This window comes from Lolium rigidum, chromosome 1 (genome assembly GCF_022539505.1).
Source record: "Lolium rigidum isolate FL_2022 chromosome 1, APGP_CSIRO_Lrig_0.1, whole genome shotgun sequence".
Classification (NCBI taxonomy): Eukaryota; Viridiplantae; Streptophyta; class Magnoliopsida; order Poales; family Poaceae; genus Lolium; species Lolium rigidum.
Window position 1 is genome coordinate 66,571,317 of NC_061508.1, and position 72,089 is coordinate 66,643,405.

The window sequence follows — 72,089 nt, forward strand, 5'->3', positions numbered from 1 at the left end:
TTTGAATCTAGCCATACCAAATAACGCGACCTTACATTTTCTTTATCAACATTCAACAGAGTTCAAAAACATTCTTAGAGGATCCAAAATCTTTACAAACTAGCCAAACTAAATGAGATGACCTAACAGTTTTAGGACAAAAACGGCTAGGTCATTTTAGTCTAGCCAAACCAACTGGAGTGTCATGCACTTCAGTTAAGCCATCCGGTATAACGTAACCTAAAAATAGCATAAAATAAATTGAAATTTTAAGAGAAGCTAAAAGCAGTCTAAAGTTTAAAAATTTACCATTTAGGTGAGAGAACTCCCGAATCAGCTGTACAATGCACGGTTCTTGGAGCGTCGAATCAGCTGTACAATGCAGGTACAAATTAAGGTCGGCACGAACGCGGGAAGGAAAGAAAGAGAACCAACTTGTCGCCCCTCTCGCCACCTGGAATGGACGGCTCGGGGTCCCCCGGCGGCCTTGGATCTCCCACACCTCTCTCCGATCCACACCGTACATGCGTGCCATGCCCCTATGTATGCCTAGCTCTGGCAACAACTCGATCGCCCGCCAGGCCGTAGAGCGCTTTCTTGCTTGGTTTGGACTCCACGTACGTACGCACGGACATGGACGTTCACCATCACCACCGTGCATGTCCAGCTGCCAGGAACACCCATTCCGGCTTCTTTTCTTCACTCCGCCCACAAAAGGTCGGTCTATATATGTTGTCATGTTGACATTGCCGGGCTTCAGGCTTCATCTCTGCTAGCAGGAACTCTAAATAACTTATGACCTCATTTAGTTTGGCTAGGTTTTTTAAGAACCAACATGTGGTTGGATGGTTAGAAGGGTAATGACACCACCGAATCAGCAGAGTTGACACTTTGTTGTCTCATAAAAGCGGAATATTCTTCACAGGGAGACGACGTTCCCGCCGACAACGAGGCAGATGTGGTGACTTCGTCAATCTCAAGACAAGTCAAATCAAGTTCATGAACCAGTCTCTCGGAGGTGCTCATAGGGGTAGGATATGCGTGCGTGCGTTCATAGACGTGAATATGTGTACGTATTTGTGAGCGTATGCCTCTGTACTGTGTTTCACAAAAAAAAAGTTTGGCTAATTTTAGTTTAGCCAAGACATCTAAACTAGCGCGATCTATCTTCTTTTTCCTAGGGAGTCTAAAATTGGTAAGCTCAGCCATCTGAAATGGCGTGACCTAACTAAGGTAGCCGCCGAACAAACTGACGTGTATATTTTTTATTGATAACATATTTGTTATGTGTATATTTTTTGTTGTAGTTGTGATGTGAGGGAGCTGCGGGCCCATCATTGCACAAATCACCACTTCTATGACTCCTTTGCAACTTTCACCATATTTTGGTCTAGTTGGATGCACAATGGTCTAAACCATGGTCTAAACCAAGAGGTTAGTCTCGGGAGAGCCAATCTAACATTGGGGTCCCATGTGACCAAAGCCAGTAAACCCCAATGCGACCAAGTCCAACTTGCCATGTCGACTGAATCAAAGCCACCACACCTCGAACCTCTCGTAAATCAGATGACTACAGACGTCGTCCATAACATCCTTCTCTTCGGGTTACTAGTAATACATGGTACAAATTCTCAAATTCACTTATGTTTTGGGATACTAATGATTGCTTTGGACTAGTGTGCAACAAATAAGACCAAAACATGGTGAAATCTGCAAAAGACACGTCAAAGTGGTGATCTGTGCAACGATAGGAGCAAAATCTAGTGGAATATGCAATTCCCTCAGCGTGATGTCTGCACTAGGACCGGTCCCGCCATAAGTGGTTTGGAGTCTACAAAAAAGGTCACTTAGGTCAAACAAGCCGATAATCTGGTTGTTGATGAGTGCAATTAAGATGCATATTTAATCATACGACATACACATATTGCAACTCATCTCATGCTCCATCTAGATACAACTATTCCTATTTTGCATGATTACTTGTTCTCATTCATTTTCATATAAATATTGCACAACTATTATTTTTAATTAGGATTTTACTACTGTTCCTTGTCTTTGACTTGTGTGTAGGTGTTATGGATGATTATGGATAAAGCGATGCAAAAGGATCAAAGAAATGGCAATATGGAGAAGTTGCATGTGCCAAACTTAGCCAAATGAGGTGTGGAATTTTGTTATCATCTCATATTAAAGATGTAAGACCATGGCGTTGTAGCCCTCGTCCATTCAAATCCAACGAGCTAAATAATACCTAAATTGAAGTTCGTATGAAGACATGGCAACCAAAATACAAAAGAAGAACAATAGTTTTAACGACCGAAGGTACGGGCGCGGCTGGCCGTGCCGCCCGCCCATACCCGGGTCGGGAGGCGCGAAAACCACCATAACCGATGTGTTTCTTCACAGTTTTCGTCCCCGTTTATTCCTATACCTTCCTTAGGTCATAGGCAACGTAGGAGGGTCTTTTGGAGGCCCTCCTAGACCTATATAAAGAGGGGAGGAGTCAAGAGAGAGGCATACTTTGCACATATGTCCACAACGGAGTCATGCCGCCTTGCCAACTCCCGCGTACACAAGATCTCTACCATCATCACCACACAAGAGGAGAAAGTTGGTTTCAATTTCAGTTAGTCATGTGAATGGACACTTGGATCTTGAAGGCTTCAACACCGGTCTACAACATCATCACCATCAACACCGTCTCCAACACCGATGCCCTTTATCTATTGGTTGAAATCCAAACCCTAGTTTGGATTTGTTCTTGTATTCAATTGGACCTTCGTATTTGATTCATATTACTGAGATGATCTTGATCCCCTTCATATGCGAGTAGTTCCCTTATTCTTTGAGAAATATTGAGAAACCCTAGCACTATTGTGAGATGAAATAAAGATAATCTATGATCACGAGAAGCTCAAGAAGAAAGGGGCCTCGCGGAGGAGTATATTTAGGAGAGTGGGGGAGATTTTAGGGATCACTCTCTCATTTTTGCTCATTTAACCGGCTTTGGGCTTCGGCTGTTACCGGCGCAAATTTGCTCCTCTATGGCCGTATTGGGGATCGGTTAGAGACGCTCTTAGTTATATTTTCCTAAAAAACTAGTCCAGTTTAAGCTCGATAATATTTTCCCAGGCTTAGGCGGAATGCCGCTGGCAACCCTAATTAGCAGCATCTAGCACACTTGCTGCACACATCAATTGCTACCAACAAATTAGAGCTATGCAAAAACATGGCTACATAATCCAGCTGGTCTTGCAACTGAATAGCCCAACAGGATCTGAGCACATGTACACCACAGGACCATAACGACCGTTATATGCTTCCAGAACTCCACTAGCTAGTTATATCGATCCAGCGTGTACAAAGCAACTATTAAGAGCCATCCTCTCTAATCAATAATCTCATCGGGAGTTGTCGCCCTACCCATCGACGGCGTCCGTACCCTCCGTAATCAGTAACACACTCCATGATCACGAGAAGTTAAGCAAGAGAGCGAGCACATGGGAAGCACGCATGATTGCGAATTTGCGATTGCCGCCCATGTGACCTCTCTTTCTCGCATGATCAATCCTCATCTCGTGACGTTTCGCAGCCAGCGGACGGCGACGGTCGGCTTCACTGCTTCAGTCACCCCAGCGAGGCTGCAAGACGTACGGCATCAGAAATAGCAATCGCGGTCGCGCCGAGAGGCTGCAGCAACATGGACTGACTTCGTCGAAGAGAAAGGCTGCCAGCCGGGTCGGCCAGTGGGTTTGCTCCAGCAACTGGTGTTCTCATTCGTGTCTCCTCGATCACAGACCAACAATGGCAACTAGGTTTGTCCGTGACTTTTTTTCTAACCTTTGGGATGATTTGGTTATTCAAAAAAACGGAGGCAAAAAACTTTGCCTCATCCACTAATTAAACTAACGGTTTTGCTATGTCTAAATCAACGGAGATTTTCTTAAGTCTAAATCATCTATCTATTCTATCTATTATATACTAAAAGCACAATACAGAGGTCTAAAATAGAAGCACCACGTTAATCCACATCATAGGAATTATTTTAACTGTTAGATCTATAACTTACGGATAGGATTTAACAAAACACTAATAGTTACGTACATAACTGTGTAACCATATTTGTCACGTTTAATAATAAGTATGTGCGCTAAATATGGAAGGGAAATCACGTACCATGTGTATGACGTGAAAAAAGATTCATGAGAAAAAAAAGATGTGCCTGGGTAGACATATAACTCTAGGACTCTAGCACGTACCATGTGTTTGACGTGCAAAAGAGGATTCATGAGAAAAAAAAAAGATGAGCCTGGATAGACACGTATAACTCTAGGACTCTAGCTTTCCAATAAAAAAATCTATGTTTATTAAATGTTAATTCTTTTTATTTAATTCTTGAATCTAAAGTCTTACATCTATTCATCTATTATATATTAAAAAATACAGTTATTTTTCGGTACAACACGTTAATCCAGATATACTGAAATTATTTGATCTATCAACCTTATACAGTTCTTTTTCGAGACACCACTTTAATCCAGTACTAAAATTATTTGATCTAGCAACCTTAATTTTAACGGTTAAGATTTAAAACAAAAAATGTTACACGAACTATAATAATATATAGCATGTCATGTAAGTGATAATCAACAAATATACTATTATATATTAAAAAATACAGTTCTTTTCCGGGACAACATGTTAATCCAGATATACTGAAATTATTTGATCTATCAACCTTATACGAGTTCTTTTTCGAGACACCACGTTAATCCGGATATACCTGAAATTATTTGATCTAGCAACCTTGATTTTAACGGTTAAGATTTAAAGTCTAAAAATGTTACACGAACTATAATAATATATAGCATGTCATGTAGGTGATCATCAACAAATATAGTAAAATAATTGTTATCTAGGTGAGCATCAAAGATGAACACGTAAGAAAAGTTTTTTTTCAAAATGAAACTACAGATTGGAAAAAATGGATACACAGGTTTCCATTCAAGTGTGCATCTGCACGCTAGAAAAAAGAAAAATTGAATATAAGAAAAAATATTTACAAATTTCAATGTTAATATATCAAATGAGCGATTACTATCCTATTTTCTGTCCTAGGTGAATTAAACATTTGGTCCATATCATCAACAAATGATTAAAAATTATCATATATGGCTGTATAAGAAACATTTATTACAATAGGCAACCATTAGGGATCGAGCGACAATACTATGTTAAAATGCGAGTGCCATTAAAACAATTTTGTTGATATAATAGTCATTACCAATATAATTAGATCCTTATAAAAATCTATAGATTACACACAACTTGAAATGATAAAATACTCAGTTTCTTAAATGGGTCATCTATTAACATCGAATAGATATTTTTAAAATTGAAATATAATACCATATAAAAATTAAACCTATCACCATAAGTATCATTTTTTTAAATAACAGCATTATTATTTGCATGAATAAGCAAATATGATTAGAGATGTTATATGCATTTCTCATATTTTATTCGCAATGTATTCGGTGGTTACAAAACCGTATCATATATTAATACATTGTGACACAATATGAATATATAAAACTAAATAAATAGTCAAAGAACAATAAAACTAAAAAATTAAAGAGTATAGGTGCTACCCTCGGGTTTCCGAGGGCCGCCTTGCTAGTTTACAAAAAAAGTACTTGGGTTGCACTTTTTTGTTAAAAAAGTGCAATTGCATTTTTCTAACAGAAATGTGCAACTGGATCGAGTTGCACTTTTCTTTGAACTGCAGTTGCACCTCCTACGCGTTGTACTGTCAGTTGATATCGTTTCGGCTTTCTGCGTCGTGTTAATGGCGCTTCCCCGCCTTTTGCCGCCGTCGGCACATGGCACCTCCGCTCTGGCCAACCCTTTGCCATCAGCCGGTGCCGCCAACACCGCCCCAAAAAACCCTTCGAGCGCGAGATGAAGAAACGACCACGAGGCCGGCTCGTTCCGGGGAGGCAAGAAGAAGAAAGAGCTACGTTCCTGTAGAGGTCGCACGCCAACTGTTCGACGCGAATAGGTCGACGCCCTGGCGGGACGAAGCCTACTGGACGGTGGTACCTCAACTCTAAGATGCCCTGTTTGATAATGGTGGGGCGCCTCCTCCACATGCCATCGACCGGGAGATCCAGCTGGCGTACCTAAGAAGAGGCCCTCGAGCTGGCAATTGTCCACGGCCAGTTCGAGGAGCTCAGCTTTTGGAATAACCTTGCCATCTAGCTACGGGAGTCCATGCTGGCACAGGAAAGGCCGAAACAATCTGTCATCCGCGGGATGACCTAAACAGACAAAACGTCCGAAATACGTCGGGCCGTCGGCGTCAGATCTGGGGAGATCTCCGCCCCTGACCGGTGAAGCTCGCAACTCTCGGCCAGATCTGCGTGTTTGTGGCCGGGTAGTTGGTGGTGGGGTTGGTCGGGACCGGGGAAACCTCCGGCGGCGGTGGCCACGACGTCGTCGACACCCCGGCGCCGATTCCCTCCTTGGAGGCTTCGTTGAGGTCCCTACTCCCTCCCCACCCAACCCCCGCCCGCGGGTGAAAACCCTAGTCCCTGCTTGGGCGGTGGCGGCGTCACGATGTCGTTCCCTTCACCGAAGGCACCGTTCGGGGCTACTCGGGTGGTTGGCAAGGTTCTTCGTTGTCGGTGGTGGTTCTTGGCGGTGCTCCTTGTGCGGCGTCGAGCCGAGGTCCGGAGGTTGCTCCGCAAGCTTGGGTCCGGTGGTGATTGCTTCGCTTTTTGTCCGCCGATCCTCCCGGTGCGCCTTCGTTCGTCAGCGAGCGTCCTCTGGACGGTGATGTGGGTGGCAGTGGCCGTGGCGTGGCTTCTGATGCGGCAGCTGGTCTTGATCTCTCCTTTGAGCTTTGGGTAGTCTCAGCGATGGTGCGTTCTTGGGGGAACCTTTCTTCCTTCCGACGGTGCGGCGCCCTGCGATCCGGGGCGAGAGGGAAGGGATCCCTCTTCGGAGTCAGAGACCGTGTGCTAGCCTCCTTTCGTTCTTGTGGCAGAAATGCAAGCAGTGTGCCTGCGGATGATGCTCCCTACTGCCCCTGCTTCTCCTGGTGTCGGCGTTCGAGAAGACGATGGACACGGCGTGTCAAGCGAAGCTCGTAGTTTTTATCCTTTGTTAGCTTGTGTATCTGTGTCCTGTTCGCTGTGTTTGCTTTGTATGCACTTTGTATCTGCCGGTTTCGTGGCTTTATTAATTTAAAGCAGGGCTTGGGCCTTATGTTTAAATACGTCGGGCCGTCGGAGATGCCCTAATAGAAAAACACTACACAACTTACTGCCAAACAGAGAAGAGTGTGACATGTCGTTGTGCGCGAGAAGAATGTAAGCAAGAATGCAAAATTCCCGCCCGATCGACTAGTTTGTAGTTTGGTTTCGCGCCTGCGGAGGAAAAGAGAACCGCTATCTCTCCGTGCCATTCCATCCCGTCGTCCTATGCAGATCGAGGAGGAATGGAAGTGATGTTTCTGTACGTACGCTGCTGCGCAAGCAGCCAAAGGAAGGGGAATTCCGGGCACATGCGGTGCCGCGCGCTCGGTGGTCACGACGTCGCCGCATGGGGAACGGAAAGGCAGCGGCGCCAAAGGCACATCCCACATGCAGCAACTGGACCGGTACGGCGAAGATGCAATCCGAATTACAGGAAGAGCGCATCTGCATACTTCGTAGTTTTGGGTTTTGGATGCTTGCTCTCCTTTGGATTAGTACGTGGTTCTCAAGCAGGGTTTCATGTCGGCCAGAAACTGATAAATAGATCTTGCAGGGAAGGGAATTTGACATGTTTCCTCCCCCAAAGTTAACTGTCTGTATAGTGTAGGTTTAGCACGAATCTATGACACCTTTCACAATGAAAATTATGTTAACTAAAGAAGCGATACAAAGTTGTTATATTTCACTAGCTCAAACACAACCATTTTAATAGGATTTTTTCGACTAGGCAAATCACATGCATGCATGAGCCTAATCATCAAATGCAATGTTGGTAAAAACAACACTTAAGTGAAAATGCATTAGTTAGATATGTTTGGTTTACGCCACAACGTTTTTTGGCGGAGCAATTGGCTGCCTTCGTCTCGACAGTTCTTTTGCAAAAAAAGGTGAAATGAATATCGTGATTGCTCCGGTGTCCCCCCCCCTTCAGCTCCATCGTTCTAAAAAATTGAAGCCGCGCTCCAGGTTTTTTGTTTTGATTCGTGGAGTTGCTCCAGCTTTTGATACAAATATGTGTAGTTGCTTCAGCTTTTGGTACAAATACGTGGAGTTGGTTCCGTAGAACACAAAAATATGGATTTGTTGTTTATTTACATTCCACTGCCACCGATAAGTGACCAAAATGTTACACACGTTTTATCTTTCTCCCCCTCGTCTCTCGGGCATGTTTCCTAATGCCCAGACACTCCCCGATTTGACTTCACCGAGGCGTGATTCACACCTGCCGCCACCGAATCGAGGCCGCCGGCAAACGAATGAACTTACCTTCAGCCGGAGTCAAACTTGTCTGAATCATTCTTGCTGCCGTGCAAATCGAGTTGTAGCTTGTTGCCGTCGCCGCCAGCAACTTGTTGTGACCGCCTCAACCAACTTCGTCGTGGGTGAGGCGACGCGCGATGTAGTGGCGACGACAGCAAGCTCCTGGCGGTGGCGGCAGCGAGCTACAACTCGATTTGCGCGGCGGCGAGAACGAATCGGACAAGTTTAACTTCAGCTGAAGGTACGTCGACTCGTTCGCCGGAGTCCATGATTCAGTAGCGACAAATGTAAATCATGTTGCGATAAAGTCAAATCAGTAGCAGTCGGATGTAAATTACGGTGCTCTGTGTTTTTTATGTTTGTGTACCAAAAGCTAGAGCAGCTTGCAGTTAACTTTTCAAATCCGTCTCCTCTTTTGAGCGCGTTTCAATATTTCTAATTACCCGGTGTTTGGGAACGTCACGGCAGTGCCGGGTGGTTCAGCGCCGCCGCCATAGCCATCCTCACCGTCGTGGCCAGGCCAACTCCACAGCCAGGAAATACTTCGCCACGGGCCAGATGGACTTTCAGCCAAAGATTTAAGCGATCACGTGGTGCGTCCCAGTGTGCTCTGCATTTTTATATTTCACGAATTCAACTTCACGTAATTATACCAAAAGCTGGAGCAGCTCCAACTTCTCAGAACCGTGGAGCTAGGGGGGGACACCGGAGCACACCCCAATGAATATAACCAAACCAAGCTCACTACGGGAAACTGTCAAGCTGCCGACGGTGACCTCGTGTGTGCCAATTTTTGGGAAGGCTAGCATCGGCTCTAAACCAAACATGCCCTTAGGCTTTTCGCAATGAGGTTTCTTAGTATTGTACAGCAAGCACTTTGCTAGTTTGATGTGGCATGTTAATTGAGGATAGGAGATACGGTTGTTGTATCTTAGCTAAGATACAACCTTTTTAGGTGGTTATTGGTAGAAAAAAATTAAACATATACGTGAGTGTAAAAATTATTAAATACAACGTCCCTACGAAACAATATTTTACTCCTAAAAAATTATGCATTGTGAAAGACCTTAACTTTTAATTTCTCCTATATAAACTATGCATTGTGAAAGTCCCCTGAGTGACAATCTTTTAACCCCACGGACCAAATTCAAGGGACCAACATTACATTAAAATAGATTATGCTCACACAGCCTCACACGCACGTTGGTAGGTTCCTCTTACTCATCTTGCTTTGTTACACCACCAAGCAAAACTACGATGGAGCTCATCTTGATTCGATATTGATCAATCGACACATACTTCTACAAATTAATGTGACATAGCCGTCGCCACATGCGCTGGATGGCGCCGCATCCTTGGGAATTCTTGTCCGCAACCGAATTTAACGACCAACGGTCCTCTACGCCTCATGCAAATGTTCCGCCTCCCAGGGCAAGGCTCAAGACGGCGTTAAACACTTCGCCAAGATTCTGACAGTCAATGTACGCCTATAAATGGGCTACACAGCCTAGATGTGCTTTCTTGCACAGACAAGATTTTGGTACGTACGTGGTAGTAGTACCATCAGTGTATCACACAATGCATGTGAAATAATATACCAGAACGACCAAATAATGCATCACGTACCCTCCGAGAACATGTGTACGTACGTGTGTGTTGTCGCTTATCCGGTCAATCATCTGATGCATATGGTGTGTCACCGAATATATTCATGCATGATCTCTCTCCAGCCCCGGTAGTGTTGTTGATACAGATATATACTCCTACCGTTTCATAAAAAATGTCTTAACTTTGTCTAAATTTGAATATATCTATGTATCAAATCGTCGTATAGAAAAATTTAAATTTAGGCAAAGTTATGATGTCTTTTGTGGAACAGAAAGAGTACTATATTTCATCGTTCTATTTATTTATTTATTTACATGAACAAATATCGGGGCATGTTTGCCTATAAGTAGACTAGGGATGCCCTGTTAGGTATAAGTTGGGTCATCTGAAAACTCTTTTTTTGTTTACCGAGCACTTTTATCCATATCTTGCTGCCAAACAATTCATAACAAGAAGGAAAAAATGACTACTCCCTTCGATCAGTAAGAAGTGTCGGGATTTTACTAAGGACACTTATTATGGATCGGAAAGAGTACGTGTTATAAGCACTGAGAAAAAAATTCTTTTGGAGCTTGAGTTCCAGTGTGCTCAGATTTTTTTAGATTGAAAATATTTGTTTTTTAAATCAAAAAAGTCTAAAAATGTTCAATTTTTTCCAAGTATAACGTATTACTTAATAAAAAATTGCAGGTTAACACAAGACATTGTACTATGCATAGTGCAAATGAAACCAGTTTTTTTACTTTAAATGCAATTTTTAAAATAAAATTGAAATGCTTTTTTTATGAATAAAATAAAGTTGAAATACTGACAACCCTTGCAGTGACAGGCCCTTTGTTTTCTGTTGGCCAACGGATATGGAGTTGTTTTAGAGTTCAACATTGACCCATAGTGCTGACCGATCTATGGTCGTACAAATCCATGACGGTCTCCACCTCCACGGTTGATAGGGATAGCTAGATAGATCAGACGTGCTTCCATATCTTGCTTGGTCAACTAGATGGTACTATATGTGGTTCGATGATGTTGGATGTCGTTTGTTCAGCAAGCAATGGTGCCAAAAGCACTCCAATATTCCACAACTCTGGAGCCAACCCGGCCAACTACTTCTCCCGGGAGCAAAACGCAGTGGACGAACTGCCTTGCTCTCTGACGCGTGCAGCGCAAGTGCTGTAGCTAGCTGAGAAAAATACATCAAGCATGGACGGATATAACTTTTAGATGGAAGTGAACATATGTCGGGTGCCCTTAGTTACGTCTGTGCTAAATAATTCTTGGTGAAACAAGAATTAACTTAGTTCTCAGCTAGCTAATATCATTGAATTACAGTGTAGCTTATAACTAGTACAAAGCACATCTATTGGTAAGGGGCAATTTTCTTTGGTTGTAAGTTGTAACCCAGCTTCTAACTGAAAAAAATTAGTTCCAACCTAACCTGTAAATTAGAGTGTAAAAAACGCAAAGCAAATTTGATGTTGTAGGACTCCCTCCTCTACAGTAGCCTAGAGAGCAATACCCTCTCCCAAAAAAAGGTAAACTGGCTTGAGTGAGAAGTTGTGGCTGTGACGATACCATAACCAGAGTGGTCTCCCTCCTCTACAGTAGCCTTGAGAGGAACCCGACGTTGACTGGGCATCCGACGCCCGCTTCGCCGGAATAGCTGGCCGGGCCTGGTCTTGAATTGGCGCCCGGAGTAGTTTAGGTGTAGATCTAGATGTTTCTTTGTTGGTTTTTGCTTGATGCCGCGGTTTGGGCGCTTTCCCTGTAGTGGAGATAGAGCCTTGGATCGCCGCCAGATCCTTGGCGGTGTAGGGCCGCTGCTGCTTCTGCTTAGGCTCCTCGGGTCGGAGCTGAGTGGGAGGAGGAGCGCAGCCATCTTCTTCAATAAGCTTGTGGTGGCAGATCTCTGCCGTTTGCCCTGAAGCCAAGATATGGAAGTTCGATCGGCCGGCCATGGCGGCTAGGGGGAGATCAGAGATGTCATGGCGAGATTCGATGTTGTTATTCTCCCGGCCGGCCTTGGTGGTGAGGGGGGAGTGGAAGCAGTCGGTCACTCTTCACCAGGGACAAGATCCATGTTCGTTGGCGAGTGCTGTCTGAAGTGGTGGAACTCCGTTTCAATTTCTTCTCTGTCTCGTCGTGGAGGCGAGGGGAGAGGAGGCGATGGAGCTATGGCATTCTCCAGGCGGCACTGGCCTTTGCCTAAGTGGTGCTATGAGGACGAGCTCAACCACACAGGAGGCATCCTGGCCTCTGTGATCTTCTGCCGGCATAACGGTAAATCTTCAACCTCTGATGCGTACACCCTTCGTCGAATCCGTCACTGGAGCTCAATCCCTCTTGGTCACTAAGTGGTGCGGCCCCGGTGGCTTGAAGGTTACCGGTACATGTGGTTCTTCGTCGGAAGGGGACATATTGTTGCTAACATTCCTTAATTTAAGAGTTTCACATCTTTTCTCAAACTTTTTTAAATGGTTCATGGGATCATCTAGAGGACCTTCTTTGAACCTTCCTCATAAATTAACTTCATATAACAGGATCAATCTCAAATGGTTTAGGTAGATGAAATGATGAAGGAAAGTTCTTAACACTAAATGGCCAATGCAATCTTTTATCCATTTTTGCAAGAAGAGTAAAATGACACTAATTTTTATGGACTTTTGTATATAGGAAAAGTAAATAGAAACTGAAAGGAAACAACTAAAACAAAAAGAAAAAACAAGGAAAAAAACAAGGAAAAATGATTTTCAAATCTAAAGGACAAGAAGAACTCACAGTGGTGCAACCTCCTCAAGCTTGAGAATTTGCAAGGCGCCAGAAAATGTCCGACTGTGTTGTGGAATTGCACTTGCAGTGTTGCTTGCTTGCTCCTTGGCATTGGTGCCAGAAAATATCTTGATGACACTACATCAAGCGTCAATTCGTTGGGACTCCAAGTGTGGAGTGATGTAGCAAGGGAAATTTTCCCCACAAGAGTGACTCGGGGTTTATATCGAACTCTCGGAAAACAAAAGCGAGCTTCTTCCAACCTCGTCTAGCAACCTGCAAGCAAAGTCTTTGTCTTGTGCCCCCAACTCCACCTTGTGATTTTCAAACACAAAGTCTTGGTATTAATTAAGTAAAATAACAATAAATAAAATACTAGAAAGAAAATTAAAACTTGAAAGTAAACTAAAATAAGTAAATAAAGATGTTTTTTTTTTGTTTTTGATTTAGTTGCAAGAAGCAAAGATATTTTTGCATTTTCAAAATTAATAAATGCTAAAAATGTAAAGGCAAGTAAATGCATGTAAAAGTGTTTTCTTATGACAAAAAGTGGGTCGGGTTCATGGATTCACTTGTCGACTCTCTCATAAAGGTGTGGTGACATTAAGAACACGCCAGATAACTAAATACTGATGAGATTTTATTATGTGTGTTGATTAACATTTATATGGGCATCACATCCTAACAAAGATGGTACTACACATCTTACTTATACTCCCCTACAAAGGGATAGACTCGTAGCAATCTAGATTTAAGAATTAATAGAGTGTAGCTTTTGATACTTTGACATGATGTTTGAACAAAAAATATGCTACCTTGAATTAAACATAACACAATAGATCAAGCATATGATCCATATATTAAACATGACTTCTTAGCTGTCACTAAGAATTATATAGCACATGCATTCACTTTATCCCTAGTCAGGTAATAAAAGAATTGGTAAAGACTATATTAGATATGAGGTTAAAGGGAATATGCCCGAGAGATAATAATAAAGTGGTTATTATCTTATTACATGTTTATAATAGATGTTTATTTTTCATGCTAGAATTGTATTACCGGAAATAGTAAAACCTCTCTCTTAACTAGCTCATTGATTAACTGATGATCAAGATTTCCTGATCATGAACATTGGATGTTGTTAATAATGGGGTCACGTCATTAGAAGAATGATGTGATGAACACACACCCAAGTAGGTATAGAATGTGATCGAGTCATCAAGTTTTATTGCTATATTAAGCTCATACGAAGTAGTTCTAATCCTTAGACCATGAGATCATGTTAATCACTGATATCGAAAGAGTACTTTGATGGTATCAAATGTCACTCTGTAATAGGCTGATTATAAAGGTTGAGTTGGGTATTATGAAAGTGTTAGGTGAGGCTCATGGATTAAGAGTGGAATTTGTCTGACTCGATGACGGGAAGATATTCTCTGGGCCCTTCTCGATGATATTGCATTGACACCGCTTACAAGCATGTGACTAGGTCACAGGAACATCTTATCACAAAACGAGTAAAGAGACTTGTAGGGAAAGAGATTGAACTAGGTATGGTTGATACCAAATGATCGGATCTCGAACAATTAATAATATCGCGAGTCAAAATGAATTAATTATGTTCGTTAATAGTTCACACGATCACTAGTTCATCGTCGAGTAAGTTATAGATTTCCAGATCCCGCTGATGATTATTAATTGGAGAGGAGTCTCGATTTTGTCCACGTTATTCATGAACCATAGGGTGGCACACTTAAGGTTCGTCGTCATTTTTTAGTGGATAAGATACTCCAATCGAATTATAGGAAAACATAGGGGTTGTTTCAGAAAATCACCAAAAATGTTTCGGCATATCGAAATAACTCAAGGGGTATTTGTTAATTGATTGAATTAACAAATGTAAAAGAAATAAAAATATTTTATTAATTCAATTAGTGTGGATTTTAATTAACATGAATGTGACGCAAAATTGAAATGGAATGAATGGGGAATTACCTCATGTTGACGAGGGAGTTACCACCATGAAGAGGGGCATGAAGAGGAGGAGAAAATCCTCCTTGGGCCGGCGCAGCCCCCTAGGGGGTTGCCCCTTCCTCTCCTATAAAAGGGACCCCTCTCCTCCCTCTACATACATACTTGATTCCTCCCTTCGTCCCATAGTTGTTGCTCCACCATCGACATTGCTTAGCGAAGCTATGCCTAAATATTAGTTCATAATTCATACACTTAGTTGAAGTGTGTGTTCGAGTGTCCGACGGATCCCTTCTTCCGCTGCCCCGCCGGACCGAGGGTGTAGAGGAGACGTCGGCGAATCGTAGGTGTGACCGAGTACGGAGGCACCACCGGTTGTGACGTCTTGTACACGATCTTGAGATCGTCAAGTGAACGAATACATGGACTACATACGTCTTCATCGAGTCTTCATCGGCAACGTTTGTGCGGGAACGTAAAAACTTCGAGGGTGGGTTTATCTCAACCACGGTTTAATCTGTTACTAGCATCTCCTAGATTCGCTCTTGGTGTTATGTTGTTGCAACCGTAGAATTTTGTTTCTATGCAACGAATCCTTCAGAGGTTTGTTGTCACAACTAATTACTACCACCATGTTACTCTATCTAATACACACCAACCTCCACACATGCTCTTGCATACAAGTTTGATCAGAATAAGTAATAAAGAACGGTGTAACAATATGCATCTATTAATACATCAAGAACAAAACAAATATTCAGATCTCATTGATCATCCAATAAAACAAAATATCTACCACATAGAAATTACAAACATGGTCATAATCATAATAGGCAGCTCATATGGCATTTAAACAACATTGCACAAGAGAGAGAGATATATATATTAAGCTAATGCCACAAACCCATACTCATCATGGCGGTGGTGTTGATGGTGTTGGAGAGGGTGGAGATGCAACCGAGGATGGCTCCGGCAGCGTTTACCCTTCCAATTCGCATGTTCAACCTTAGTTTCGTGGTTTTCGTGTTTTCCGCGTTGCCTCCTCCGAAAACGCCTCGGTAACATGGGCGGAGGGAGATCAGTACATGGGTGTACAATTGTACACCCATTATTTTGGGCAAAGGCTCGTATATCTATGTCCAATATACGTTCAGAGCACTATGCATTAAATCAATTAGGGAAAATGTGAGTAAAACTATGAATTTAGTGTACTATGTACACCCATTATTGATGCACTGGCTCCGCCACTGCTCGCTAAGTCTATATATAGTGGTTTTAAGTCAAGCCCGTTAGTTTGAGATCAAAACGGACGGATGTGGACGCTCGAGGAGGGAACGGGACATGGTGGTGCGGCCTAGGATGGGGCCCGCGCCACCTGTGCTTGTTCGGGACTCGTGGGCCCCTCCAGTACTTCTTCTTCTCATATTATGTCTCCAGAAAAATATTCACTCCAAAAAAATCCTCGCTCCATTTGAGTTCCAAAATTTAAAAATACACATAACAGGTTTTTCTGTTCTGCAGAGTTGTAAACCAATGAAGAGGGTTTATGAAACCCCATAATCAATGCAAAACATGAATATAACATCTTATAGCATGGAAATATGTTGAAATATATAACAATAAACTATAAAGTTCATCTGTAGCGGTGCCCGCCATGAAAAGCGAACCACGAAAGGCGACGAGGCGAATCTGCCTGTACGCTGTAGCGGTGCTGCAGACACCATGGGAGACGAGACTGCACGGCATGGTACTGTGGTACGTAGTACACACGTCGGGAAGGAAGCTAGCTTTGTGCCAACTGCCAAGAATCAACGATATTGGATGTGTCCATTATCGGGGGGAGAAAACAACAACGATGCTGCGTCCTGATGCGGTCAAGCCGGCCGGCCTCTGCCCTCTCCATCACGCAGCCAGCGCTAGCTGCGGCTGTACACGCACAGAACAGAGAAATCGCGCGGCACGGGCGCTACCTGGAATAGAGACTCGATAATCGATCTGGAATAGCGTACAGCTGAAATGAAATGAAACGAGAGAGCGTGCGTACCCTACCGTCGGTGTTGATTCCGTTCTTTTTCTGTGTCCTCGGGCGGTTTGCCCACTCGACACGGCGCTAGCACACATGTATGTAGACGGACGTCGGACGGGACGTACGCCGCTCGCCGCTCGCCGCATATGCTCCATCTACCATCTAGCCACTAGTCTTAGCTTCGCGGCGCTTGGCCGGGGGCCGGGGGCCGTCGTGGCTATGCTAGCCTAGTTCTACACAGATTACAGGCTCCAGCCCCAGCGATCCCGTTACATACGGAGATCGAAAATCATTTCCGAGCTTCAAACAAATTCTACCGCAACAAATTCTGCAAATGGGTTGCAGTTGCACATAGGGATGTAATTGCAACCAAATTTTCCCTGTCACACAAAAAATTACACGTGAAATTGGATGATGTCTTCTAGCCGAGAATTAGTCGTCTATCAAAAATCAAATTGGAACTACTACAGATTGTTTCATTAATATTGCTGATGCAGCGTCATTCGCATTGCATCCTAGCTTCATCTTGTTCTCTCCCTTTTGAGCCGGGTCTAACTTCTTCATTTAGTTGGTATTGGGTTGCTAAATCGTTCTCGGTGAAGTTCATATTGCACCAATTTTTTTGTTGGTTAACATCGCGTTCTTCCTTAACTCATGATATCGGGATTAGCCATTCCCCACCAACTGGTTTCCCATCTAATCCGAATACAGGAGAGCAATGTCTATATCGAATATTCATTGGTTTAGACAGATGGTGTCTGTAGTACTAATACATGTCATATATAGACAATACTATAGACAATGTGTACAACAGTCTGTCTGTAAGTTGCCTATTTTTAGCCATAACCATATGTGAGTATAAGTTACAGACACCCTCCATACAATGGCAAAATCGCAGTCTGTAAGCTGTCCGTAAGAATGCTACGGTATCGTCTGTAACTTACTGGACGACCTCACTCTCTCTCCTCATTCTCTTTCCTCCACATCATCAAAATCACATATAACCACCATTTACAGACAGCTTAGTCAGCACCATTGTACATGCCCTTAGGGCATGTACATTAGTTTAGACTGATGCTGTCTGTAATACTACTCCATGTCATATATAGGCAATGATACAGACAGTGTATACAATAGTCTGTCTGTAAATTATCTATTTTTAGTCATAGCTATATGTGAGTATAAATTATAGACACCATCCATACAACAGCAAAAATGGTGTCTGTAAGTACGTCTGTAAGAAGCCTACAGACTGTCTCCTTCTCTCTCCTCATTCTCTTTCCTCCACATCATCAAAATCACCTATAACTACCTCTTACAGACAGCTGAGTCATCACCATTATACATGCCCTTAGCGTGTTCAGGGCAGGGTGGAGCTAGCTACCACGGCGCCGGACCAGTGTTATGCCTATTTTCCCAGTCGATCGGTAGGAAGGTTGGCATGACACGGGCAACACATGCGAAGCGTCGCTGCTAATTAACACGATGATACAAGAGAATATCACGACCAGAACCAGTGTTCTCGCGTTGCGACGTCGAGATCAATCATTATTGCGTAGGGATGCTCTAGCTACGAAGTTGTTATCATTTTTCCATTATTCTCCGCGTTCTTCTCGATCTTATTTTGTTTTCCCAGCCGGCCCCAACGGATTTTGGAGGACGCTCGCTCTCGTTCACGCTCTAGCTACAAAGTATGCATCATGAAGTCTCCGGCCCGATCTCCCATGATTATTTCATTAGCAAATCAGCATATCTAAAGGTATAAACGATGCCCCCCATAGGGGGCCTCACAACGATTTGAGGCTCGTAGCCGTTGGATCTTGTTTGGTGGTGAATCTCATCCATCCATTTTTTTACTGGTGGAGTAGTCCAGGACGAGGCCCTCGCGCGAACCCGTTTTTTATCCATGGGTCATGTGAAGCCCGCCCGGCCCGGCGTCGTCGGGGAGAGAGCACGCAACCCTCCTCCTCCTCTCCCTCGCGCACCTGCCTCCCGCCGCCACCCCGCGCCGCCTCTCCCCTTCTCCACCCATCGCGCCGCCCCTTCTCCTCCCGTCGCGCCGCCCCTTTCCTCGCCTGCGCATGGCAGCGCCGCCGTCCGTCGCCGCGGCACGGGCATGCGGGAGCAGCGGCGTCGTCCGCAGCGCCGCCGTCCGCCGCCGCGGCACGAGCATGCGGGAGCAGCGGCGTCGTCCTCCGCCTCCCCGCCGCCACCTCCCCCTCCTGCGCCTCCTCTCCCAATCCCCTCCTGCGCCGGTGACGGGCGGCGCGGGCGACCGGCGGCGCGGGCGACCTCGGCGTCGCGGCCGATCGGCGGCGCGGCCGACCTCCCACCTAGCGTCAAGTCGCTTTGGTTCGGATTAACGCTGCTGGGGCCATCTCTTCTCCTCAACATCAACTATCTCAAGATGGAGCAGGGCCGCCACTCATGCCGTTCTCCTCTCGCTGGTCAAAGAGACAAGCAGATTCGTCACCGTGCGTAACGAGGTTGGGGACGAGCCGCTGCTTCGGTTGTTGCTACTCGCGCTCCGTCTTCAAGCCGGAGCAGCATGTCGCGGCGCTCGTGCTGCCTCGCCTTCTCCTACCCGACGACTGCGATGAGCGAGGGTAAGCAGATTCCAGCCCCTCCCTTCTCCACCCGGTTGTTCTCCGTGTCCCTTGTCCCTCACTCGGCGCTCAACTGTAATAGCGACCAGAACAGAGGGGGCCGCCACCACACTTTAACTGACATGGAAGGAAGTCAAGGAACCTCGCAGGTACCTATAGTCCCTAAATCTTCCTTATGATTTATCTCTCTCCCTCTGTCTCTTATCTCTCGATTTAGTCCATAAGTTTCGTTTGTTTGGGCAGATGTACTTATCCATGCCAACAAGATGTTCGACAAAAAAACGAAGCAGATTCTTCCCTATTTTGATCTCTTGATTGAGCACAGATGAAGAGATTCTTGGGTTCAGTAAAGATCCATGTATTTGTGCCGACATTTTCTCACAAATTTTACGAATTTTGGCTAAAAGCTACTAGGTGCAGTGGAGAGTGTCTTAAAACTTCGGCTTGGACAACGCTTACTACTAATTTTGGTGTTGGATTATGCGAGCGCCGAAATGATGAACGAGCGGAGTGACTTCCGAGACCTCATAATGGAGATCATCTCTAAACAAAGGCCGGTCAACTATGCTAGACCTCCATTCTGAGGTCGCTCCATTATTTGTGTGCCTTACTTTTCCTATAGATGTTAATCCTCATTCAAATCCAGCGAGGTAAGGGTTGGAAAAAAAGCAAAGTCTAACAGATTCCCTTTTACTCTCATGTTAGTGGTGCCAGACCAGAAAAACTTTGATAATACAGGTAGTTGTTTGGGGCGTGAATGAATTTGGATTTTCTCGAAGAGTTAGCTTTTCGCTTATACTAATTATTTTCCCTTTTATCAATTTATAGGTTCTGAAATTAATATCGGTTATGCATGTGTGACGCACAGGTTAGCTCTCCTATCTTTTCCACTCCATTACTTATATTTTCCGTATGGGTTACGCTTACGTGATGCATCGGTATGGATTAGGCATAAACTGAGGTAACTATATTTTTACATGTAGCTGGCGCTTCTCCTCCAAGTTGTGGTTTTATGTCGGTGCCTCGCCATGTAACAGCCCGGAGATAAGAAGACGCCGGTGCAATTTGGTGACAGGTGGAGGGTAGGGAGGAGCGCCAACCGCTGCTCTGTCGGGGAGGAGATGATCGGGAGGAGCGTGCCGTTGCCATCACCTCGAGGAGCACCGATGGAGGAGCACCGAGTGCCGGCCGCTGCTCCTACGGGAGGAGTGCCGTCAACAAAGATCGAGGTTCCTCTCTATATATTTGGAGGAGGATTCGAAAGGTGACTTAATAACTTTTAAAATGTATCTGCGTGAACAATAAGCTGGATGGCCAAATCCCATGTATGTAGTTAGCGTTTAATAAAAAAATTCTCTGCTGTCAAGGGTTAGGTAATTGTGGGCTTCCATTTTCTTGGCACCAAGAAACATTGACGAATCATCATGCATCTACTGCCCGTTGCCTTGGCTATATTGATCTACCTTTTTTTTTTTGCAGGAAGCTATATTGATCTACCAACCGGTTCAGATGACAATTGAATGTTGTGGTTCAGGAAAGCATATTACCTTGGTCACACTGGTTAAGATGAAAATGGAATGTGTCCGGCACATGATCAAGAACCCTGAAGATGCGGCTGCAGTTTACGTTTTGAAGCATGTATTTCAGTTCAGATTCATACTAATGCATCTATTTACCTTGCTATGTTATCCGACAATTGTTCACTTGGTCAAGTTATTTTTGCTCTATTTTTCTGGCCATCTTTTTCAACTCCTTACAACAGCATGTTGCCAACATCTGGCCCCTTTACTGTCCTCTACTCTATGAAATATTTGCACATGCTATTATTGTTCGAGGCACTACATTCCGAGAGCACTTGTGTTTGCCACTGGCTGCTGTTTGTGGTTTTCTTTGCCTTCAATTGATGTACGGACAAAGGAACACGGAGTGGAAACCAAATGAGAGGCTTCTTTAGCAGTTGACCGCTCCATCTCTCTTCCTCTCTCCTCAACTTAGCAGTTGGCATTCATCTCGGTGTGTTATTATCTCTTGAGGGTGCAAAGAGCTAAGGTTGGCTAAAATTCATGAAGTGCCATGGTGTTCTGCTGGGTTTGGTTGTCCATGTCAACGTGCAATTTGAAGATCAGATCGCCACTCCCCGTGGAACAAGTTAAGAATAATTATGATGCTTCTGTGCTATGAAATTTCTATGACATCTAGCAGTCCTATGATTATTTGCTTGTTTACTTACTTACTAAGTAAATTCGGTTATGGAAAATATACTAGCTGATAATATGTGTTTCTCAAATTATGACATTAGGCATTTAGCTTTTTCCCTTGTTAATCATGAAGGCCAGAATATTGAGAAGTCGTGGAGTAAAGTCTAACTAGCACGTGATTCTTTTTTGCAAGGAACTATTACATATTCTCATGGCAATTATGGCTATTGATTTCTGTTATATTATATACATATCTGAATAATGCAGTCTGAAGTGATATGTATGTCTGCTGAAATGGAGTTCTTACTCAACAAACTATGTTGCTAGGCTTGGAAAATAATGCCTTGAGGTTGAGGGAAAGTCTCAACGTTGTAGCATAGGAGCGACTAATTAAACATGGAAAGTAATTGTATTTTCCCTCTTAAATTTTATTTCTTGTTTTGGAGTTCTGTTCTCCATTAAATAATCATTTTGGCAATTTGGTCAAGAGCTCATCATTAATAGACTAAGGGTTTATGCGTATGGCCTGTATTTTGAATGTAATTTTTTCTGTGAAATATGATGGCGGATCCGGTCGACTTTCGTGATTTCATCACAAATTTCGTTTGCTGAAGTAATACGGTTGGTAGATGGAGCTACGAACGATGCCCTGTTATGATTTATGTCTTTAGTTTTGCAGACATCTATAGGCAGCAAAAAGATTGTCGGTGTGTTGTACCAGGTCGGCGAGTACGCCGACAAGAACCCCAATTCCGCCGGCCGTGTCGAGGGAGCCCTTAGCCTACGTGGCTGGCTGTAAACCAAGGGACATCACATACTGTAATGAACGACAAGGAGGAGCTGAGGAGTGGTCAGTACCCAAGATCACACCCAATTCATCTCATGTTTTTAATTTTCTCTAATCCATTTCCTAACGTTTCGCAAAGCAATTTATATACTCCTACTTGAATTAAGTCTGATGTTGTACGATTTGTGGACCTGTATAGGCTCCTGGCCGTGTAATTATCTCGATTCTTGTGTATTGTCTAATTCTCTGAGTAAAAACATGATTTGGGTTAAAATTTTGAATAAAAGTATTTTAGCTAAATTAGATTAACGATAGCTTGATGAGGGCATCTGTAATAGAATACATATGTTATTTTGAGAAACTAGCTTAGTGGCCCTCGCAAATGCAAGGGTATCATCTTTAATAAGTCAAAATGACTTTAAATAAATTTATGGATCATGTCATGGGATCTAGAATAATACAAATCCCAGATCATTGTAAATCTACACAATAATTTTCACGTTGTAAATCTATGTGATCTAGAATTTGTTGTGGTCTACAACCGAAGTCGATTATGTGCTTTATTATTGCTCATGAATAAAAAAATGGCTCTAGAGAGATTAATTCTTGGAACAAAAGATATCAATATATATGTTGCTGGGAGCGAGTGACTAATCGGTGGAATGTCTAGCTCATGGAGCTATCATCCGAGGATGCAGGTGGCCACGGAAAATCATTGTTTCAGATTATCCGTTGTTTCTGTAGTCCATGCCGCCAAATGAGGTCTGTTTTGGAGCATCTCAATTTTTTTTTTTATCATTTCTCTTTGATTGTTTCGGTGGATTACACTGATGGAATGTTCACTGAGTAACTTCCATGACCAGCTGATCGTTTTACTTGTGGCTGTTGAAGGATTACTTCTCTCTATTTCTGTTGTTATATAACCTTGCTATTTAATCTCATCCACTCTGTTTAGTTGATGCAAACGTCCGTGCAAATAGCAAGGGTCTAATCACATGGGATTTTTTCCAGTACCTGACGCACCTCAGTTGCCTAGAAATGTGGAAGTGGGGACATGTACAATCAAGAGCTCTCTCACTTGTAAAAATTAAATGATGCTAGACAAACCCATGTTCATTTCAGGAGCATTTCATGTGGGTCGCTGCTTATGCTGAAGTACGTTTCCGCTGTCGTTGGTCACCGCTGCTGCTGGAGTACAGGTTGACGGCCTCCATCTTGGCATAATGTATGTTATCTTAGAATTCCCTTGCTGTTTCTGGTTCTCGGTAGAATCAAAGCATATGGTCAATAGATGGATTTACTATGGGATAAAAATGGTTAATTAGCTGGGTTTGCTAAGCTATGTTTTGTTTCTTCTCTGTCCCTATATCCAATGAAGAGAAAAATCAGAGTTGGAACTCCCTAAAATAATTCTGCAGGTGTTGTTTGTTTTGTAGTTTCTATATATGAAAAGACAGGACATGTTGTTCAGTTTACGGTAGCAAATTGGAAAATTAGTACGGGTGCATGCCAACATTGAGAGTTAAGGTTCAGAAGTGTTAGCCAGTGTTGACGTTCAAACATCTTCTATTAAGGTTTTCCTTGGGCTGTTTGGTGCGGTGAGTTTAGAATTAAGTCTTGTATTTCTACACGCATAATTTCGAGGCACACCCTGAATAAAAATTGTAGACCATGTTCCAGGCTTTTCATGTAATATTTATTTGTGAAATTTGGTTGGACACATTGAAATAGCGGCCAGTTTATTGATCTGTACAAAATATATTTCTTTTATAAACAGTAAACTTCTTTACAACTTTGGATGGACACTTGTTACTTAGTCTTGGAAGTAGGGATCGACGTTGCTATTTTCTGAATGTCTATGTTATGAAGTGGTGATTTGATATATGTTTGGATAAGAGGTATGCCTCCATGGACATGGTTTTCACATGGTGTTTCTATAACCATTCTAACTATTTTTTTACTCACAGTCCGAGATGACACAATTGTTTGTGGAAATTTGAATGTGAGATATCGGACAATGTTTCCCGGAGAAAGATTAACTATGTTTTTTTCACTTGCTCGATGGTGAAAATTCATGTCAAGAAGATCAAAAGAATGCACACACCAATGAACTGGTTGAAAACTGCATACCTTTCGAAAATTTGGGTGAAATTTTCCGGAAAATAGAGGTTGACAGAAATATAAAATAATCAATGGCTTGCATGTATATTATTATGTTCCCTTACATATACTTTGTGAGATATATTCTTTCTTTTCCCACCTGACTCTTTCGGAAATTAAAATACGTACCGACTGATGGATCAATCAAAAAAATGATTTGCCTTGGCTAATATGATACCCCGTCCTTTCTTACCAGGTTTAAGCCATGGTTGTTGTTGAGATTCCATCCAGGGTCTTGATCATGGCAGCTTCCAGATTCATTGTACAACACTATACCCACGAAGTATGAAGTGACGGCGACCTTTCTCTATTGGTATGTCATATACATCAATCTATTGGAGAAGCCTGGCTATCCATCGAGCAAACATTGTATAGGCTATTGATTATTGTATACAATCAACACCCTGTAGTAAGACATGTTAGACCATTTACATAGTGTTTCACCCATCAGATAGTTTTTTATTTAATGTTTGATTACCGGGTCACGTGAGCCTAAGGATATTTCTCTATTTTTCTCGATTGTACATAAGCGTGTGCTACTCTATTTATGATTTTATGGGTTTTATCCTAATTTTTCCTACTTGTCTACTGTTCTGTAAAATCTACAAATCGTATTATCATCTTATCACCTAACTTTTATCAAACGTTATACAAACTTTACATTGGTGTGAATTTTACGGGATCGTGCCCCAAGACACATGCCCTATGTACACGCATCACATTGGTGTGAATTTTATGGGATCGTTCCACCAAGACACATGCCCTATGTACGCGTAACATGTTGTTGAAGAAGACTAATTAATTTGGGAACATACCCTACGATGCGACGGAGGAGCAGCTCGTGCAGATATGCGAGGAAGTCGGACCCGTTGTCTCCTTCAGGTTTAGTTGAACCCTGCAAACCCTATTGAGTTTTGTGTATGTGTGTGTGTGTGTGTGTGTGTCATGTAGTTGGTTAAGTTGACAAGAAGATTGTGCAAATACATGATTTTCGATTTTCATAGACATGTTTGGTGAACTGTAGGATTCATCGATTCTTTGTCAAAATACCCGTATGCCCTCTTTTCATTCTCTTTCAGAAAGAGGAATTTTTTGTATGGACATATTGCTTTTAGTGATATTTTCTTCTTCTAAAATCAAGTGCAGCGCACATCATCTAGAATATGCATTGGTTTTGTTGAAGCATGATTGCCTTGTGCCACATCGCTGCTAAGAATCCTAAGATGATCCCAGAGCTTAATAGGTTTTTGTAGGGGTTGCCTTCCTTATGACTGCTGCCTTTTCCTGAATACCTGATTTACCTAGTGTTATGGGTACCACTTTCTGAACTAACATGCAAAGTGCTAATTAATCCATAATGTGAAACTCTAATATATAGATGTGTTCTGCCTCTTCATCACTTGTTTCTCTTACAAGTCACATTATGCTAAAACTTGTTATGAGTTATTTTCTACTCCGATAACTTCGTAAAATCCATGAAGCTGATGACACTTCGCTGAATACTGACCGCTCAAAATTTCTTGCAGACTGGTTGTTGATAAAGAAACTGGAAAGCCCAAGGGTTATGGATTTTGTGAGTACAAGGATGAAGAGACAGCTCTAGGTGCACGCCGGAACCTTCAAGGTTGTGAAGTTAATGGCCGTCAGTTACGTGTTGATTTCGCAGAAAATGGGAGGAGCAATGAAAGAAATAGAGAAAAGGTCGAAGATCCTCAGTTCATTACTTGTAGAAGAGCCTTATTTCTCACCTTGCAAGCCCTACGTTAAGCTGGTATGGTTTTGGTTCCTATGAATGATAATAGTAGTATTTTCGCCAACCACCTTGTGTCTCCTGTTTCAATTTCTTGCACAGCATGTGTACGTGTGTACAGCTGCCTGGCTGTACATATGCACACCTGCTATTTTGGTGAATTACCTTGTGAAATCATCGTGCTTGGTAGCGTGCATCATCTTTGGTATCGCAGTTCCACAATTATCTTTGTTGTCTCGACTTTGCCTTCTTTTAATAAAGTAATGAGCCAAAGCTATTGGCTTAACTGTAGCACATCATGGTTTGGAAGATCTTGCCAGAATTGTATTGAACACATGAGATTCTCTGCAAATAGCAACATAATGATATTCTAGAAGATGTACACTTGGTCAGTGCATCTATAGTTGCATCCTTGTGATGTACTCAAGCAACAGGGTTGCAATTAATAGTAAAATAATCCCTGGAAAGAATATGCAATGGAACTTTTCTTTTGGTCTACTATTACATCAATAAATTTTTTCTCAAAATAATTGCTATGTCCTTAGCTGCTGCCAGCAGCCCTTGTATCTATCTTTCATACCCGTGACTGATATATTTGTGCCAGTTTTGTTGCCAAGATGTCAGAGTGCATCCACAAGAAAATACTGTATCAGAATCTCACAACTGGGTGCATTTTTGTTTTGTTTTGCAGGAATATAGTTGATTGGTTGATCCAGTGGTTAACACGAGAACTCAATATTTATGCTAAATTATCTTGAGATCACAGTGAAATGGTCTTTGCATGATGTAATTCTGCGTATTGAAAATTAAGTAGCTTCGTATGGAAAATTTTGTTAGTGCAATCTATATTTGATTCATGCATGAGCGATGCGGAATCTTAACCGATTGAAGTTAACAATAAGAAGCAGCTATTTACTTATTCTTGATATGTTTATGCATTTCGAGGTCGTGGAGGACCGGGAATGGCATCTAGCGCTGGTTGGTTTCAGTTTCTTGATAATCATTCATCAATCGGTTTATATGTATTCTTTAAGATAACAAATGTGCCAATTTTATGTCCGTGCATTTTAACACCGATACCTTCCTGCGGATGCTCGGAAACAATCAACTGCAGCTCCCGTTGTAGGAGACACTAGCCTTCATCGGCTTGTTGGTCTTGCACCGGCAATACACGCTGCATCCGTGATGGCTGGTGTTCTTGGGGGAGCTCAAACTGCAAATGTGCAAAATGGTCTACCCGTCCAATTTGGGCTTGGAAATGACCCTCTTACCCATTACCCGTGAATATTGTGTGTTTGTCTTTCTGTCTCCTGCTTTGTGAATGACCTGGTATAAGAGTTGGTAAATTTGTGCATGTGTTATTTTGTGGAACCAACAAACTGAAGACTCTTCTGAATTCATGCTTATAGGCCGATAAATTGTAGAACTGTTGCTCACTAATAGATTAAACATCGTCTCATGCTTTTCTTCAACAGCATATACTTTATGCTTGCTTTTGCTAGCTGTTTATTTTAAACAGCGTTTTTCTACAGTCATCATGCGTATAAGAGAAGCAAAAAACTACTGCATTGGTATTTACATCAGGAAAATGGTAAATCTTAACCTCTCTGATGCAATATATGTTCTTTCTGTTGTTTGAATAATAAATGTCTCTGAAGCTGGTGATTGTATGTACATGAGTACCTATTTATATGGTGATTATCTGTCTATTGAAATTTATTGCCAATTCCCCATGGACACGAAACGCTTATATGTTACGCCACAGATTTTCGGTAGTACATTTTAGAATTAAATCTTCTTAATCAGTAAAGATCCTGTAAATATCATCTTCAGTTGTTGCAAATAAAGCAAAATTTTGTTGAGAATGGTTGAGATTAGATTAATACTTGAATTCAACTAAAACCTGGGTATCCCATTTACTTTGATGAAACCTACAAAAGTGCTCTGATTCAGGGGTCTTTGTTAACACTTGCGTAAAAGGAGTTCCATAGTTGTATCAGTTAGGTATTGTCTTAGTTCCTCCTAATTACACGAGTGATGCAAAGTATTTGTGCTGATGCATTATCAGGTTTACACAGGAGAAAAAAGGTGAACAACAATCTAATGATGATAAGGACGGTATAAGTTGGTTCCTAAGTTCAGAAGAAGCAGGGTTTAGTACCTTTATTGCAAAAAATAGTTAAATATGTTATCTTTAGTAAGCATGGTTAAGTTAAAAGTTAGTCAAAATGCTATAAAGAACTAAGTCCCACTCCTTCAAAAGTTAGTCTCTTATGTGTGCATGTTTCGAAGGAGAAATATAAGAAACCCTGATCCTTGTGAAGTTAGTTAAACATTACGGTCGAGCATTTTTATATAAGCGTTTGCTACACTGTTTGTGATTTTGTGTGCTTTATCCTAATTTCATTCCACTGATTTTATTGTGTAAAACTTGAGAAACATATTATCTTTTTACACCTTATTTATATCGTTTTTATTTAAAATGTAAATTTGTGCGATTTTTACGGGGTCGTGCGCCAAGGCGCACATCTAAATCTAGTACAACATTAGTTTAGAGCAACATGCGTCCCTTCCAATGCATCTATAATAACTAAATAGGAGCAACCCACTAAAAGTATATATCTCAACATGCAAGGTGTCCACCTCATCAAATATCCTTGACCAATTCTAGGCTGCCAAATCATGCAATCCTTCCACATCATCAAACGACATCTTGATTTCCACTATCTATTTTTCTAGCTCTCTTTAGGCCATGCCATATGATGTGTCCCGCTATCTTCAACTATCTCTTTGCATTCTAAGCGGGAGTGCAAACTATGTTGCTTCCTCTCCGTAACTGAAGCCCTTATGGCAATTGCATTTGAACAGGCATGAGCTTATGCGTTGTAATTGCAACGTACATAATTAAATCCTCCCACGTAACCTTCATTCTATTGATTCTCCATATTATATATATGAGCGCTCTATATATATATTCCTACCCAGCAATTGGCACACACCAGCGCTTCTTATAATTATCTAGATTGCTCTCCACGGTGGGCATACTGTGTGAAGTTAGAGCTGCTCTGTTTTTATTGCATGTCTCCCGTCCAACTCTCTCTCTCATACCATTAGGCATGCTCAGCTTGCCAATACCGGATGCAGAGCTACACCATGGCCATCGGGATGATTGGGTTTATCAAGAGATACTTCCTTACCAACTCACATTCTGCTAGGTGTTTTGCCTGTTTCATCTACTTACCAAATATTTTGATGTACTTTCTGACATTATTTCTTTCTCCGCACTTGGATTGTGATGTGCAAAAAACGTGAGTCCTAAATCTATTTACGATGCTTGCAGGTGCTTCGAAAGTCAAAATAGAGGTGGCAGGCTGGCAGCACTGGAATTGTTCTCTTTGGACTCTGCAATAGAACATTATATCCAGAGGCATTTTAGTCCCATTTTCCCATTTTATGTCAATTCTTAAATAGTATAAGATTTCTTATTTGTGGTTGCTCATGCACACGTGATGAGCTGAGGTAACTACAGTACTTAGTGCTATACTACTATTATATTTCTAATTCATTGCGTCATATGTTTCAGTTCAATGGAAGAAATATTTCTGTGACTTCTGTGACGGTGATGGTTTCAGTAGTATCTGAAACAGATGTTCAGGCAAAAAAAACTATTACTCATCTCCTTTCTTGGGATAATTTTGTTACATCTAGCTTAATTGCTAAAAACAAAAGACACAATTCCATGCAATTCAGCTGAGCTTAATTTTCCTAAATGCTTGCACAGTTTTCCGAACCTTATATTGGTTTCTCCGAGTTCAAATCGAACCAAAGTTTAGTAAAATGAAATGTATGTATCAGTGATTCACCTCTCCCATTTGCGTTGTGCTGCCAAACATTTTTATACGTACCCAACTTCTTCTTTTTTTGCTTCTGCGCTTAAATATTCCATTTTGTTTTCTGCTGGATTGCAACTCCAAGTTGGCCATTAAGAAGGTGCAAGCATATATAGGAATTTTTTCGTCTTTCTTTTCGAAGTGAAGAATTAATTATTTATTACGTATTTGCCAAGAGGAAGTTAAGAAGAAGCCCTATATACAAGGTGTAGTAAAAAACTAACAATAGACCAATATGTTTTGATGTTGAGTTTGTATTGTCTTCTATAAATAAACAAAGAGGCGGTGTTTATTCATCAACCTGATTTACTTTATGCCCCTATATATAGTAATTTTTTTCTATGAACCAAGTAATGTTGTAATTGTATGTCACCAATTTTCTCATTGTATCAAACATTATGTTTACTTCAACACGTCATGACATAAGTTTCCGCGGCAACGCGCGGGACATCATCTAGTTACTCTAATCTGCCATCTGCTTTTCCGGGAGTACCGCCTCCGGTTTTTATTTATAATTAAGGCCGCAAAAGTCACATTTTAGATACCAAAAAAGAAAGAAAAAAAATGCATATACCATCCAGATTCCAGCCACCGCCCCCACCCCTCCACCTCCGTCCCCGCCGCCGCCGGAGAAAGTCACCGGGCAAAGCATGCACGGCTGACAGCGGCGGGCCTTCATCTCCTCGCGCGACGGGTGGCGGCGCGGGCCTTTCATCCCCACGCGGCAGGATCTTTGGCTGCTACAGATCGGTGGCCATAGACGACGAGGTGCACGCGGAGGAGATAGACGCCGAGGCGGTGGCCCCGGTTTTCTTCGACGATCTTGGCGAACGGTGTGGCCGCGAGGGTGGCACGACACCTGATTTGGTGGGTGGGGGACTTGGCGCGGCTAAGCCCCTCGTCTACACGTGGTACAGGTGGCAGCGTTGGTTTCCGCTAAGATCCCCGGCTGCAATTGGGAGCCGGCAGGGACTGCGTGGGGATCGTCGTTCTACCTACTAAAGGCGGTGGTCCTAGGGTTCATCTCACACCAAGACGAAGATCTGCTTGATGTTTGTCCTCCTTGATCTGGCCGAAGTATCGAGTTCCGGAACGCTCCGCTAGCTAACTCCCTTGGACGCCTAATGCCTAGAGATTGCTGAATCGGATGGATTCGGTCATGCGCACCCATGTCCTTTTCTGAATGTTTGGTTTCAGGAGGGAGCGACACAAAGCTCTGCTATTTGTTGCCATTATGGGACATGTTTTTTTAGTTCCATGGTGAAATCAGAGGTGAAGAATGGCATGAAGCCGAGATCTGAGGACTAATAATGGTGGTTCGAGTCCTTGCGACGGTGAGGAACTTGTTTGGTGATTCTAGTCGTAGCAATGGCATGCAAGTGGGAGAGACATCACAAGAGAAGTTCAAATCCAAGGGTTGGTCTTAATTGGTTGTGTCTGGCAATGTCCTTGTTGAAGGCAAGAGCGGAGACTTTCTTCAGGGTGAAAACATAAGATCTTTGATCAGACAATGATTAGGCTTATGCCATGTTTTCTTCTTTGAGTCGTCGTTTTTTTAGAGCTTTGACTCCAGTGTTATATTTATGGGTGTTTGTGTTGATGCTACAATGATTGGAACACTATAGTGGGAATTTTGTTTTTTAGCTTCTTCTCCTTTATTTGGTGGTGTGCATCCATGTCGTCACTACGGTATTGGGTTGTCGTAGATGCTAGGTGTAATTAGTATCTTTGTGATATTAATATATTCTCTTTATTACAAAAACCAACCAAATAATAAGTAACACAATTATTTATGTGGTAATGCTATAGTATTTTGGTTAACTGAACATGTAGCATGTAGTGCCTCATTCTCTATGCTTGCATGAAACTTTTGCAATAATGAACGAGGTAGAAATATAATCAATTTTGTTCAATTAGTATGAGTGGCTTTACATATTTCAAAATGTATTTTTAATAGTGGATTTACGTATAAAAACTGAGGGAGTAGGTTTAGGAGAAGTTTAAAACCTTATCTTTAAGTATGAAAATCCAAGGTCTTGCCGTAATTGGTTGTGCCTAGCAATATCTTTGTTAAAGACATTTTTTGAGAGCGAAGACTTTCTTCAGGGTGAAACCTAAGATCGATTGAGCGGCGACGGTGCTTGTGCATTGTTTTTCTTCTTGGAGGCGTTGTGTTTGGAGAACTTGGACTTTAAGTATTGTCTTGGTGGTATTTGTGTTGCTGCTACAAGGACCGAAACACTATAATAGAACTTTTTTTTTGCTTTATTGCAGAAACTGGATGTAATTGGTTTCTTCACGATATTAATATATTCCATTTAACAAAAAAGTACAACAAACTAATAAACATCACAATTATTAATGTGGTAATGCTAACTAAACATATTGCATGTGTTGCAGAAACTTTTACATTAATGAACACCATCATATGGGGAAGAAATATACTTAATTTTACTCGATTAGTATTAGTGGCCTTACATATCACATAATATATTTTTGATAATGGTCTTTTTTATTAAAATAAACGAAGGGTGTAGGTTTCAGGGGAGTGATGTTTTAGCTCATGGGAGCGTATGCTCCCTTTATTTTGAAACGCATGTTAGACACATTTTCAAATGTTAAAAAAATTGAAACAAAAATTTCGCACGTACATCTTCATGTGCTACACGCTCATAAAGTCGTTTCATGAAAAATCGACTTGTCGTGTGGCGTATGTAAAAACAACAAAATTCGGTGCTAAAGTAAAGACTTGTCAGAAGATAAATTTTCTCTTTTTCATGTAGACTACAAAAATATCATTCTTTCGTGAAATTTGATGAACACACATATATCATGGAGATATATATCATGGAGATGTACATATAAATTTTTTTGTTAAAATTTTTAACATTTGGAATTGAGTTTCTGAGGTTCCAGCTCTAAGTTTATGTGAAATTTCTGCGTCATAGGGAAGATTAAATTAAAAGAAGAGGGAAACGGTAGAGCCCATATTCTTCCAAGCTCTTCAAAACCAAGACCATGACATGACAGACACACTTGACTATAACAGCTGGCAGGAAAAAAATGTTGTGAAAGCTAGTATCGCACTGTGCCTAGGCACTGACAGCACACCAATACACAAAAACATCTCCGAGCAAACCCCTTAAAAAATTCCCTTATAGCAGAACCAATTTAAAAGTCCCAAGCAAACCAAGAGAAGATTCATCGACGACCGATGATGATGATGCAAACCAACATGTCACCCACGTAGTTAGTTCTCCCTGACACTGGCAGTAGTTCGTTTTTCCTAGTGGCCGCAGAAAAATCCACCAGCCAGCCCAGCCACCAGACAGGTAAAATAAGCAAACATAACAGATCGGTAGATGATCTAGAAAAACAGATCGGTGGATCACCAGTTCACCAGCCGGTGGATGGACGGAGCACGCGAGACCAAGCGGCGATCACATGGCCGTCTCGTGTGCAAGCGCATCTGGCGAACACACATGCGGCCATGTTTCACCGGATGAGTTTGACACTGGGAAACTGTGAGATTTGGAGGCGCCCATTAGCCACTGCCTGTAATTGTTTTTGTTCTTTTCTGAAGAACAGTTTAAGCAATTGGGGTTGACAGACTGGGCGATCAGAAGGGGGCAGCGGCTTAGGGACAAGATTTACTTATACCCGCCCTGGGGCTCTGGGTTGTGGATAAAGATTGGAATTTCTAGGCACATGCTCCTGGATCTCGATGCGTTGCGTCACCCATGGTAAGCACATCAGGTTTAATACTACAGGAGATTACCACTAGTGTGCAGATCATCCATGGACCATGGGCGGTGAAATATTTTATTTACTTGGGCTATCATTTTTATTCTCACTCTTGTCCAGGTGCTACTAACTGTTTACAGGCTAACCAATTAACAATGTGTTGACAGGTGGCCGGGTGAAAATTTTGGTGTCGAGGAATCATGATAGGTGACGAGACAGATCTATATGGTGCTGGAGAGTACTAATTTTCTCAGGTTAATGGTCATCTCTTACTTGGAAAGTTTTTACGCACTGTTACCATCATGCAAGCTGTTTTGGTTAGGGATAATAGCTGTCACATTACTTGCCATAATATATGACTGTTGGTACAAAATAAATACAAATACAGATTTTCCTGTACAAACCATGTCGAAAAAAATTCTGGGCAACGATGGAAATAATGATATTGGACGGCGTTATTTCATTCTTGCAAAAGTAAGATTTTGAAAGTGTAACAACGACAAGCAAAATCCATGAAAACTAACGAAAGTTTTTCAAAAACAAAAATGATGTTGAACGTTTGCAACAGGTTGGAACATACATGAAACGGCCTCATCGCCGAAGGTGCCATGGCAGGGCTTTTTTTTAGTAATAGTGGGCATGTCTCATGAGATTTCATCTATGCCGGCTGTCGCAATCAAACGAGGGTCGAAGGACAATTCGATTCATTAAGGGGGACGATACATTTGTAAGGAGGGCGGCGGGGGGAGGGGAGCTGATGGACGACACCTCCAGCCTTGATTCTTTTGCATAGTCTGGAGGCCGGCCGCATAGCGGCACTCGCTCCAGCGCCTCAGATCGGCTCCAGCGTCTCAGATCGACGCCATTCTCGGATCTAGCAGCAGCATATAATCTCCCGATCCTCCCCATCCAGCGTCTCAGATCGGATCTTCGCGACTGCGTCCCGCTCAGCGGCGGTCGCGTCAGCGCTACTTACCAGTGGGTTTCCGTCGGAATCGACGGTTTCCCCGATGAAGATGTGTATGCCGCCAACTGGGACGATGGAGAGCTTGACGGGGTCGGTTTTAGCCGGAATCCAGCACTCATCCGGAGGGACGATCGGCAGATTCCCGGCGTAAAGGACACGCCCCACAGCGATGGTGTCGTTGAAGCTTCCCATGGAGGAACCCTCCCGGTTCCGGCCTCCGTACGTCGCAGGCCCCACGGTGGGCGCCAACCGTCGTTGCCTAATCGACGGTACCTCGGAGGAGGGATCCTCACGAGGGGGAGAAGAAGTAGGGGCCATAGGGCGGAGTGCACACCGGACAGTGGTACGCGATTTACCTAGCTTCGGAACACCTGCACGATGACAGGACCTACTGCTGCTTGTCTGGAATTATCTGGGCGCTTTCGCGTTGTTACAATGAGTTGTGGTTCTGCCTCTAGGGCTCCCAGGATCCGGCTTATAAAGACGCACGGATCTAGGGTTTACACGGAGAGTCCTACCCGGATACAGGTTTCCTAACTACGGTACAATGTCTTGCCGTGTACGTCAAGGATCCACCCTTCCATCTATGTCGCACGGGATCCGGGTCCCTTAACGAGCCTCCATGGATCCGGGTTCCTCTTCATGGTCGGTCGGATCCGGCTCCTCGCTCCCGGGCCGGACATGTTCCGTCAGGATCAACAACAACTGGGCCGCCCGATGGGCCACATGCCTCATCACCATCTGTGGGCCACCCGGGCTTGCCGGATCTAGGCACTGTCGATGGTACACCCATGAAGTATACCCACAACATTGCTCGCCATCAAAAAGGCTTCAGCACGAGCAACGCATGAACAACGAATAAACGTGTACTGCCTAGATCGCAAGATGCGATCTAGGCAGCATGATGCTTACCCGGAAGAAACCCTCGAGACAAGGGAGTTGGCGATGCGCCTAGATTGGTTTGTGGTGAACGTGATTGTTGTTTATTTCATAAACTCTAGATACATATTTATTTGAGAGGTATCTTCATCTTCCAGATGGATTTATTATTTAAAACCGGTTGTGTAGATAGGTATAGTGCTTTGTACATGGAGCTAACCGAAAATAAGCCATTTTTGGTTAGACTCCAACGGAATTCATCCGTCCCCGGAACTAGCTGGATAGAACCTAACCGCTGAAGCAGTTCATTCCAGGAATCTAGCCTAGGACCGACAAGATCACGCCTGAACGTCATAGAGGGGGGAGAAGATTCCATCACCTTCTGCAAAGTATCCCCTTTGTGACGAATAATAGTATACAAGGCCGGATACTGTTCACGAAGAGTGGTTGTTCCCAACTATATATCCTCCCAGAAACGTATCTCCGCCCCATTCTTAATGGAGAAGGACCCAAATAGGAAAAAGTGCTTCTTTGTTGCCATGATGCCAGCCCAAAAGTGTGAATCTCCATATTTGCACAGAACCTGGGATGACAATTGACACTGGTGTTAACAACGACTAGCAGCAACATGATCTAACTGCAGTGGCACGGAGGGAAGGGCACGATGAGAATTGGACGGAAAGAGGGTGGTGGAAAGAGGTTGGAATGGATGAAGCTCTGCGAGTGGCACGCCCTATACTGCCATATACTGTAAAAAAAAAAAATCTCTAGATACAATTTGATGTACCATTAGGCTCTTCTAGATAACAACTTGCTAGTACTTGTGATTTGCTCTAAGAAGGAAGTTGCTGCCTCATAATGGATTAAGTTTGCTCCTATGAAAACCACCTGAAAAGCTTGGTCCCCAGAAGCTCATCTGATACACTCATGAGCAGTTCACCCCAACCATACACCAACCAAAACACGGCTACCTCATCTAAAACACAAAGCACCGCAAGATGAGCTACATTTGAAAGTTTTCGGCAAGGTGCAATGTACTGGAGTACACACAAAAAAAAACATCACCATTTCGAAAATAAAAGAAAATAATAGTAAACAACACCAAAAGAAGACATATATGAATGCGCAGTCCACACCAAGATCTCCACGCTCTACCTTTTCTCACCCGCCACCTCCCAGCTCGCTATTACTATTTGTACCCGCCACGCCTTCTTCCCTTCTCCCCCAGCTGCCTCCCATCCCAACCCCTCGCCGACCGCCGGCTGCCACCTGCCGCCGGAGCTACAGTTGAAGGCCGAGCCATGGGGCCAGCGCCGAGGGAGCCCATGAAGCAGCGGGTGAACCGCTGCCTGCACCGCCTCTCCGACCGGGACACGGAGGCCATGGCCGCCAACGAGCTGGACGCGATCGCGCGCGGCCTGGACGCCGACGAGCTCCCCGTCTTCCTCGCCGCCGTCTCCGACACGCGGCCCACCGACAAGACCCCGCTCCGCCGGCACTCCCTCCGCCTGCTGGCCCTCCTCGTCGCCGCGCACCCGCGCGACGCCGTCGCGCCGCTGGTGCCGCGGCTCGTCGCCGCCGCGCTGCGCCGGGTGCGCGACCCGGACTCCTCCGTGCGCGCCGCGCTCGTCGACGCCGCGCGCGCCGCCGGGGCCGCCTCCCCCTCGGCGCCCGCCGCGCTCGGCCCGCTCGCCGACGCCGTGCTCCACGAGCAGGACCAGCACGCGCAGCTCTCCGCCGCGCTCGCCGCCGCCGCGGCGGTCGAGGCCTCCGCCCCGACGTCCGACCTCGCCGCCTACCTCCTGCCGCTCCTCCCGCGCCTCCTCAAGCTCCTCCGCGGCGCCGCCTTCAAGGCCAAGCCGGCCCTCATCTCCCTCATCGGCGCCGCCTCCGCCGCCACCGACGCCGAGGCCGCCGCCACCGCCGTGCCGTGCCTCCGCGACGCGCTCGCCGGGGACGACTGGGCCGCGCGAAAAGCCGCCGCCGAGGCGCTCGCGTTGCTGGCCCTGGAGCACGGGGACGACCTCGCCGCCCACAAACCCGGCTGCATTGCAGTCTTCGAGGCCAAGAGATTTGATAAGGTTTGAGATTTTGCCGCGGCATCCTCCTGGTCGTGGATCTGCTTCCGTCCGTGTCAAGATTTCTAACGAATTCCCGGCAATGCAGGTCAAGATTGTGCGGGAGTCCATGAACCGGATGATCGAGGCGTGGAGGGAGATCCCGGACATGGAGGAGGATGTGTGCTCCTCCGACGCGCCGCCATCCCAGCCCAGATCTTCTCTCACAGGTGATGTGGCGTGGCTCTAGTCACTACTGTTTCTCTCATTATTTGGCTGTTTGAGTAAACTGTTGTCTTTTCGAGGATTGAGCAAACTGTTGTCTTTTGGAGGATTGAGTAAACTTTTGTCTTTTGGAGGATTGAGTGAACTGTTCTCTATAGTTTGGACTTTAAACTACTGCTAGCATATATGAATTTGTTTGCTGAAAGACAGAAGTGGAGTGGGTTTGGTGAGACACTAACTAGGCAAGACTGTTCTTTCCTGGTTTTTCTGACAAAAGAAATTTCTAAAATGTTCCGTTTGGATTTATACGCATGCTGTTACACATTTCTTGGATTTACTGCTACATGGCCTTTCTGAATTCTGACATTGTTTGGTTTTGTAATAAAACAGACAGCGCAAGTAGTGATGCTCGATACCCGGCTGATTCCCTCGGCTCCAACTCCCTCCAATCGGTTACAAGGAGGAACACGCTGCCGGCCAGCAGGTCGCCCCCGTCAGATGCAATGCGCAATGTCAGTAACAGAAGGAGCAGCCCCCCTTCCCCCATCAGAAACAAGAAGGGTTCGTCGCCTTCACGCAGCAGCGAGGCAGGCCGAGCCAAGAAATACGACTATAAGGTTGACGTTACCGTTGCCGCAGATGCCACCCCGATCAAGACGGTGACCGAGGAGCAGCTTCTGAAAGAGGGCAATGTTAGAGCGAGGCTTGAAGCGCGGAAGATGCTTTTCCAGAAGAGTGGGGAGAAGGGTTACAAGAAGTTGGCCGGGATCAAGTCAGGCTCTAGAGTTGTTCCATACAATGGTGACGGTGACTCGGAAGAGAGTACCGAGGTTGAGGATCGGCCTGAAGAGTTTCAGTCAGAAGAGCCTGAGGAGCTTGAGTCAGCTCACAAAGATGAGGACCTGTCGAAGATCAGGATGCAGCTAGTTCAGATTGAGAATCAACAGACAAACTTACTTGATCTTCTGCAGGTAAATTCCCCTTATCTTTATCGAAAAAACATTCCCTTGTTATGTTGTATGTCATGTCTTCAGGACCCATGGAAACTCTTAATTATTTGGATTCATGCAAGTACTTTCTACCTGGGCTGGCTGGCGTCTAATATTGGATAAAGTCGAGGATACAGTTTAACCTAATAAACAAAAATTTAAAAATGTACTATCTTAACCCATCAAATTTCTTTAGTATTTGAGCAAGGGCATCATAGGTAATATAGGGGATGGGAGTTTGATTTTGAAGTTTACATCAAAATCAACAAACAGTTGATGGTAGGGTTTAGACATGTGCAATTGAGAAGTAAAAGGAAAAAAAAAAACGTTGGTCGATGCAAGTTCATGCATTCCGTGGGTTTTCAGATAACCTTGTGGATGTTGAAGTTGGTCTTAGTGCGTAGCACTGACCAATGATGATTGGTACGAATCATGCATCCATTGAATGTCTCTTGATGGCACTAGTCCAGTGATACATCAAGACATGAGCAATGGCATGGTATGGGGACAACCTGGACAGGTGCATGACATTTAGTGCCTACATGGCAATGTTTCAATCAGCAAATCTATTGAGCTTACTATGATCTTGTGTTATTTTCCACATAACGCACCAAATGCTTTTTATACATTTTTCCTCTTTTTTTGTTCATCAGAAACTGAGAACACATCTAACACTTCAATTCCTTTTGTTCATCAGAAATTTATGGGGAGCTCCCAGAATGGGATACGTTCCTTGGAGACAAGGGTGAACGGTCTGGAAATGGCACTGGACGAGATCTCGCGTGATATGGCGGCCTCTTCAGGAAGGATGCCAAACAGTGAACCTGGCATGAACTCCTGCTGCATCCCGAGCCCAAAATTCTGGAGGAGAAATGATGGCGGTAGATACTCTTCAAGGTACCCTGTCACCGACATAGCGAACTACTCAGGGGAAAGCAAAACTTCTCATAAGTGGGAGAGGCAGAAGTTTGGAGTTCATGGTGGGTTTGTCACCAACCCACTAGCAGAGCCGAACGCTTCGTTTGTAAGGAGCACGTTGGTCGCTCAGGAAGGCAGGAGGCATAATTCAGCCCAATACAAGGCGAGATAGGTAAGTCGATCTATGCGAATTCAACCTCAGTATTTGTAAGTAAGCAAGTCCACATGATTAGATATGGTAGGTATGCCAACCAGATGTGCTGAGGACACCTTGAAAACACTGACAATAACATGGCAACGTAGAAGTAGCTGTTTTCTTTTCTTGCATATAGCATTTTTTGGAGTTTTCTAATTTATGTTACCATTCCTACATCATGCAATGCACCTTCACAGAATTTTCCTTCAGAGTTGTCTACTTTATGGTACCATTCCACCATTATGTAATGCATCTTCACAGATTTTCCTCCCAATTATGATGACACTACCTTGTCATTTCTTGCACACCCACATTTATTATTGAATTCCCTGTTATAACTTATAACGTATTCTCGGCAATTAATGTATTTCCCCCGTTTCCATTTTATTCAGAATATGTTAGGCGAGACAAAGATGCCCCATCTGAAGTCTGAACCAACTGCATTATTAACACAAGGCGGGGTCATCTGAAATGTGTCACTTCACTACATTCTTTGGGGGCTTTTCCTCTTTTCTCCAGAATTCAAAGCTGAGATGTACATGAGTTATGGAGTTTTTTTTTTCTTTGGGAATCGCTTCAACAATTCAGACCCCTGCGGAACAGAGCCTAGATTCTGAAGCAAGACCATGTTGACTGTGAGGTGAACACTGTTATACACATCCGGCCCTGAGACGGTCATTGCAGGTGTACCAAGGTCCGAGGGTAAAAGCATGTGTGAGTTTTAGATCTTAGTGTACGGATGTATCTTGTACTGCTTGTACATAGTTTGGATACAGCAGTTCCTTTGAGCGTGACATGCATTGAGCAAATGTTGTTCGAGTATGCTCATGTTGAGATGATGAAAGCAAAAGATCCAACAATGTTGCCCTCTTCTTGTCCTTTGAGTACTTAATTTCTGTGCAGTGTGAATAACAAAACTTTGCATGATGCTGTATGGAGTACATCACGTTGCCAACGAGCCAAGGCTTCATTTGGCATTGCGGCTATTTGCTTTTTCGATCATTTTATTTTCAGATGCACCAGTAAAATGTTACTGAAAGTAGACAAAGAGCGCTTGACAGCAATCATAATCCTGAAAAGGTTTAACAACACATGGTATTGAAACAAACACAAAACATATGCCCTAATGTTAACAGCATGCAGAAACACTCGGCAAGAACAGATCTACATATACCAGAACAGAACACACGACGTCCCAGTTTCTGTACCGAACACTGAACAAACATTTGCAGATTCATAGCAATGGATCATGAATATGCCCCCAGAAAGCTCCTGGGCGTGCCTCTCAGCATACGACCACAATTTGCAGATATGAAAGCAATCATAACAAGAATCATGTGACTGTACTATCTCAGATCTTGCCCATCAGGTTCCTCGCTAGAAAACTCAGATGCAAAAAATGATATACATTGAACTTGTTCAGATATAGGTTCCTATCATCGTAGCATAGCCGAAATGATACGCCACAATAGTGGGCGCAAAGCTGGAATAACGGTACAGGCAACTGCACATAGAAATGCAAGGTACTCCAGTCAACTTGCTTCGATTTGCCTCAAACTTCCATTTTGTAAAGCAGCAATCACCAAGGAGAGCATGAAGCATATGCACCCTCACAGATAAAAAAAGGGCTTCAACCAAATAACTGAGCTGGAATTCTCAGGGTAATGTCCGGAGCTTCCATAAAACTAAACACCTGTATGTATACAAAGCATCTTGACAATCACCTTCAATTCATCAAATGTATGTCAACCAGATGAACACATATACATGCGGCAGAGCAGGTGTTCCAGCAGCACCATCGAGATGCAACTACTAACTATTCCAAGTAAATCATTCTCCAGTTAGTGGCAAAGCAGTGTCAACATACTGTTTTGACATACTATTCCTCTGGTGATGACGGTGGCTGTAGGTCTAACTTATACGCCTGAATTTCCATTGGTGAGATGAGAACGTTACCCTCCTGAGCCACATCACCGATTTGCTCCAGATAACCTAGCATTTCAGGGTCATCATTCAAGAGGTTCAGAGATGTTGCCTTCACATTTAAAACAGACAGATCTTTGAACATGTCAAACAGATTTACAGGCTCTTCCCCAATACTTGTACACTGTAACCCACCCTTTTTGCAGTACGATGCATCCCAGCCCCTTCTCTGCAACAACATGGCAAATCTTGGCTCAGCTGCTTCAGCATGAGGAAATTTTAGAGGCTGAGGGACCTTCAAGTTGACAATATGTAGATCACAGGGCAAAGAAGTAGCTAATGGAGCAAATGTCTGTTGATGAAGCTTGAAGGATTTTGAAAGAAGGTTTTTGCTCACAAAAGCATGCATTGGATAGTTCAGGTGTGCCCCCACACGGTGGGAGAGGATTGACGGTTGGAGAGTAAGCAAACTGTGGGATTTAGGCAAAGCAGACATGTTAGACTCCATGAGGAGATGGAAGATCACATTCATGGGCCGGTTGTCCATTACCCCCTGCCCTAAACCACGACCATCATCCCGAACCAGCCTACGATCCAACATAATCTCCATCCATCCATTTTGTAAGCTTGCTGCCCCTAATGATTGCTTAGAGTGTACTGAAAACCGGTTGCCAAACGAATCCTGTAGGAAGGCAAGTGATGGCATTGGGTAATAATTGCCCTGCAATGGGATCTTATCATATGTCTGCCTCCTGCTCATCTGAAAGCCATTTAGATCAGAGTAGAAAACTCTCTGGTTGTCAATACCTGTCTTGTATCTGACTATCAGCTCCCTGTCATCAAATACACGACCTACAAGTTCAACATGGTATTCCTTCTCAATTAGCATATCCTGTGTAGACTCCCCGCAACTATAAATCCGTGTGCTATGCGAGAGAGGTGACTTATCCCACTCCGTCTTGGGAAGGGAATGGGCTTCTTGAACCAATGGCCCTTCAGTTAGGATGAAATATCCTCCCTCCTTAACAATTGGGTGCGCTTCCCCAATAGGTTTGAACAAGTATGCCCCACTTCCACGACTGCTGTACATTGCAATTTCTTCGCCTATCACAGTTTGTTCCCCATGTTTGTGACGAGTTACGGTCCGGAGGAGGCCATGACTTACATCAAAAGAAAGAGTATGATAAGAGTTTTTCATATCCGTAGTTTCGCCTTCAAGATTTGAACAATGATATGGTTCAGGACAAGGAAATTCTTGGGAAGCTGTGAATGTTTTTACGACAGCAGGAGTAGCCTTTTCACAATCCTGGCCAGCAGCCACATAGTAGGTCTCTAAACCCAGTGCAGGAACAGAAGCTCTCCAATAAAGGCGGTGCCGGCCAGTAAAAATCTTTTCGCCACTGACATACTGCCACTCAGGGGAAATTTGACTTTTCAAACAGGACCCAGTTGAATTGAGAACAGATACATCAGGATTACTTACAACGATCATTACAATCTCATTCCTTGTTTGCTCTAATGGGTTAAAAAGGACAACAGAATGTGTCTTCCCTTCTTGAGGCTTGAGAACCCTATGCACAGGTTGAACATCAAACTTTGACCTTTCCTGCTCTGGCTCAAAATGTGATAAAATGGTAGGATCAGATCTATCATGGACATCTCCCAAAAGCACTTCAACTGCCCTGGACATAAATAGCTGCAAGTCTTGCAAAGAAGTGTGCATTCGAGTCCCATAGTCCACTACAACATGATCCTTAGCCGTGCCAGTCACCCCATCATGATGCTGAAAAAGTGCCAGATTCCTCCTTGCTGCTGTTAGTTTGTGAGAGAAACTGATGGAAAGTTTTGCACACTGAAATCTCTGGCAGTATCCAAGAACAAATGAACTCAGAATCTCTGAGGCACGGAGCGTCTGCTCCAGAACGCGGTCAACTGCTTTGAAGAATGGCCTTGATACATAGTAACCACTCCAGTAATCCTGATTTCTATCAGCATATGTAAAGAAATCCCCTGAAAGTGTTGGAAAACCTTGCAGCTCAACAGAACCAACTTCACCAGGGCGTGAATAGTTTATCTTTTCAGCTTCATCTCTCAGTGTAGAGAAGTAATCCTCCAGGGTTCCAAATTGGATTTCAGCATTCAGATGGGGATTAGAATTTATGTAATCAAAAAGTTTTTCATAATTGCGGAACTGCGCTTCTGCTTCCTCGGTATTAACATACCGGAAATCATCTCCCAAAGGAATGAGAAGTGTATTTGTTCTGTACAGGGTTGACTTTTTCCTGTATTGATCTAGAAGTTTTGTTGCTCTCTCTTGAACATTGTTCGAATCTGTTTCAACTGGGTCAAACCTCCATGGGCAAGATTCGTAGCTGAAACCACGCATTCGAGCAAAGTCAAACTGGCAGCAGATAGCTGGCTCTGGTCCGCAGGTGTGTGGTATGTCATAAGAATAGAAGGGCATCATATGAACAAATATGTCGGTTGTTTCTTCGATATCCCAGTTTTGCCTCCACAAATACTCAAGATTCTGTTTCATCGCTAGCTCCTTTTTCAGCTCATAGTGTGTTCGCTGGATTAACATATTATGGAAACCCATTCTCCTCAGTAGATAAGCCATGGTAGATGAATAGCCAAATGGGTCAATGGACCAAGAATTTTTAGGAACAACTCCAATGGTATCATTGAGCCACATGTTCCCCTCCATCATCTGAGGTAAAAAAAAATAGGAGGTCATATTACATTGCACCAATAATTTCCAACCCATATTATAAGCATATATTGCACCAAATTAGTATACTTCATTACTCATATGAACTTTCGTTATTATACATGTAACTTTACATGGACAGTGAAATCAACTAGAAAGTACATTGATTCTATCTATTATGCAGTTCTTCCCCATACGTTCTTCAGAGTGTATTCCCAAGCGTAGAGTAAGATGATACCAATCAAAATTATTATAACTTAACATAAATGGAGGACAGAAGAAGATCCATTAGTCCACTTCCAGACCAATTAAAAGCATGAGAAAAACAGCACTAAGCAAGGCCGAGTGTAGCTTAAAAGCATGAGAAAAACAGCATGGTTATTAAATAGCATTAAACCGCAGATTATATTTAAAAAAAACATCCTACTGAGTTGGTTCCTCGCTTTGTACAATTCATTCTTTCTCGTATTTCCAACACAATGAGATGCACAATACGAAAGGAACAAAGAACACTTCATCCACGAATCGGGTACAGATGAAAATCATAACACTGACATATTTAGCATGCAGAAGATCAGGAATATAGTGCAAAAACCATAAATACTACAACTAATGATTTGAGTGTACTTGCCTGCTCTATGATGGCAAAGTAGTGGGAGTTTGCCTGCATTTAAGAAATAAATGGGATTATATGTATGTACCTTATTTCAGAAAGGGGAAGATTGTGAAAAAATTGAGTGATAAGCAAGCTTGTCATGTTTGAAGATAACAATTCAGAGGATCAAACGAACATCCAAAACACAGCAAGTAAGAAGCCGCCAAGGTACATCTATATAAGCCAGAATCAGCGAAATATCGGTAACAGAGTATTCAGAAATGCTCCACTCATATGATACTAAAGGCCACAGTTCAGATTATTATTTTCAAAGTAAAACAAACAGACTTAGCTTTGTCATTGTCTAATTATAAATGTTATTAAAAATGACTAACTGACACAAAGAAGATCACAGCAGAACCAAACTATTGAAAGAAAACATACCGGACATGCCAATGCTATTTGTTATCCTTTAGACATGGTGTTAAATGTAGAATCTCCTCTCTATGTGCAGCAGCAAAATATCAACTCTGTTTTTTATAGAGTGTGGCATCGATAGTTCAAGTAGCATCACCCACATGGTCATGGATCAGGGGCTGGGTGTAATTGGTGTCTTCGCGATATTAATATATTCCCTTTATCAAAAAAACATGCTCATGGAATTTGCAAGTTTCAAAGCCATGATGATGTCAACGCATTCGCATATACACGACAGTGGACAGTCATAAAAATAATATACCCAAAATAACCAGTAAGCATTATCCGTGAGCCAGTTAGGTAAAACATAACATGAAATGAGAATACATTCCATGTATGGCCAAGCCACAAATGGAAATATACCATGCCAAAAATAACAAGCAAAAACACGAACAAAGACAAAACATACCATGCCAAATATAAACAACTCAAGCAAACACAGACGGTGATACCATGCCAAATATAAATAACTGAAGCAAACAGAAACGATGTTACACTCGTTAAAACCCTATCTAAACCACAAAATTGTGCTTCCCTCACCTCATCGTTCATGACCCATCCGCCACTGACAATCTCGAGCTGGCCATTGCGCACGAGCCTGGCCAAGTCCTCCTGCTTCTTCTTCGGGGCGTCGCGCCACCACCTCTCGAGGTACGACATCTCCTCCCATATGAATTTCCTGCGCGGATCCTACAGGAGGAGGCGAGAATTCAGCATGAGAAGACACGATCCGGGCTCGCTCGCGCGCGCGCGCGGAGATCTATTATCTGGAACCGACCGACCTTGGAGAGGGATTCGATGATGGTGTCGAGGATGTGTCGCGACTGGCGCTGGTAGTACTCCTCGACGGTGTGGATCCACCCGGGGTCGTTGTGGGAGTGGGGCGCGACGAAGACCTTGAGCTTCTCGGCGTCCCACTCGTGGCCCTCGTAGGCGACCTCCCAGCCCTGCTTCCAGGCGCCGCCGTCGACGTCCTGGAACTGGATCCGGTCGTAGAGGTCCCTGGTGGTGATGTCGACGGGCGCCTCGCGGCCGGCCCGCGCGGCGACGGCGGCCGCGGCGGCCTCCGCCGCCGCGGAGTCGCGGCGGAAGGCCGGCCTGCGGGTGAGGCGCGCGCGGGGCCGGGTGGGGGACGGCCTGGCGGAGGAGCGGGAGGTGGGGAGGCCGAGGCGGAGGAAGGCGAAGAGGAAGAGGAGGAGGAAGAAGGCGGCGGCGAGGTAGAGGGCGCGGCGGGAGGAGGAGGATGAGGCGGGGTGGGGGCCGCGGCGGCGGGAGGAGGAGGAGGAGGAGGCGGGGGAGGAGAGGACCTTGGCGCGGTGGTGGTGCGCCTTGGGCTTGGCGGTGGTCGGGAGGAGGGCGCCCGGGCGGCCGCCGCCTGTGAAGAAGTGCATCGCCGCCGCGCGGCTGGGAAATGGGTTGGGTCGGGCGGCGGCAGGTGAACTGACCTCGCGCCGAGGAGGCTCGCGGGGTCGTGTTCTGAGCTCTTTCTGATTAGCTTTTCTTCCGGTCCGGCGATATTTTTGGGTGCAACAAGGTGGTGGGCCCCATCAAGTACCGGTCACTGACAGATGGGTTCCTATACTTATGGTGGCGGAATTTTCAAGCCTGCTATCGTGCAGGTTCTGCGATATAGGAAAGAGAAATTATCAACTTGTTGCAAAGTTGGTCCATCTTTTTTTTAGAACACGATACGATACAACGCAGACGTTTACAAACACGCACGTACAAACACCCCTATAAACGCACGCATACCCTATCCCTATGAACATCTCTGAGAGACTGAGTTGGCGCCTCGCTATTGACGGGCACGTCACCTACCACTAAAAGTATAGCGCCGGTTAAATCCTGGAATAAATCCAGGTAATGCAAACACCCATGCCAAGTCTAGAACTTGAACCTGGGTGGGCTGGTTCCACCTCAAGGGACCTAACCATCAGAGTCAAGCTCTGTTTGCAAAGTTGGTCCATCTTGTTCGACTTTTTTTCTTCTTTGCGAAAATTCCACCGAAATATCAATAGCAGTACAAACTGATTCAAAAGTAATAAAAATTACAAGTAGGTCGTTCAACCACCTAGCAACGACTACAAACACTGACGCGAGCCGAGGGCGCCGCTGTCCTCGCCCTTCATCACCGGAGCGGGCAAACCTTGTCGTAGTAGAGCTTGTTGTAGTAGACAAACGGGAAATCGTCGTGCTAAGGTCCGTCCCAAAGGACTAGCGCACCAGAGCAGCAACCGTCGTCAAAGATGACAACTGCGGAAGAGATTGACCTAAAACCAAACCAACGAACAGGAACAACAATCGGATCCCGCGAGATCCGCTGGGCACATGACTCCACGCGCCCTCCGCCGATGCTAGACGCACCACCAGAGCGAGGATAGAGCGGAGAGGACCTTATTCTGACATCAAGATGGAGTCCCAGCCTCACCATCCCGAAGAAGACACTGAAAATAATCTAACAAAGAACGAAAACCCTCCCGTCGGCGAGAGGCCGTGGTCCGCCACACCTCCAAGGCCCTAAGGCCACCGGAGGCGGAGCGAACCAGCAGCGTCGCCGGCAAGGGCACGGAACCCTAGATGGGTTTTTTCAGCCGCCTCCCAATCGCTTCTCCTGGGAGTCCCCCACGTACCGTTATGTTCTCTCGAGCTTGTTCGACTTCTTTAATTGCTCGAAATGTAAAGTTGTTTTACAAGTTTTGCCAACTCTCACCTGAGGACTTTAATAATAGTGCTTTGCCAAGTAGTATACATCACACGGCATCACAATTCGTGTATTTATGGGTTGCAGCTAAACGATGACTAATATTTTTCATAGTTGCAAGTGAGATTATAAAATGCTTCGAAGCTTATTTTTCATTTAGTGATTCGTGTGTAAGTCATGAGTTGCAACCTATATTGCAATTAAGATTTGATGATTGTCATCTGGATTAGAAGAATTAACCACACCCTTTGCTTATTACGGCATGAGTAACTAGTCAACGTCCCAATACATCTCGTGGGCCACTCTCGGTCCAGTCCGGAGGTACCAATGCGACCAGAAGAAAAAGGTACTTTTCTCCGCCATCCTAATTCTCCTCTTGCTGCTGGAGGAGGACGTTCGGCATCGGTGACAAGGCATCTTCACACATCTATTCCTCCACCCGGCCGATCATCTTCCTCCTACATCATGTCATGTCCTCTCTATATGTCACATTGCCACCCGACGCGTACCCTCCTCTTAGTTATCGTTGGCTGCTAGCCTCAGCCTTGGATCCGAACTTGTTTGGCTCCCCGACTCATCGGTGAAATACCCTCGTCTTGGTGGATTTCCTTCCGGCACATTGTTGCTGGCGTGCATCAACCCTTGTTGTCTAACATGCTCCGAGGAGCAACGAGACTCGGTTTTTTGATGAGTGTTGTTGGCATCCACAATAGGTCTGAAAAATCACCTATAACGACTAAAGAGGTTGAAGAGGTGATGATGAAAAAAAGTTATGTAAAGTGCTAGCTTTTGGCAAATACTCTTCTATCGGTTTCCTTCAACATCCAACGCATGCAATTCTACAAAAATAAAACTTGCGAAAATATTTAAAAGTAAAGTACTTAGGGAAGGGGATCACATACATGAAGGTGTACCCCAAGATTTGGATAGTTGGTGCTATCATGTGTCCTTGTTGGAGAAGGCTAGGACGCAAAGTCAGTGGTCACAACCATACATGGCCAACGGGCCGGCCTGGCACGGCACGGGTTTGGCACAGTGCTTCACGTGCCTAGCACGGCCCGACACACAAAGACAAAGGCTTGTTAACTGATGGGCCGTGCCGTGCTGGTCAACATGCCCCGCCCTAAAGCCCGAACACGGCACGGAAGCTATCCGAGCCGGCCAGCCGGTCCGCTAGGCACGCAGGACTGAAACCATTAACAAGGCTCATGATAAAAACATGTTAAGAGGGGATGGAGTTCCTACATTATCAATAACCATTCAGTGGTGTAGTGGTTAACAGGAGCGCAGGGGAGTCAGAGGTTGCGAGTTCAAACCCCCACGACGCCCGCCCCTAATGGGACGTGCTGAGTTGGCACGTGTGCTCCATGCCACGGCCCAGGCATCGCACCCGAGTTTCACGGGTCGTAGCGGACTTTTTCCGCGTTACCAACTGTAGGATAACGTTGCATAGAAAACAAAAATTTTCCTACCGCGAACACGCAATCCAAGCCAAGATGCAATCTAGAAGACGGTAGCAACGAGGGGATATCGAGTCTCACCCTTGAAGAGATTCCAAAGCCTACAAGATGAGGCTCTTGTTGCTGCGGTAGACGTTCACTTGCCGCTTGCAAAAGCGCGTAGAAGATCTTGATCACGATCGCTTCCGGCGCCACGAACGGGCAGCACCTCCGTACTCGGTCACACGTTCGGTTGTTGATGAAGACGACGTCCACCTCCCCGTTCCAGCGGGCAGCGGAAGTAGTAGCTCCTCTTGAATCCGGCAGCACGACGGCGTGGTGTCGGTGTTGATGGAGATCTCCGGCGGAGCTTCGCTAAGCATATGCAGGAGAAGTAGTGGAGGAGGGGTGCTAGGTTTGGGGAGAGGGGGTGCCTTGGGCGCCGGCCACAAAGGGGGGCAGCCAAGGTTGGAGGCAAGAGTGGCCGGCCACCCTCCCCTTGTCCCTCATTATATAGGTGGAAGCCCCAAGAGTTGTAGTCCAAGTCTTCGAATAAGACCCCAACAACAAAACCTCCCAAAAGTGGGAAACCTACTCAAGGGGGGAGTCCTACTCAAGGTGGGACTCCCACCTTTCCTTGAGGTGGGGCTGGCCGGCCACCAAGGTGGAGTCCACCTTGGACTCCTCCCCTTTAGGGTTTGGCCGGCCATGCTAGTGGAGTCCCTCCGGGACTCCACCTTCCATAGTGCCATTTTTCCGACTTTTCTAGAACCTTCTAGAACCTGCCATAAATGCACCGGATCATTTCCAAACTTGGAATATGACTTCCTATATATGAATCTTATTCTCCGGCCATTCCGAACTCCTCGTGATGTCCGTGATCTCATCCGGGACTCCGAACAAATATTCGAACTCCATTCCATATTCAAGTTCTACCATTTCAACATCCAACTTTAAGTGTGTCACCCTACGGTTCGTGAACTATGCGGACATGGTTGAGTACTCACTCCGACCAATAACCAATAGCGGGATCTGGAGATCCATAATGGCTCCCACATATTCAACGATGACTTCAGTGATCGAATGAACCATTCACATACGATACCAATTCCCTTTGTCACGCGATATTTTTACTTGTCCGAGGTTTGATCATCGGTATCACTCTATACCTCGTTCAACCTCGTCTCCTGACAAGTACTCTTTACTCGTACCGTGGTATGTGGTCTCTTATGAACTTATTCATATGCTTGCAAGACATTAGACGACATTCCACCGAGAGGGCCCAGAGTATATCTATCCGTCATCGGGATGGACAAATCCCATCGTTGATCCATATGCCTCAACTCATACTTTCCGGATACTTAATCCCACCTTTATAACCACCCATTTACGCAGTGGCGTTTGATGTAATCAAAGTACCTTTCCAGTATAAGTGATTTACATGATCTCATGATCATAAGGACTAGGTAACTATGTATCGAAAGCTTATAGCAAATAACTTAATGACGAGATCTTATGCTACGCTTAATTGGGTGTGTCCATTACATCATTCATATAATGATATAACCTTGTTATTAATAACATCCAATGTTCATGATTATGAAACTAATCATCCATTAATCAACAAGCTAGTTTAAGAGGCATACTAGGGACTTCTTTGTTGTCTACATATCACACATGTACTAATGTTTCGGTTAATACAATTATAGCATGATATATAAACATTTATCATAAACATAAAGATATAAATAATAACCACTTTATTATTGCCTCTAGGGCATATCTTCTTCGATCTCCCACTTGCACTAGAGTCAATAATCTAGTTTACATTTGTAAAGATATAACACCTTGGCCTTCTGGTGCTTTATCATGTATTGCTCACGGAGAGGTTTTTAGTCATCGGATCCGACACGCTCGAAACGTATGTATTTTGTAATTCATTTGCGTCTCAACGCATCACTCATTTCCAAATGAGTTGGCATTAAATATGTTTGATCTTCCGGTGGAACCTTAATTCCGTTGTCCGAAATATGTCACTAATATTGTCACACACAATATAGCTTCAAAGTTCGACTCTGTCTGAACTACACCAAGTTCTCAAAGAACCTCTTGACTTAACATCCTTTGCCATTGTCAAAATAATGACATACTCTGCCTTCTTTTGTAGAATCCGTCACAATATTTAGAACTCTTCTAAATCTAGCATAGACAACTTCTAGCTCATTGTGCTACCTTTTAAACAACACTTAGTCTAATTTGAGATTGAAATTATATTTTATATGTGACAAAACCAATATCGGTGTAACACCTTACAGCGATTTGTTTGTCATTTCTTCATACAAAAAAATATATATATCCTTAGTTCTTCTAAAGTACTCAAGGATATTCTTACTGTCGTCCAATGATCATCATATGAATCATTCTGGTATATGCTCATAACACTTTATAGCACATGATATCTGATTGTGTACATATTATTCGTGATCTATAATCACTCATGTGTTTCTACTCATTGAGTGTCAGATACACTCAAGTCTTGTTAAACCTTTACATGACAAGAACATTTTCTTAATATTTCTATATTGAACTACTTCAATATCCATCATATGTACTTTGACTTAAACTTATTTATGTGTTTCAATCTATCTTCATAGATCTTGACACTAAATTTGTTTCAGTCCATATCCTTTCATTGAAGTTAATTCTCAATGAAACCTTTTTAATCAAGTATACAATTACATCATTTATAACCAACTATATGTCACCTACATAAAGTATTATAAATGTGTCTTAGCGCTCCCACTTAATTTCTTGCAAATGCAAGCCTCTTCATCGTCTTCGATGAAATCAAAAACTCTTTGACTATTTCATCTCGGTGAAGATTCCAACTCCGTGATACTTACTTCATCCAATTGAAGCTTGTATACCTATCTAGTATTCCACGGACCAAGCAAAACTCTTGGTTGTATCTTGTATACATACTTCGTTAAATAGTGTATTTTGCCATCCTACTAGCATATCTCATAAAAGAAATATGTAGTGATTACTAGAATAATCCACATAGACTATAAGCATTGCTACGGAAGATCTAATCTTATCGTATTCAACTCTTTGAACTTTGTCGTAAACAATTTTTCGATAAGTCAAGCTTTCTTCAAGGATATTTCATCCAAGTCTATCAATTTCATAGATCCATTTACTTTCATAAAGTATTCATCTATCTTGGATTTCATGGCGCATGGCCATTTTAACGGAGTCGTGGCCCATCATAACTTCTTTGTTTTGTAGTTGGTTTATCATTGTTCAAAATCAATCCTTTGTCCACAAATCATTTATTTGATCACAAAGTAAACCATACCTACAAGGTTCAATATGTACTTCGATCTCCATGGCTAAAACACTTTGTAGTCATGAGAGCCATGATCGTCGTGGCCGCTTCCGAAACCAATTCCGATGTCTGCGCTACTTCGATCATTATGCTCGTGTTCATAAACCTTATCAAATTATATTGTCCTCCCACTCAAATACTTCACTCGGAACAATTTCTCGGAAATAAGAAACATTGACAAACACTTTTGTGTTTGTCTCGTGGGAAGAATTCCCAATTAAATCTCTGGGATAACCAACAAAGACATTCATCCGATTTTGGTTGTAAACTCTTAGACCAAAATTTAAAGAAAAGACTATTAGGGTTTATACCCATACCATAACTTGTATGGTGTCATTTCAACGGATCATGATGATGCTCTATTCAGTGTAAAAGCGGTAGTCACTAAAGCATAATCCACAAAAATATAATGGCATTAATATTTTATCTCATCATTGATCCAACAAAGTTTGGATATATCTCTTGGATACTTCATCATCACTATGATACTCCAAGAAACGTAAGTTGTAGAACAATTTCATAACTCTCTTAGATGTTCGCTAAAACTCGTAATTCAAATATTTCCACCATGATCCAATCATAGATATTTGATTTCTATTACGATGATTTCCACTTCATGCTGAAATTTATTTGAATCCTATTCAAATGTTTCAAACTTTTCCTTATTGAATATATCCACATATATACTCAATTCATTGTTTGAAAGTTTTCATGAAGTAGAAGAATCTTCCGCACACAACTATGCCCGATGAACCACATATATCATTATGTATGTTTTCACTAAGTTAGTTGCCCGTTCAACTCTTCGGCCTATGAACGGTATTTCAGTCATTACCTTTTAGAAAAGATTTTGCAAGTTCCAAACGATTCAACAAATCGAATGACTCCAAAAATCCATTTGCATGGAGTTCCTTCATGCGATCCTTTCTAACATGACCTAAATTGCGGTTCCACAAATAAGTGGAATTCAAATCATTTGCCTTATGGCATTTTTAGCGTCATTGTTATGTATGTGTGTTTCACCATTAAGATTTATAATAACTTATCCATCATACATGGAGTAATGTCATAATTTGAACAACTCATTGTTTTCATTTGACCAGAGCAAAATAACAATTATTAAGTTCTTTATTATAAATTCTAAGGGCTAGATAGAATGCCAACGACGAATATAATAACACTTTATTTTGTTCCAGACGTGCATTCCTATCATATTCCTTGTCGATCACTTAGGCCATTGTATTCTTGCATTGCGTTGTTTTGTATGACACTTCATACCAACCAATATGGTATTAATACCCAAGAATTTCATTGTGTGACTTAACTAGGAATACAACCATAACATGTATATCATTTATATACACTCGAGCTAGACTTTCTAGTCTTTTCTTTTCTTTTGCCAAAATATCTTTTGCGCTTTCTCTTTTAGTTTTCCTCATTATTCGTAAAAACATTTCAACATCAATAACTTCTAGGTTTGTTGGTCAAATACCAATAACCTTGAGGTTCTTACTTTGAAGTTGATCATCATATGACAAGTGTTTCAGATTTCACTATTAGTAAATTTGTAATACGATGAACAATTTCACTCATAATTTTATCCATCAATTCATGATAACTTTCCGAGACCATGTCCGTACATGCTAGGCTCATAAAGTTTAAACCTTAGTATTCGCATATGCAAACCGGCTTGCACCCGTTGGAAGCACACGTAGAATCTATAACACCCGATCATCACGTGATGCTTCGAAACGACGAGTCTTAGCAACGGTGCATACTAAGGACAATCACTTCATGGATATGCGAATATTGTTAGTGCCCCAATAGTTGGAGGATTGGGACGCCTTGCGTCTTCAACCTTCGTACATTCCCATAAAACTTATGAGTTTATGTAGTCTCACCAAATTTATATTCTATCATCTTGCAATAAGGTCTTAGATATCACATATATCTCGTACCTTGATTATTTCTGAAAACTAAATTTTCAGCTCCTTACTTTTCAAACAGATTTGAACTTCAAGTTTCACGGAGACAAGATAACTTTAGATACTAATTGAAATCATAGCTCTCTGAATCAACAAAGTGAGTTTCACTAAAAGTTTGCAATAGGACTTAATCATTTCTTGATTCATTAACAATACGGTACCAATCCGTAAAGTTTCTAGTCAGATTTTAACAGTATTTCTATCTCAATTATAAGACTAGCGCATAGTAGTAAACGGATGCCAATACTACAAAATTAATTCAAAATACTACCCGGACTTATGTTTATGATAATTAGTTCATGTTTTAAACTAATTACTAATGAACTCCCACTTAATACAACATCCCTCATAGTTGTTAAGTGGTACACGATCCACATCCACTACACCAAAACCGATCATCACGTGAGATGATGTAGCTTCAATGGTGAACATCAACATGTTGATCATATCATCCATATGACTCGTGTTCAACCTTTCGGTTTCCGTTGTCCCGAGGCCATGTCTGTACATGCTAGGCTCGTCAAGCAAACCCAAGTATTCCGCATGTGCAACATGGCTTACACTCGTTGTATGTCGAGTTTATCACACCCGATCATCACGAGATGCTTCAAAACGTCGAACAATGCAACGGTGCATACGAGGGAAGAACACTTTATTATCTTGATATTAATGTGAGGGATCATCTTATAATGCTACCGTCGCGATCTAAGCAAAATAAGATGCATAAAAGGATTAACATCACATGCAGCTCATATGTGATATGATATGGCCCTTTTGTCTTTGCGCCTTCGATCTTCATCTCTAAAGCACGGACATGATCTCCATCATCAACGGGCATGATCTCCATCATCGTCGGCGTAGCGTCAAGGTTCATGGCACCGTCTTCATGGTTGTTCACCTCATGTAGCAACTATTACAACTACTTTGAAATACTACTCAACATGAAATTTAAAGACAACCATAAGGCTCCTGCCGGTTGCCACAATACAATAATGATCATCTCATACATATTCATCATCACATCATGGCCATATCAAATCACCAAACCCTGCAAAAACAAGTTAGACGTTTCTAATTTGGTTTGCATATTTTACGTGGTTTAGGGTTTTCGAGTAAGATCTAATCTACCTACGAACATGAACCACAACGGTGATACTAGTGTTGTCAATAGAAGAGTAAATTGAATCTTCACTATAGTAGGAGAGACAGACACCCGCAAAGCCTCTTATGCAATACAAGTTGCATGTCGAACGAGGAGCAAGTCTCATGAACGCGGTCATGTAAAGTTAGCCCGAGCCGCTTCATCCCACTATGCCACAAAGATGCAAAGTACTCAAACTAAAGATAACAAGAGCATCAACGCCCACAAAACCATTGTGTTCTACTCGTGCAACCATCTATGCATAGACACGGCTCGATACCACTCGTAGGATAACGTTGCATAGAAAACAAAAAATTTCCTACCGCGAACACGCAATCCAAGCCAAGATGCAATCTAGAAGACGGTAGCAACGAGGGGATATCGAGTCTCACCCTTGAAGAGATTCCAAAGCCTACAAGATGAGGCTCTTGTTGCTGCGGTAGACGTTCACTTGCCGCTTGCAAAAGCGCGTAGAAGATCTTGATCACGATCGCTTCCGGCGCCACGAACGGCAGCACCTCCGTACTCGGTCACACGTTCGGTTGTTGATGAAGACGACGTCCACCTCCCCGTTCCAGCGGGCAGCGGAAGTAGTAGCTCCTCTTGAATCCGGCAGCACGACGGCGTGGTGTCGGTGTTGATGGAGATCTCCGGCGGAGCTTCGCTAAGCATATGCAGGAGAAGTAGTGGAGGAGGGTGCTAGGTTTGGGGAGAGGGGTGCCTTGGGCGCCGGCCACAAAGGGGGCAGCCAAGGTTGGAGGCAAGAGTGGCCGGCCACCCTCCCCGTGTCCCTCATTATATAGGTGGAAGCCCCAAGAGTTGTAGTCCAAGTCTTCGAATAAGACCCCAACAACAAAACCTCCCAAAAGTGGGAAACCTACTTAAGGGGGGAGTCCTACTCAAGGTGGGACTCCCACCTTTCCTTGAGGTGGGGCTGGCCGGCCACCAAGGTGGAGTCCACCTTGGACTCCTCCCCTTTAGGGTTTGGCCGGCCATGCTAGTGGAGTCCCTCCGGGACTCCACCTTCCATAGTGCCATTTTTCCGACTTTTCTAGAACCTTCTAGAACCTGCCATAAATGCACCGGATCATTTCCAAACTTGGAATATGACTTCCTATATATGAATCTTATTCTCCGGACCATTCCGGAACTCCTCGTGATGTCCGTGATCTCATCCGGGACTCCGAACAAATATTCGAACTCCATTCCATATTCAAGTTCTACCATTTCAACATCCAACTTTAAGTGTGTCACCCTACGGTTCGTGAACTATGCGGACATGGTTGAGTACTCACTCCGACCAATAACCAATAGCGGGATCCGGAGATCCATAATGGCTCCCACATATTCAACGATGACTTCAGTGATCGAATGAACCATTCACATACGATACCAATTCCCTTTGTCACGCGATATTTTTACTTGTCCGAGGTTTGATCATCGGTATCACTCTATACCTCGTTCAACCTCGTCTCCTGACAAGTACTCTTTACTCGTACCGTGGTATGTGGTCTCTTATGAACTTATTCATATGCTTGCAAGACATTAGACGACATTCCACCGAGAGGGCCCAGAGTATATCTATCCGTCATCGGGATGGACAAATCCCACTCGTTGATCCATATGCCTCAACTCATACTTTCCGGATACTTAATCCCACCTTTATAACCACCCATTTACGCAGTGGCGTTTGATGTAATCAAAGTACCTTTCCGGTATAAGTGATTTACATGATCTCATGGTCATAAGGACTAGGTCACTATGTATCGAAAGCTTATAGCAAATAACTTAATGACGAGATCTTATGCTACGCTTAATTGGGTGTGTCCATTACATCATTCATATAATGATATAACCTTGTTATTAATAACATCCAATGTTCATGATTATGAAACTAATCATCCATTAATCAACAAGCTAGTTTAAGAGGCATACTAGGGACTTCTTTGTTGTCTACATATCACACATGTACTAATGTTTCAGTTAATACAATTATAGCATGATATATAAACATTTATCATAAACATAAAGATATAAATAATAACCACTTTATTATTGCCTCTAGGGCATATCTTCTTCAACCCACTTCTGGTTGAGTTAGGACAACATAAAAAATCATCAATCAATGGTATTATTAATAATCATTTAGTGGTGTAGTGGTTAACAGGAGCGCATGGTAGCCAGAGGTTGCGAGTTCAAACCCCCACGACGTCTGCCCCTAACGGGACGTGCCGGGCTGGCACGCGCGCTCCATGCCCTGGCCCAGGCAACGCACCCGAGTTTCACGGGCCGTAGCGGACTTTTTCTGCGTGTTGCAGGTCGGCATGTCAGGTATGGTCACAACTACCAACCCACTTCTGGTTGAGTTAGGACAACATAAAAAATCATCAATCCACGTGTCATATCGATTGCCCAAACCTGAGCCCTATAATATATTTATTTATGTTAGAGGCTCCTCTATTTTTTTTTTCTTTGAGTAAAACCATCGTTCATCGAACAAAAGCAACATAAGATATCAACAGACTAGACAATGGTAAAAAACACAACAAGCGATCGGGAGGCAGCTCTAAAAACATCTAGGGTTCCGTCTCTCTCGCCGGTGACGTTGCTGGTCCGTCCCGTCTTTGGTGGTCCTTGGGGTCTTGGAGGTGTGACGAACCGCGGCCTCTCGCTGGCGGGAAGGTTTCAGTTCCGCGTTTAGTTTGTTTTCAGTGTCTTCTTCGGGACGGTGAGGCGACGGCTACTTCCTGAAGTCAGAATAAGGTCCCCCCTCCTATCCTCGCTCCGGTAGTGCATCTAGCATCGGCGGAGGGCGCGTGGAGTTGTGCGTTCGGCGGATCTCCCGTGATCCGGTCGTCTTTCGTGTTCGATTGTGTGGTTTCAGGCCAGTCTCTTCGGATCTACGATTGTCATCATTGGCGATGGTTACTGCTGTGGTGCATTGGTCCTTTGGGGTCTTAGCACGACGACTTCCCGTATGTCTACTACAACAAACTCTACGACTACAAGTTTTGCCTGGCTCCGGTGATGGAGGGGCAAGGACGGTGATGCGTGTAGTTGACACGTCCGTTGGGAACCCCAAGAGGAAGGTGTGATGCGCACAGCGGCAAGTTTCCCTCAGTAAGAAACCAAGGTTTAATCGAACCAGTAGGAGTCAAGAAGCACGTTGAAGGTTGATGTCAGCGGGATGTAGTGCGGCGCAACACCAGAGATTCCGGCGCCAACGTGGAACCCGCACAACACAACCAAAGTACTTTGCCCCAACGAAACAGTGAGGTTGTCAATCTCACCGACTTGCTGTAACAAAGGGTTAACCGTATTGTGTGGAAGATGATTGTTTGCAGAGAAAACAAGTAAAACAAGTATTGCAGCAGATTTGTATTTCGAGTATTAAAAGAATGGACCGGGGTCCACGAGTTCACTAGAGGTGTCTCTCCCATAAGATAAAAGCATGTTGGGTGAACAAATTACGATCGGGCAATTGACAAATAGAGAGGGCATAACAATGCACATACATGGCATGATAAGTATAGTGAGATTTAATTGGGCATTACGACAAAGTACATAGACCGCCATCCAACCGCATCTATGCCTAAAAAGTCCACCTTCGAGTTATCGTCCGAACCCCTTCCAAGTATTAGTTGCAAAGCAACAGACAATTGCATTAAGTATGGTGCGTAATGTAATCAACAACTACATCCTCGGACATAGCGCCAATGTTTTATCCCTAGTGGCAACAAGCACAACACAACCTTAGAACTTTTTGTCACTCGTCCCGGGTGTCAATGCGGACATGAACCCACTATCGAGCATAAATACTCCCTCTTGGAGTTAAAAGCAAAAACTTGGCCAGAGCCTCTACTAGTAACGGAGAGCATGCAAGATCATAAACAACACATATGAAATAACTTGATAATTAACATAACATGGTATTCTCTATCCATCGGATCCCGACAAACACAACATAGAGTATTACGGATAGATGATCTTGATCATGTTAGGCAGCTCACAAGATCCAACAATGAAGCACAATGAGGAGAAGACAACCATCTAGCTACTCGCTATGGACCCATAGTCCAGGGGTGAACTACTCACTCATCACTCCGGAGGCGACCATGGCGGTGTAGAGTCCTCCGGGAGATGAATCCCCTCTCGGCAGAGGTGCCGGAGGAGATCTCCAGAATCCCCCGAGATGGGATCGACGGCGGCGGCGTCTCGCAAGGTTTTCCGTATCGTGGTTTTTCGCATCGGGGTTTCGCGACGGAGGCTTTAAGTAGGCGGAAGGGCAGAGTCGGGGGCCCGACGAGGGCCCACACCATAGGGCGGCGCGGCCCCCTTGGCCGCGCCGCCATGTGGTGTCGCCACCTCGTGGCCCCACTTCGTATGCTCTTCGGTCTTCCGGAAGGTTCGTGGCAAAATAGGCCCCCGGGTCTTCGTTTCGTCCAATTCCGAGAATATTTCGTTACTAGGATTTCTGAAACCAAAAACAGCAGAAAACAGAACCGGCACTTCGGCATCTTGTTAATAGGTTAGTTCCAGTAAAATGCACGAATATGACATAAAGTGTGCATAAAACATGTATGTATCATCAATAATATGGCATAGAACATAAGAAATTATCGATACGTCGGAGACGTATCAAGCATCCCCAAGCTTAGTTACGCTCGTCCCGAGTAGGTAAAACGATAACAAAGATAATTTCTGAAGTGATATGCCATCATAACCTTGATCATACTATTTGTAAACATATGTAGTGGATGCAGCGATCAAAACAATGGTAATGACATGAGTAAACAAGTGAATCATAAAGAAAAGACTTTTCATGAATAGTACTTCAAGACAAGTATTAATAAGTCTTGCATAAGAGTTAACTCATAAAGCAATAAATCAAAGTAAAGGCATTGAAGCAACACAAAGGAAGATTAAGTTTCAGCGGTTGCTTTCAACTTGTAACATGTATATCTCATGGATAATTGTCAACATAGAGTAATATAACAAGTGCAATATGCAAGTATGTAAGAATCAATGCACAGTTCACACAAGTGTTTGCTTCTTGAGGTGGAGAGAGATAGGTGAACTGACTCAACATAAAAGTAAAGAGAATGGTCCTTCAAAGAGGAAAGCATCGATTGCTATATTTGTGCTAGAGCTTTTATTTTGAAAACATGAAACAATTTTGTCAACGGTAGTAATAAAGCATATGAGTTATGTACATTATATCTTACAAGTTGCAAGCCTCATGCATAGTATACTAATAGTGCCCGCACCTTGTCCTAATTAACTTGGACTACCGGATCTTTGCAATGCACATGTTTTAACCAAGTGTCACAATGGGGTACCTCCATGCCGCCTGTACAAAGGTCTAAGGAGAAAGCTCGCATTTTGGATTTCTCGCTTTTGATTATTCTCAACTTAGACATCCATACCGGGACAACATGGACAACGGATAATGGACTCCTCTTTAATGCATAAGCATGTGGCAACAATTATTATTCTCATATGAGATTGAGGATATATGTCCAAGACTCGAAACTTCCACCATGAATCATGGCTTTAGTTAGCGGCCCAATGCTCTTCTCTAACAATATGCATGCTCCAACCATAAAGGTGGTAGATCTCTCTTACTTCGGACAAGACGGACATGCATAGCAACTCACATGATATTCAACAAAGAATAATTGATGGCGTCCCCGAAGCATGGTTATCGCACAACAAGCAACTTAATAAGAGATAAAGTGCATAAGTACATATTCAATACCACAATAGTTTTTAAGCTATTTGTCCCATGAGCTATATATTGCAAAGGTGAATGATGGAATTTTAAAGGTAGCACTCAAGCAATTTACTTTGTAATGGCGGATAAATACCATGTAGTAGGTAGGTATGGTGGACACAAATGGCATAGTGGTTGGCTCAAGGATTTTGGATGCATGAGAAGTATTCCCTCTCGATACAAGGTTTAGGCTAGCAAGGTTATTTGAAACAAACACAAGGATGAACGGTACAGCAAAACTCACATAAAAGACATATTGTAAACATTATAAGACTCCATACCGTCTTCCTTGTTGTTCAAAACTCAATACTAGATGTTATCTAGACTCTAGAGAAACCAAATATGCAATCCAAATTAGCAAGCTCTAAGTATTTCTTCATTAATGGGTGCAAAGTATATGATGCAAGAGCTTAAACATGAGCACAACAATTGCCAAGTATCAAATTATCCAAGACATTTTAGAGTTACTACATGTAGCATTTTCCAATTCCAACCATATAACAATTTAACGAAGATGAAACTTCGCCATGAATACTATGAGTAGAGCCTAAGGACATATTTGTCCATATGCTACAGCGGAGCGTGTCTCTCTCCCACAAAGTGAATGTTAGGATCCATTTTATTCAAACAAAACAAAAAACAAAAACAAACCGACGCTCCAAGCAAAGTACATAAGATGTGACGGAATAAAAATATAGTTTCAGGGGAGGAACCTGATAATGTTGTCGATGAAGAAGGGGATGCCTTGGGCATCCCCAAGCTTAGACGCTTGAGTCTTCTTAGAATATGCAGGGGTGAACCACCGGGGCATCCCCAAGCTTAGAGCTTTCACTCTCCTTGATCATATTGCATCATACTCCTCTCTTGATCCTTGAAAACTTCCTCCACACCAAACTCGAAACAACTCATTAGAGGGTTAGTGCATAATAAAAATTCACATGTTCAGAGGTGACACAATCATTCTTAACACTTCTGGACATTGCATAAAGCTACTGGACATTAATGGATCAAAGAAATTCATCCAACATAGCAAAAGAGGCAATGCAAAATAAAAGACAGAATCTGTCAAAACAGAACAGATCCGTAAAGATGGATTTTATTAGGCCACCAGACTTGCTCAAATGAAAATGCTAAAATTGAATGAAAGTTGCGTACATATCTGAGGATCATGCACGTAAATTGGCTTAATTTTCTGAGCTTTCTACAGGGAGGTAGACCCAGATTCGTGACAACAAAGAAATCTGGAACTGCGCAATAATCCAAATCTAGTACTTACTTTACTATCAAAGACTTTACTTGGCACAACAAAACTCAAAACTAAGATAAGGAGAGGTTGCTACAGTAGTAAACAACTTCCAAGACACAAATATAAAACAAAAATACTGGAGTAAAAACATGGGTTGTCTCCCATAAGCGCTTTTCTTTAACGCCTTTCAGCTAGGCGCAGAAAGTGTATTTCAAGTGACATCGAGAGATGAAGCATCAAATCATAATTTGTTCTAATAATAGAATCATAAGGTACCTTCATTCTCTTTATAGGGAAGTGTTCCATACCTTTCTTGAGAGGAAATTGATATTTAATATTACCTTCCTTCATATCAATAGTAGCACCAACGGTTCGAAGAAAAGGTCTTCCCAATATAATGGGGCAAGATGCATTGCATTCAATATCCAAGACAACAAAATCAACGGGGACAAGGTTATTGTTAACCATAATATGAACATTATCAACTTTCCCCAAAGGTTTCTTTTTAGCATTATCAGCGAGATTAACATCCGGATAACAATTTTTCAATGGTGGCAAGTCAAGCATATCATAGACTTTTTTAGGCATAACGAAATACTTGCACCAAGGTCACATAAAGAATTACAATCAAAATCTTTGACTCTCATTTTAATGATGGGCTCCCAACCATCCTCTAGCTTTCTAGGAATAGAAGTTTCAAGTTTTAGTTTCTCTTCTCTAGCTTTTATGAGAGCATTTGTAATATGTTTTGTGAAAGCCAAGTTTACAGCGCTAGCATTGGGACTCTTAGCAAGTTTTTGCAAGAACTTTATAACTTCAGAGATGTGGCAATCATCAAAATCTAAATCATTACAATCTAAAGCAATGGGATTATCATCCCCAAGGTTGGAAAAAATTTCAGCAGTTTTATCACAAGCGGTTTCAGTAGCTTTAGCGAGTTTCGGGTAATTTTGCGCGCTTTGCACTAGGAGTAGAAACATTACCAACACCAATTATTTTATCATTGATAGTAGGAGGTGCAGCAACATATGAATCATTAGCATTGCTAGTGGTGGTAATAGTCCAAACTTTAGCTACATTTTCCTTTTTAGCTAGTTTTTCATTTTCTTCTCTATCCCACCTAGCACGCAGTTCAGCCATTAATCTTATATTCTCATTAATTCTAACTTGGATGGCATTTGCTGTAGTAACAATTTTATTTTCAATATCCCTATTAGGCATAACTTTCGATTTCAAAAGATCAACATCGGAGGCAAGACTATCAACTCTAGAAACAAGAATATCAATTTTATTGAGCTTTTCCTCAACAGATTTGTTAAAGGCAGTTTGTGTACTAATAAATTCTTTAAGCATGGCTTCAAGTCCAGGGGGTGTATTCCTATTATTGTTGTAAGAATTTAGCATAACCGTTACCATTATTATAAGGATATGGCCTATAGTTATTACTAGAATTGCTCCGATAAGCATTGTTGTTGAAATTATTATTTTTAATAAAGTTTACATCAACATGTTCTTCTTGGGCAACCAATGAAGCTAATGGAACATTATTAGGAGCAACATTAGTCCTATCATTCGCAAGCATAGACATAATAGCATCAACCTTATCATTCAAGGAAGAGGATTCTTCAACAGAATTTACCTTCTTACCTTGTGGAGCCCTTTCCGTGTGCCATTCAGAGTAATTAACCATCATATTATCAAGGAGCTTTGTTGCTTCACCAAGAGTGATGGACATAAAGGTACCTCCAGCAGCTGAATCCAATAAATTCCGCGAAGAAAAATTTAGTCCTCCATAGAAGGTTTGGATGATCATCCAAGTAGTCGATCCATGGGTTGGGCAATTTTTAACTAGAGATTTCATTCTTTCCCAAGCTTGAGCAACATGTTCATTATCAAATTGTTTAAAATTCATTATGCTACTCCTCAAAGATATAATTTTAGCAGGGGGATAATATCTACCAATAAAAGCATCCTTGCATTTAGTCCATGAATCAATACTATTCTTAGGCGGAGATAGCAACCAATCTTTAGCTCTTCCTCTTAATGAGAAAGGAAACAATTTTAATTTTATAATGTCACCATCTACATCTTTATATTTTTGCATTTCACATAGTTCAACAAAATTATTGAGATGGGCAGCGAGCATCATCGTAACTAACACCAGAAAATTGCTCTCTCATGACAAGATTCGAGTAAAGCATGTTTAATTTTAAAGAATTCTCGCTGTAGTAGCAGGTGGAGCAATAGGTGTGCATAGGAAATCATTATTATTTGTGCTAGTGAAGTCACACAACTTAGTATTTTCAGGGTTGGCCATTTTAGCAGTAGTAAATAAAACAAACTAGATAAAGTAAATGCAAGTAAACTAATTTTTTTGTGTTTTTGATATAGAGTGCAAGACAGTAAATAAAGTAAAACTAGCAACTAATTTTTTTGTGTTTTGATATAATGCAGCAAACAAAGTAGTAAATAAAATAAAGCAAGACAAAAACAAAGTAAAGAGATTGGGAAGTGGAGACTCCCCTTGCAGCGTGTCTTGATCTCCCCGACAACGGCGCCGAAATTTGCTTGATGCGTGTAGTTGACACGTCCGTTGGGAACCCCAAGAGGAAGGTGTGATGCGCACAGCGGCAAGTTTCCCTCGGTAAGAAACCAAGGTTTAATCGAACCAGTAGGAGTCAAGAAGCACGTTGAAGGTTGATGGCGGCGGGATGTAGTGCGGCGCAACACCGGAGATTCGGCGCCAACGTGGAACCCGCACAACACAACCAAAGTACTTTGCCCCAACGAAACGAGTGAGGTTGTCAATCTCACCGGCTTGCCGTAACAAAGGGTTAACCGTATTGTGTGGAGATGATTGTTTGCAGAGAAAACGAGTAAAACAAGTATTGCGACAGATTTGTATTTCAGTATTAAAAGAATGGACCGGGGTCCACAGTTCACTAGAGGTGTCTCTCCCATAAGATAAAAGCATGTTGGGTGAACAAATTACGGTCGGGCAATTGACAAATAGAGAGGGCATAACAATGCACATACATGGCATGATAAGTATAGTGAGATTTAATTGGGCATTACGACAAAGTACATAGACCGCCATCCAACTGCATCTATGCCTAAAAAGTCCACCTTCGGGTTATCGTCCGAACCCCTTCCAGTATTAAGTTGCAAAGCAACGAGACAATTGCATTAAGTATGGTGCGTAATGTAATCAACAACTACATCCTCGGACATAGCGCCAATGTTTTATCCCTAGTGGCAATAGCACAACACAACCTTAGAACTTTCATCACTCGTCCCGGTGTCAATGCGGGCATGAACCCACTATCGAGCATAAATACTCCCTCTTGGAGTTAAAAGAAAAAACTTGGCCGAGCCTCTACTAGTAACGGAGAGCATGCAAGATCATAAACAACACATATGAAATAACTTGATAATTAACATAACATGGTATTCTCTATCCATCGGATCCCGACAAACACAACATAGAGTATTACGGATAGATGATCTTGATCATGTTAGGCAGCTCACAAGATCCAACAATGAAGCACAATGAGGAGAAGACAACCATCTAGCTACCGCTATGGACCCATAGTCCAGGGGTGAACTACTCACTCATCACTCCGGAGGCGACCATGGCGGTGTAGAGTCCTCCGGGAGATGAATCCCCTCCCGGCAGGGTGCCGGAGGAGATCTCCGAATCCCCAAGATGGGATCGGCGGCGGCGTCTCAGTAAGGTTTTCCGTATCGTGGTTTTTCGCATCAGGGGTTTCGCGACGGAGGCTTTAAGTAGGCGGAAGGGTAGAGTCGGGGGCCAGACGAGGGGCCCACACCATAGGGCGGCGCGGGCCCCCCCTTGGCCGCGCCGCCATGTGGTGTCGCCACCTCGTGGCCCCACTTCGTATGCTCTTCGGTCTTCCGGAAGGTTCGTGGCAAAATAGGCCCCCGGGTCTTCGTTTCGTCCAATTCGAGAATATTTCGTTACTAGGATTTCGAAACCAAAAACGACAGAAAACGAGAACTGGCACTTCGGCATCTTGTTAATAGGTTAGTTCCAGAAAATGCACGAATATGACATAAAGTGTGCATAAAATATGTAGGTATCATCAATAATATGGCATAGAACATAAGAAATTATCGATACGTCGGAGACGTATCAGACGGCGGCACGTCTTCGGCTCGCGCTAGTGTCCGTAGCCATCGCTAGGTGGTCGAATGACCTATTTGTAATTTTTATTACTTTTGGTCATCTTTGTACTAGCGTTGATGATTATTAATAAATCGGTGGAATTTTTATTACATGCAGAGATTTATTTAGCGTCTTTGTTTTTATTTGCAAAAGAGGCCTAATATTTGTCTGGTGAAATGGAAGATAAGGTTTTTGGGCCAGCCCAGCCACACACCATCACCCTGAACTCCCGAGCTCGGCTTCTACTATCCTCCCCGCCTTACCTTGCCGGCGTCGCCTGCTCCTTCCACCCCGCCGCCCTCATGCTAATCCCGGCGCGCCGTCTCGCTTCTTCTGCTACCATCCCAGCCGTCTACCCACACATCTTCCCTGCGCCGCGCTCCCTCGGACTCCGGCGACAGCATGGTCGAGGGGCGCCGGCGAGGAGGACGTCAGCGACACCCGTGGTGCGCTGCTCGGGTTCCCTGCCTGTAGCGAATCCCGCAACGGTGTCAGGTACAGATAGTTCACACGAGTGGAGCGGGGACATGATACGCCGGCGTTTCCTTGATTTTTATGCTGCCCGTGGCCACAAGATCCTGCCGAGCTCGTCCCTCGTGCCCGATGACCCGACTGTGTTCCTCACCATTGCTGGCATGCTTCAGTTCAAGCCGATATTTCTCGGAAAGGTACGTCAGCATTGCGCCAATCATTTCTGAAATCCTGGCAGCCTCGTTTTGTTTAGGGCATGTTCGATTCGTGCCATTCGGGAAGGGCAGGAATAGGAAAATGCAGGAATTGCATGTCATGACAAGATCATCCCCGATCTCAAAAACATGTAATTGAAGTTGTTTCATGTTAGGTGTTTGCTATAGTTGTCATAGACGCGATGCAAAAATTGGATTCAACAGATATTTTCTTTCGATCTGCATACAAAATAGTCCATATGATTTTATTTTTTTGCTGTGTCATCGGTATTGCCATTAGGGCACTGCGTTTGTTGCAGATGGTAGGTGTAATTGGTATCTTCATGATATTAATATATTCCCTTTGTAAAAAAAATCCATATGAAAATTTCTTGTAGTTTAACAAGTCAAGAAAGCTCTACGTGAAAAAATCCCAAGGAATAGAAACCTGAAAATTTCCTATATATATCAGAGGCCATATGTTTAGACAATCCATGAGCACAATTCTTATCATTATTTGTTGTCTATAATAATATTGATGTCTATAGTTGAGTTTAGTTTTTAGTTGTTGCCTTCTCAGTAACAGGGAAGGAACTTCATTGTTGTATCTAGATCATGTGAATGCACACCATATTGCAGCTTTTGCCTTTTTGTTTTACTACATGAAGAAGTCCCTGTATTGCTACTATAGGAACCTAGGCGTGTACCATGTGCCACTACCTCCCAGAAATGCATAAGAACAAATGACATTGAGAATGTGGGGCGAACATCCCGGCATCAAACCTTCTTTGAGATGCTTGGGAACTTCAGTTTTGGCGATTACTTCAAGAAGGATGCAATCAAATGGGCATGGGAGCTGACTACCAAGGAGTATGAACAATTTCCTTTATTCTACATGCATCATGATCTCGATGATGGTAAACTTTAAGTTGTTCATCTGAAAATGATTGCCATGTCTCTGCTTGCTACATAGAGATGTTCACGCATGTCAAATGGCTTATTATGTCACATATGAGCTTTGTACTGTCCAAATTGATTTACTTTGTCAAGCTTCTTAAACTGCTCTTATTTTACCTTAATGATGTTACTTGCATTTTGAGCATTACTTTAGGAAAAAGAATCCAGTTTACTCCACTGGGGTGTCAATGATGTGCAGTTAGCCCCCTTCACTTTTATGGTCCACTTAACCCCCTGCCACTTGTAGTACACTAGCACTGGGCCACTTTACTTCCCAATGCTGGTTTTTCCACCATGACATCATACGTGGATGCTAATATCATCTTCTACCCGCTTTGCGCTCAGTATGGGTTGATTAGTTGGACACACTTACCATGCTGTAGAAAATGATGTCAGCCTACTACTCCAAAACCAGTCTGGTGGGGATGAAATGATCTGGTATTAGTCTCAAAAGTTTTAAGTGGACAAAAATAGTCCAGGGGGAACCGTTGAATATGTGTGCTACTTCAGCGGAAAGTGGAATGTTTCCTTAATTGTATGGCATCTTTTGGACATGCTTTGAGGTGCCACACAACAGTATTCCTGCAATTCTTTTTCATGTGTGCCTGTTTAGCATTCATTCTGTTTGTGAACTTTGTTTAGGTATGGATTGCCCCCAGAAAGACTGTGGATTAGTGTATTTGAAGATGACGATGAGGCATTTTCCATTTGGCTCAGTGAGGTCAGTTGTCTAAACTGAATATTTCAGCGGTTGTGCATTTCTTCTCTGTTGTCTGTTCCCGTAACGATGGATTATGTAGTACATTTAATGATGTCTCAATGTTAATGCTCGCCTCTTCCGCTAAGACTTGACGAGATATATTCACAAACAAAAAAACTTTAAGATCACTAACAAAAGTATGCATGTTTCCGTAACAACTCAACTTAATCAAAAAGAGAGTAGAGATTCCATGTAATAAATTTATGATTCCTCAGTAGTTGTTTTGGATTTAACTTGCTCATTTTATTAAGAAGTGCAGGGATTGTGTTAGTATTCGGTTAAGCTTATAGTAACAGATTTCTTCCTGCTTATTTTATCAAGGTTGGTGTACCAAAGGAACGTATAAAACGGATGGGCGAGGATGATAACTTTTGGACTAGCGGTGCTACTGGACCTTGTGGACCCTGCTCTGAAATGTATTATGATTTCCATCCGGAGAGAGGATCATTGAACGCGGTATGGAAAGATTCTGTGGTATAGGTGGTTAAATGTTAGGTATTTGATATTTTGTTTGAGGTTCTCCAGTAACTGAAATTAGTGATGTTCATATAGTTCTGTGCAGGATTTGAATGATGATAGTCGATTCATTGAATTCTATAATCTTGTCTTCATGCAATACAACAAAAACGATGATGGATCTCTAGAACCATTGAAACAAAAGAACATTGATACAGGCATGGGGCTTGAGCGTATGGCGCGCATTCTTCAAAATGTAATGCTTCTCAGTTATTCAAATGATTTATAACATTGTTATTTGTCTTGAGCAATAGTCTAACTTGGATTAACTGTTACCACAGGTACCAAACAATTACGAGACAGACTTGATTTTCCCAATTATAGAAAAGGCAGCAAGCATGGCGCTGGTTTCCTACAGCACAGCTGATGATGCTATGACGACAAATCTTAAAGTGAATAATTCTGAATCCCCTATTTCATGATAAATTCGTTGGATAGACATAACCTTTGGAATTTTCTCTTTTGCTAGATAATTGGTGATCACATGAGGGCGGTTGTTTATCTCATATCAGATGGGGTTATCCCCTCAAATATTGGGAGAGGATATGTTGTTCGAAGGCTTATAAGAAGGGTAGTCCGGACTGGTAGATTGATAGGTATGAGAGGTGATGGGCATGAAAACTCTGATGATACATTTTTACCCTCACTAGCTGAGACAGTAATTAGCCTTAGCAGTGAGATAGATCCAGATGTTAAATCAAGGCGGAAATCGATTCTTGGAGAACTTCAGAGGGAAGAGCTGCGATTTGTACAGACTCTGGGAAGAGGTGAAAAGTTATTAGATGAACTTTTAGATGAGGCATTAGTAAGTGCTGCTGATAACGGAGATAAGCCATGCCTATCTGGGAAAAATGTTTTCCTTTTATATGATACATATGGCTTCCCTGTAGAGATTACAGCTGAAATAGCGAGCGAACGGGGTGTTAGTGTTGATATGAAGGGGTTTGATGTTGAAATGGAAAACCAAAGAAAACAATCTCAGGCAGCTCATAATGTTATCAAACTTTCTGTAGGAAATGAGAATGAGATTGTCAAAAGTATCGCTGATACAGAGTTCTTGGGATATGAATCTCTTTTCGCAACTGCTGTTGTTAAAGGTCTTTTAATTAATGGAAACCCAGTAGAAAATGTTTCAGAAGGTTCTGATGTGGAAATACTATTAGACCGAACACCATTCTATGCTGAATCGGGTGGTCAAATTGGAGATAATGGTTTCCTGTATGCTTATGAAGAGGAAGGTGGAGAACAAAATGCAGTAATAGAAATCAAAGACGTCCAAAAATCCCTGGGAAATATCTTTGTTCACAAAGCCACTATTAAACAGGGTTCAGTCGAGGTTGGTAAGAAAATTGATGCTGCAGTTGATGGAAAACTGAGGCAGGGAGCCAA

The 72,089-nt window shown here is 43.1% G+C and overlaps 3 protein-coding genes and 1 long non-coding RNA gene across 4 annotated transcripts in view; 3 read left to right on the top strand and 1 right to left on the bottom strand.

Moving 5' to 3' along the window:
• Nucleotides 1–19,798: 19,798 nt before the first annotated feature.
• Nucleotides 19,799–20,515, top strand: LOC124674848. The gene is made up of 3 exons (XR_006993086.1): nt 19,799–20,216; nt 20,307–20,346; nt 20,462–20,515. It is a non-coding gene; the product is annotated as an uncharacterized LOC124674848 (long non-coding RNA).
• Nucleotides 20,516–37,092: 16,577 nt separating this feature from the next.
• On the top strand, nt 37,093–40,802 carry LOC124685460 (TORTIFOLIA1-like protein 3). Its single transcript, XM_047219814.1, has 5 exons — nt 37,093–37,934; nt 38,020–38,140; nt 38,526–39,106; nt 39,822–40,214; nt 40,631–40,802. Exons 1-4 carry the CDS (start codon nt 37,155–37,157, stop codon nt 40,212–40,214), a joined length of 1,875 nt encoding a protein of 624 aa, XP_047075770.1. The 5' UTR covers nt 37,093–37,154; the 3' UTR covers nt 40,631–40,802.
• A 464-nt stretch (nt 40,803–41,266) lies between these two features.
• Nucleotides 41,267–47,334, bottom strand: LOC124685461 (alpha-mannosidase 2-like). Its single transcript, XM_047219815.1, has 4 exons — nt 46,726–47,334; nt 46,484–46,633; nt 45,503–45,535; nt 41,267–44,871 (listed from the first exon to the last, which is right to left on the bottom strand). The coding sequence occupies exons 1-4, from the start codon at nt 47,332–47,334 to the stop codon at nt 42,118–42,120; spliced, it is 3,546 nt and encodes a 1,181-aa protein (XP_047075771.1). The 3' UTR covers nt 41,267–42,117.
• Nucleotides 47,335–68,021: 20,687 nt separating this feature from the next.
• The window catches only part of LOC124685462 (alanine--tRNA ligase, chloroplastic/mitochondrial-like), a 6,630-nt gene continuing 2,562 nt past the window's right edge, over nt 68,022–72,089 (top strand). The window contains exons 1-7 of the mRNA XM_047219816.1: nt 68,022–68,470; nt 69,159–69,337; nt 70,067–70,145; nt 70,506–70,640; nt 70,747–70,896; nt 70,982–71,092; nt 71,170–72,089. The exon at nt 71,170–72,089 is cut by the window's right edge and continues 1 nt beyond it. Coding sequence (XP_047075772.1) covers nt 68,105–68,470; nt 69,159–69,337; nt 70,067–70,145; nt 70,506–70,640; nt 70,747–70,896; nt 70,982–71,092; nt 71,170–72,089 — 1,940 coding nt within the window. The 5' untranslated portion in view covers nt 68,022–68,104. The remainder of the gene's footprint in view (nt 68,471–69,158; nt 69,338–70,066; nt 70,146–70,505; nt 70,641–70,746; nt 70,897–70,981; nt 71,093–71,169) is intronic.

Excerpts from the sequence above, each read along its gene's own strand:
- LOC124685461 (XM_047219815.1), bottom strand. The coding sequence starts at position 47,334 with ATGCACTTCTTCACAGGCGGCGGCCGCCCGGGCGCCCTCCTCCCGACC. Across the intron at positions 45,536-46,483 it reads GATGGGTCATGAACGATGAG|GCAAACTCCCACTACTTTGC; the intron begins GTGAGGGAAGCA and ends TCTTAAATGCAG. Across the intron at positions 44,872-45,502 it reads ACTTTGCCATCATAGAGCAG|ATGATGGAGGGGAACATGTG; the intron begins GCAAGTACACTC and ends TTTTTACCTCAG.
- LOC124685460 (XM_047219814.1), top strand. The coding sequence starts at position 37,155 with ATGGGGCCAGCGCCGAGGGAGCCCATGAAGCAGCGGGTGAACCGCTGC. Across the intron at positions 37,935-38,019 it reads AGGCCAAGAGATTTGATAAG|GTCAAGATTGTGCGGGAGTC; the intron begins GTTTGAGATTTT and ends CCGGCAATGCAG. Across the intron at positions 39,107-39,821 it reads ACTTACTTGATCTTCTGCAG|AAATTTATGGGGAGCTCCCA; the intron begins GTAAATTCCCCT and ends TTTGTTCATCAG.